This window comes from Carex rostrata, chromosome 11, assembly GCF_964058835.1.
Source record: "Carex rostrata chromosome 11, lpCarRost1.2, whole genome shotgun sequence".
NCBI classification, from domain to species: domain Eukaryota; kingdom Viridiplantae; phylum Streptophyta; class Magnoliopsida; order Poales; family Cyperaceae; genus Carex; species Carex rostrata.
The window spans coordinates 4,939,716-5,011,804 of record NC_135928.1 but is presented as its reverse complement, the minus strand read 5'-3'; the positions used below and the strand labels follow the sequence as shown (position 1 = coordinate 5,011,804).

Sequence of the window (72,089 nt, the reverse complement as noted above, 5' to 3'; positions counted from 1 at the left end):
AATTTCAAGGAGGGAAATGATAAGGCAATTTTTTTGGAGGTATCAACTTGAGAGCAGAAATATTCCAGTAGTAAATGTTAAAATTAAAATTGATATTAACATATTGTAGTAGTGCAATAGAGAAAATCATACCGCTCCTGATTTTTTTTTCATGGTTAGCAAGATGGAAATAAAATGGCAGCATGTTTTTGCATGATTCTTATTTTTAGAACTTATTGATTTTTATTCTTTATACTTTGATGAATAAAAAAAATGTGAGAGGGGGAAACTTTGCACATTTCTGATGAATTGACAATTTTGCTCTGTGACTATGATGTTGATTTATGACAAAAAGAAAAAGATTTTGGGCATCCACTGGTGAACTCATCTCTTCATGCCCGTGAGCCCTTTAATTAAGGTCACATGTCTAGGAAACTTTACTGGTGATTTGTGTTTTGCATTAGGCAAACATATGTTTGGAGCGCCTTTATAGTATGTACTTCTTCTCCACTGGACACCCTAATGGAGAAGATCACCTAGTAACTCCAACAAGATGTGGAAAATCGAGTCTTCAAATTGGTTTTGAATAATAGGAACGGGGAAGATGAGTTGAATTAGTGAATATGCAAATTGATGGCTTCAGACATGACAATTGTGATATATTAATTCTATTTAATATATATTTTCTTGATCAATACTTTAATAGCATGATATCAATCTTCCAAGTAGGGGTGTTCATCGGTTCGGTTGAAACTGAACCGAACTTGGCAAACCAAAGTTATAATTCGGTTTTAAAAATAGAACCGAACCGAATTGAAGTTTTATTTTGGTTTGTTCGGTTCAAACCGAAATATATTAATTTTTTTATTTAAAACAATTGATTTATAATAAACCGAAATATATTAAGAAATAAACCGGAGTATTAAGAAATAAACCGGAGTATTAAGAAATAAACTAAGATATTTAGAAATAAACCAAGTATTTAAAGCAATTGATTAAGAAATAAACCAAAGTATTAAAAAATAAACCGGGGTGGTTCCGATTAAATTCATATTATATGAAAGTTCGGTCGGTTCGGTTATTTTGGTTTTGAAAATTTTCAAACTGAACCGAACCGAAGTTATAATTTGGTTTTGAAAAGCCAACCGAACCGATCCAATAAACCGAAATAACCGAACCATTTAAACCGAACTAATTCAGTTCGGTCCAAAACCGATTAAACCGAATTGTTTGAACACCCCTACTTCCAAGGACCAATATGTGTCATGGCTTTGACAACTTTTTAGCTGGAATATTTGATAAGTTCAAATCTCAACTGTTACATGTTTCTCACCTTTCAATTCTATGCTTTTGAGTTGGGAAAGTGGACAGAACTGCTCTAGAGAATGTATCTAACATCACAATTAAAGTACCAATGGTTTTGACTTTTGAAGAATTTTTTATATATGTCATCTACTCATGCATGTCACAAAAGCTTACAAGTTGGTTTATTATCTTCAAATTTCAATTTTTGTTTATTCATTTATATCTTTTCCTGTTGACTTTTTGGTGTACATGTCGTCCTTTTCAATTTGATTTTGAATTCTCTGCATGCTTACACATGTTGACAATATTAAAATACATGTATGCAAAAGTTGTTACACTGAATCCTATGTCGAATTTTACCTCTAGTTGGGTGGCATTTATAGTATGGCATACTTGACAGTATCTGCAGGCTAATTGTCTGATTATGTAAATTGAATTGTAAATGTTACTAATGCTTTTTATGTTCCTTGTTTATGAGAAATGGATTTTACTTTTACTAATATGATACCATATCAACTGATATGTAAGTTTCAGTTAAATTTTTGTGTCACTCAACTTAATGCTAGATTAAATTTGTGTATGTTTTGTGTTTTCTGACATGTATTTATTCCAATAAGAATAGTTGTGATATTGATGGATTATTTTCATGACAGATTCTATTTAAAATTTCAGGGGCGGCCAAAGGGTCCTACTCCTAAATACAGCTTGAAACCTCTTGTGCCTAGACTCTCTGAACTCCTTGGAGTTGAGGTATGTTATTATATGCAGGATCTTTCAGCCAATTTCAAGATTTGTGGTTTTTTTTTTTGTGTTGCTTTCGTCATATGGATTCTTATGATAGTGTGTCTGATCATTTTGATTTTGGGTTGAATTGGTTCAGGTAATGTGGTTCAATGTGGTGGACAAGTCCAGTTGAATAATGGTCATGTTCCAGCTGAATATTTGCATTCAAATCAATTACATTCATTTTGGGTTGGTTCATGCTTGTGTTTTTTTAGTGAGGTCCTTAGCACCTTATACTGGCTGACCCAGCTTTACTGTTCAACATTTGGACACAGTTGAAATTTGCTTGGGTGCTGTCGGATTTAGTGCTAACTACATGTTTTGGAGTTGTACTTTTTGTTCTACTGGATAATTAAGATTTTTGTTAAACACAAGTTAGGGCTGTCTTACGTACAAACTTTTACTTTCAGGTTGTGATGGCCAATGATTGCATTGGTGAGGAGGTTGAGGCTCAGGCAGCTGCCCTCCCTAATGGTGGTGTTCTCCTTTTGGAGAATGTTCGTTTCCACAAGGAGGAAGAGAAGAATGACCCTGAGTTTGCCAAGAAGCTTGCTGCTCTTGCTGATTTGTATGTGAATGATGCTTTTGGTACTGCCCACAGGGCTCACGCCTCCACCGAGGGCGTAACTAAGTACCTCAGGCCTTCTGTTGCTGGTTTCCTTATGCAGAAGGTACTTATTTTTAGGGGTGTTCATCGGTTCGGTCGGTTGAAACTGAACCGAACTTGGCAAACCAAAGTTATAATTCGGTTTTAAAAATAGAACCGAATCGAACCGAATTAGCATTGCAACCGAACCGAACCGAAGTTTTATTTCGGTTTGTTCGGTTCAAACCGAAATATATTAATTTTTTTATTTAAAACAATTGATTTATAATAAACTGAAATATATTAAGAAATAAACCGGAGTATTAAGAAATAAACTAAGATATTTAGAAATAAACCAAGTATTTAAAGCAAATGATTAAGAAATAATCCGGAGTATTAAAAAATAAACCAGGGTGGTTCCGATCAAATTCATATTATATGAAAGTTCGGTCGGTTCGGTTATTTTGGTTTTGAAAATTTTCAAACTGAACCGAACCGAAGTTATAATTTGGTTTTGAAAAGCCAACCGAACCGATCCAATAAACCGAAATAACCGAACCGTTTAAACTGAACTAATTCAGTTCGGTCCAAAACCGATTAAACCGAATCGTTTGAACACCCCTACTTATTTTAGTGCATCTTGTTGGTCAATGAGAGGGTTTGACCATGATTATCTGGCCGGTTTGCCCAATATTTTGATTTTCCACCTATCTTTTAAAATAAGTCTGGCATCCAAAATTATAAATATTGTTGTATTCTTGCCTCTGTGGCATTCTGAAGAGTAAACTGATTTTTTTGTGAGCCCATTTTGTCATCATGTTATCTTCTTAATGTATATTTCCATTGGCAGTTATTTCATAATACATCTCTTGCTCTCTTTCTAATTTTACAAGGAATTGGACTACTTGGTTGGAGCTGTTTCCAACCCCAAGAAGCCTTTCGCAGCCATTGTTGGTGGCTCCAAGGTGTCGAGCAAGATTGGTGTGATCGAGTCCCTGCTTGAGAAGGTCGACATCCTTATCCTTGGTGGTGGCATGATTTTCACCTTCTACAAAGCTCAAGGCTATGCGGTCGGGTCATCCCTTGTTGAGGAGGATAAGCTTGAGCTTGCCACCATGCTCCTTGAGAAGGCTAAGGCCAAGGGTGTTTCCATCCTCCTCCCCACGGATGTTGTTATCGCTGACAAGTTTGCTGCTGATGCTAACAGCAAGGTATGATAATTTCTTGCCTTGTGATTCTTTTGGGGACACTTCTTTTGCTTTGCAAATGCAGTTTGGAGTCTGATTTTTTCTTGTGGGTTTTTTTTTTTTTTCCAAATCGAATTTTACTGAATAGTTGTTAATTAGATGTAATGTATAAATTAGACTGACCATTTTCCTGCTTCATTTCAAGTTCAAACCCACTAACATTGCACGCTATCCAAATAACATAATTTTTTTTGGCAAGATACTAATTGTGGCAGTGCTTATTTTTGTAGGTTGTGCCAGCATCAGAAATTCCTGATGGATGGATGGGTCTAGATGTGGGGCCTGACTCTATCCAGCTCTTTAGTGAAACCTTGGATACCACCAAGACTGTCATCTGGAACGGTCCCATGGGTGTCTTTGAGTTTGAGAAGTTTGCTGCTGGTACTGATGTAAGTCCAATCAGCCCTTTTTCCTTTTTTACATTTTAATGCATAATGATTTGTTTTCCTTTTTCCTTTCTAAAGTTAAATTTATAAAATTTAACGTAGAAATGATTTTACATAGAATTCCAATATAGGCAGATTTAAGTATTCCTTAACTTGTTATGCTTGGCACCGATAACTAAGGAACTCGCCTCTCTATAGAGATGATGTTTTAATTATTGCGAGAGGCATTTAAGACGAGAAAAGGAAAAAAATAGTGATGTGTGTATCAGTTGGCTTTACCACTCATTGTTGAACTTAGGTGCTTGATTTTGAAAAGTATGGCTAAACTGAGACTCAGCTGGGTTGGCATCGAAAGGCATTTGTTGCTCAGTTCATGGGAACCATTTTAAGTTGGTAAAATTGAGGCCATCTTTGCAGTTGATATTAATAAATTCTCATGTATAGTATGGTACCTCCACTATCAGGTTTATATTGAACCCCCATTGGAGGGACTCAATAGATTAGTTGTACGAACTTATTTAAGAATTACCATTAAATTTTAATCTTCTTTTGAGAAAATTGACTGGAATAGAATAATATTAACTTCATCCATTGGCTTGCACAGGCTATTGCAAAGAAGTTGGCCGAGCTAACAGAGACCAAGGGTGTCACCACTATTATTGGTGGCGGTGACTCCGTTGCAGCTGTAGAAAAGGCTGGCCTCGCCAGCAAGATGAGCCACATCTCCACTGGTGGAGGTGCCAGTCTGGAGTTGCTCGAAGGGAAGACTCTTCCTGGTGTGCTTGCTCTCGATGAGGCTTGACTACTTTTAAGCTGTATTTAAGTTTCTGGTTCTAAGAGGTATCCTCACCTTTTGTTTCGGATGTGTTTTGATGTCGTGACTCTGAAAGTTTTGTTAGGTTTATGTGGCATCTGGAATAACAAGAGCTGTTACAATAAGTTCTGGCTTGATGGTACAGTATTTGTTAATGTTTTTTTCCTTTTTGTTTATTATGTAAGGACCAAACATGGGTTTCGTTTGATGCTTCAGTGCAATACTCACTTGACCATTGGTCTCAGAGGGGTGATCAGTCTCTTGAACCTGCTTTCATGCTTTTGAGAGATAACTATGTTTCCTACATGGGGACCCAACAGATTCACCGAAAGAAAAGGCAAGACTAGTTGGGCGTCTGTGCTCAAAATATACTTGCGTTTAATAAAACAACTCTCCTTCTAGAATTCTCAGAAGTTGGATAAGCAGTTGTGCCATAAAAGACATTTATGATTTCATCTCCGGACTAACAACCCGGGCCACTAGCACCGTCTTATCCAGTGTCCTTTTATCCAAATGAATGAGAGCTGAAGGATAAAATGATGGCACCACTTGTGATGAGAATTATATAATGTCATCGAAATCTCCTATCCAAACGGCACTCTAAGTGCTTTTTTTTCTATAAAAAAAATAAGGTATAGACAAGCCAACTGTTACTTCACAAGACAAACCAATACATGTATGTAGTACTCGGATGATTTGAGGCAAACATGAAACTACTTGCATATAAATTGACCAGACTTGAATCTGAAGGGGTTGTTCAGCAATAAGGGAAGGCCGCAAGGTTTAACCCGCTTTTTTAGCTGTTTAATTCTGTCAAATATCAGTTTCTTAGTATGGTTTAAGATCACTTCTTTCACCCTTAGTTTATTTGAATCTTAATTCTGTCTGAATTTTAAGACATCTCTATCTCTTCTTTTATCTTTTTTAGTTTTCATTCATGGATTAAGGCAATCGAACATCAGTTTCTTAACACTCCTTAAGTTCTTAATCTTTTACTTTTAGTCCTTTGTTACCGAGGAACTCTGAAATGATCAACGCAGATACAACCTGCCCAGCCTGTCAAATAAATTTTGGGATATAAAATATGTTCTCCAGAATTCCTTTTCATTGCAACAGTCTTGGTATGGTAGGCACCAAAAAAGATCAGATGGTACAAGCCGTGCCATTTATAACTGTGTTCGGTTAGCAAAATTGGACGTTACAAGTAGGTTTTGAAAAATTCATCTTTATCTTTAAACTAAATTTCTGGTCCTGTACAATTCAACTGAGCTATGTACCATTTACTTCTATCCGGCTTTCTCTCTTCTTACAATTGAAAAAAAAATATCAGAACTGATGATCTAAATCTTGGCAGCAGTCGGTTCATATCCTGTTTTGCTCGGGAAATAATATTTCCCTCTAGAACTACAAAATCTATCACTGAAACCCAGAAACCATTGCAAATGTGAGCAACGGCCAGTAATCCCACTTTAACTCTATGAAGAGGACCAAACATCGGAATGATGGGTTTAAATGGCTGTGTTCTATGGAGTTTTTTTTTTTTTTGTAAACCAGATGGCAATTGTAATCTTTAGCAAGGAATCATAGAGAGTGCTTTCTAATAATGGACCGAGGAAAAAGTAAGCTGAGCAATGGTGTAGGAAAACCACCTTCATCCCTGCAAAATTAAATGAAAAAAACATAGAATATAAAGGCCCAGGAAATAGGGCCTACTTTTGAACTTGACAAACTGGAAGTCTGGAACAGAACCAAACCAAACCCACGCCGAATGAAACAGAACCGAACCAATAAATTAAGGAACACGTCAATAATTTCTGACCCAGATTCATAACCAGAGAGCTAAAAAAATTCATGAATTTAAGAAATGAGCTATCAGGGACAATAACCTTCCTCCCTGTGGAAACTCATTGACAACTTCACAAAATATACTTGGAATTTTCAATTCAATTTGACCCCAATTTTTCCTCGTTGCCACCACTGCTCTCGGTGTATTGACCTACGGGACATAGTGTACTAACTGTTACGCTGCTGTTACTGTGAAATGCACCACTTTCTTTTACATAAAATGGACAAAATTATTGTGAGAAATATGACTTACAACCACTTTCTTTTACATAAAATTGACAAAATTATTGTGAGAAATATGACTTACAACCACTTGTGAACTTGTTGCATTTAACTGGCTCCGCCTACGGCTTCATCACACAAAAAAAAAAATTAACTGGCTCTTTTCAAATGCATAATCACTTTTCTGTCAGTTATGCACAGATCGATTATTGGTGCAGATCCGGATTTATTACTTTCAACATTTTTCTGTTTATATTGTGATTATTTGATTTTTCCCTAAATAGTTTGCATTATAACTACCAATATTTATACAGAACAGTTCATACTTTGTACAAGTACATGTAAGCTTTATACTTAAGATTAAATTAGGACCTTTAACAACATATATTCTCACAATATAGTTACCTGATCATGTAGCAAATGCAGCTATTTCTTTCAGATGCAAAGTTTGTTCACTGCATAATGCAATGTACTTCTCCCCTTTAAATTTATTTTCCTTTCCTTCTGCTATACAGGCCGGGATTTGATAAATATTTTCTGTGTAGTCTTTATTAGACAGAGAAATGATCAACTTTTATTTATTCATCTTGTTCTCTGAAATATTCATCATGTAACCAACTTAGTAATTTATAGTTATTGTGCTATTAACATATCCAGTTACAAATCTGTACACTGATTATCTTTAATTTGAGCATTAGTTGTCAACTGAACTTTTAAGTTCTAATTGCGCATCTGTTACAAAAAAAATCCTGATGTAAAATATTATTTGAAAATTGCTAATGCACAAGTTACAGAAATTCACTATATTGAACTTATTATCATGTCACATATATTATTATGAAACTATGCTAACACATGTGTGGGGTGAGCTCTATTGGTACAGTGAACCTTTTGCAAGTGGGGCTAATTATTTGATCTTCTTAGTCAACTACAAGTACTATAAAATATAAATTCTCTAATAAAAAATAATGAAAGCCTACAAACTAGGGCATTAGAGGTTAGTGCAAGATTAAGACATGGCAAACACTTGCAAGTGAGAAAGAACTTCCACCTTTCCATTCTTGAGCATTTGTTTTTTTCTTGGGGATCTTTCCCCTTCCAGAGATAGTGGATATCCATTTTGGCTAGCCTTGGTTTTGTCGGTAAACTTACCGACAAAACAAGTTTGTATCTTTTTTATCTACTTTGAAAGAATATAACTTTTCAAAGCTTGATTATTCAAGAACAGTTTCAAAGTTTGAATTAGGATTTTCTTACTCATAAATATAATAATTATTTGAATTTTATTTTTGAGTTAAAATTATTTCAAATGTTATATGCATCCATACCAGTTGAAACATACTGATAGGGTTTGGCTCTAGCACATTGCTTGCCGGGGTTTAATATCGGGACTGTTCTAATTGACTCGTGAGAAGAATTTCTTTATCTTAATCCTGAGTCATGATAAAAGATACCTACTGTAAAATAGATGCCTTCTGGCACCATTTTTGCTATGGCATTCTTATAGTCATAACTCAGCCTTTATTTTTAACTCTGCTCTCAGTCTATGATCAAATCTCGGATACGTGTCACTAGTGTTTTATCATTGTACCGTTCTTGTACCAATCAGGCTCAATCTTATAATATACATATTAATTGCATCTTAGTCGGTATCTGACCCTGATTTGTACATTTTTTTGCTGATTTTATTGATTCATATATTTTGGATGGAAGTCATCTAAATTCAACACACAAGTAAAATCATGAGAAAAAGTTATATTATTAACACTAGTACAACTACAGTTATTTAGTGGGTTATGTAGCAGGAAAACTCCAATAGAGGGACAATATATAATGGTGAGGAATAATTAATGATATATACATGTAATTCAAGACATAAAGAAGTGGACTATAATTATATTAAGAGTAAAATATGTTAGGTTAGAGGAAAAATGTCTAAGAATGCATAAGCTTTAGGAGGCAGGGAATCTTGTGTGCACATGAAGTATTAATTAGGCTTAATCAGTGACACGTACGTACAAATAATTGAATTGTTATGTCACGTGCCATTTCTACGCTGTTGTTAAACATATAGTACAATATGTGTCATTGTGTCATTGTTTCATGTTTTCTATATTTTATCGTGTAGTATCCACTGCACTCTTTAGACATAAAACAAAAATAGAGCAAGAATATAGCTAATTTCAAATTTGAGAATAGTAGCTAATTCAACTTTTGATTAAGTTAGTAGAATAGTGAGCTAAATTATCCGAACATCGAATAGCTCAAAATAATAGTGTTATTCCTATTTTTGCATCCAAACGCACCCTTAACTTATTAGTTTAATTTGCATTTTGCTTCTAATGATGATACAGATTTGTATCCAGCATTATTCTCTTCATCCTAAATTATATATGTGACATAATTATATAAGGTGCAATGCGCCGAAATTTTTAAATATACCCTCAACAAAAAAAAATAATAAACCAAAAATCACAAATTTATGAGAATTCTCGTGAAATGGCGGCCCTATTCTTTGAGGACCTTCATTTCCGGCCCCATCTGAAAACCAAAAATTCGGCCAAAACTTTGAAATTAAATATATCTGTGTAATAATTTTCAAAACTAGAAAAAATAATAAATAATTTGAATATATTAGAAAGAACATCAAACAAAATAGATAAAATAATTTAGATGTACTAGAAAAACTACGAAATATTTTTCTAGCAAGATTTTTCCCGATGTAAAAAAAAATTATTTCTTGGTGTGTTACTGAAAAAAAATAAAAATATTTTTGATCTGAATTATTGATCCTAGTTTAAAAGTCACTTCTAGTAAAATAAAGAAATTATCGTGGTCTTTCTAGTACATTCAAATTCTAAGATACTTAAATCTATTTTAAAAAAAGAATTGATCTGACTTTTGTAATGATGAAAGGATTTTTTTTCAAAATAGATGGAGTACCATTTGAATTTGAATGTACTAGAAGGATTATGATTATTTCTTTATTTACTAGAAGTGACTTTTAAAACGGACAAAATCCTGCTTGAAAAATATTTCTGTTTTTATTCAACTTGTCAGTCGCTGACAAGGTTTCAAAAAAAGAAAAATGTTTTAGAATCTTTCTAATACATCTAAATTATAAGATGTTTTATCTATTTTATTTGATGTTCTTTATAACATATTTAAATTATTAAATATCTTTCTATTTTTGAAAATTATTAAACAAATATATTTAATTTTAAAGTTTGGCTGAATTTTTTATTTTAAAATGGGGCCGTAACATAAATTGGCGGCCTCATTTTATGAGTAAATCTAGAATTCTAAAATTTTGGGGCTTTTTTTTTTTTTTTTTGGCCAAGAGTATTAATAAAAATTTCGGTGCAATGCGAGGCCACTTTACTGAAGGATTTATATCTCAAAATTACTTAAACTTTTTTTTTCCCCTTCTCTGCGAGACTGCGAGTCTATGTGTACAGTCGTGACTCAGAAAATCTGATTATAAAAATATTCTGATCTAGGTAGGTAGTATAGTTATAGATATATACGTCATATCTAAAGACATAAGAGGCAAGTGACTTGTGACATTTTTGTTAATATAACACATTTCAATCTGTATTAATCCATTAGTTCTGGGCAATGGCGGATCCAAGTGAATTCAGGAGTAGACAAGTGTCTATTTCTGAATTAATTTTTTTTTCAGACGCAATAGTATTTTATATTTGTGCCTACCTATGAATAGATATAATGTCTACTTCTGAATTTAATTCATGGTCCAGTAGAAGAAGATTGTATGAAAAAGAAAGTCAGCTCAGACTATTCGTGTAAAAGAAAGAAATAAAAAATACACAATATGCTTCGCTACTTCACTTAGAAGAATCGTTGATTTATTAGGAGAAAAAATAGATCAACTACTAAGTATATGAATATGTACCATGAATTGGATCATGTGTCGTGTCGTACTGTGACTAAATTTGGAAGGATGATCATGGCATGTAAATGATCAGAGCACATTAATCACGCCATGACGTAACGTGTCCAAACGTGACTTGCCAGGTTTGGTCATGTTTAACTTTTTTTTCATAATTTAAGTTAGTTTATTCAGGATTCACTATTCGATTAAGATCTAACGATCCTAATTGTACATAACCACACGTGTGTGTTGTGTTGTGACTAAATCTTTTGCGTGATGTGTCTTGGTGTCAAATTTTTGAAAGGTAGTCATGACACAGGACACACGATCGAGTCATATGCCTTGACGGAACCGTATCGTGTCGTGATTTTTTTTTAGATTTCTATATACTACTTTGCTTTGATTTATCAAGAGAAAAAAAGTATACTTTTGTTAATATTTTGTGTCTACTCCTGATCAAAATTTTGGATCCGTCACTGGTTCGGAGTAATTAAGATATCTCAGTATGTTGAGTACGTACTAAGATTTTTTTTTTTTACTCAGACCCGTAGGCATATATATTAATATATTATTTAAATGAGGAGATCAAGTTTTTGTTTTCTTATAAATAGATCTTTATATTGGATGTACGCAGAATCAATTATTGGTGATTTTAAATTTAAAGATTCCTTTCTTTCACTTATTGACAAATTAAGCACATATGGACTTGAAAAATTATTCTATATTATTATTATCGTTGTTGTTGTTATTATTATTGTTGTTGTTGTTTATAATAGTAATTATTTTTATTATTTATATACAGCTCAACAACTATTAGTTATATAATTATGCACCTAATAGACACGTAATGTCATCACCCATGTTTAATTGTCTGCCTTTTTTTTAACGACTTCTGTGTTTTTTGGACTCTGAAAGGTCAATATTTCGAACAGACAACAATATAATTTTCTACATTGTGCGATTTTGGATATCAGTATACCACTACGTAATCAGCACTAAATACTTCTCTTAATTACTTTTACTTCATTTAAAATTCATGGACCTCGTTAATTAGTATAAAAAGGAATCGAGAATTACTAAATATAATCACATGCTGACATGTCAGCGTGTTGCATAATATATTGACATGAGAGAAGATAAACCAAATAAAGTGCAAAAAAATCTGCAATTGTATGTTTTATATAGTTTTTTGGGCGCCAACCAGAATATTATATATATTGAGGATTGTCAAGTGATCCCCTTATGTATCTGAGATATCTCAAATCTTCGATTTATCTAAAGCCCGACCAAATTATTTTCGGTGCCTATTCGGAATGTAGCGAACCACTTTTATTGTGCTTTGAGTCGTGTAGAAAAAGTTGAATGATCCGCATTTTACACGACGAGTTCGAGCGAAATTTAATGATCCGAGTTCGAGCGAGTTGGGGTTAACTCATGCTCGGTTCATTAAGTTAATGAGCAAGTTAACTCGAGTTGAGAAGACAATACCGAACGAGTTGACAACTATATATGCTCGATCATGCTCAACTTGTTAAATGCTCGAGTTGGCTCGTGCTCATTAAGCGACTCATTAAGTAATAACTAATTCCTCCAATAAAAAATATTGACATACTGACATGTCGAGTTGTACAACCAGACTTAAGCATCACAAATTACCAGTTAATTAATTTCAACATTGTCTTATATATAGGTACCCACATAAAGCAAAATATTTACATACTGTTTTGAATTTGTTTTTGTTCATAGGCCAAACAACGTTGTTAATGTTGCTATAGAACTAATAAATAATTGCACCAGAAGATTAAAAAAAAAAATCAATTTAATTTAGGGTCCGTCTGCCGGTGGGTATTTTTGTTATTTTAATATAATTTGGGTTTGGATCTGTTGGAATTGGGATGCGGTATGATTTTATGTAACTCAGTTTTTAATGAACGAGTTATGAGCGAGTCAGAATATATATGCTCATACTCAGTTCATTAAGTTAATAAACGAATTATTAACGAGTTAATAATGAGCAAATTGTTAACAAGTGAGTTACGAATGAGTCACGAATTATGAGTAATTTTATCACTAGCCCCTAGTTAGGATGAACATTACGCCATATAGATACGATCAGAATTTCCGGCATAATTAATGTTGTGATTTATTTTCTGAACCACAAGTATTACATTAATATTTTAATCCCATCCATCGTTCCATTGATCTCGATACATATAAGCAGACAGGCACATATGTTGATGATCGAACTAAGTCAATCAAACAGACAGTAGATCGAGATTATTAATTAGATCAACACACATGCGTCCAGCTAAAACAGAGGAATTCAAATTTTAGCTATAATTAGGCCTATTTTAATTAGCCATTTAATGATAAAATTTTCAATAAAAAATAATCAATACAGTGTTAAAATAATACTATATTTAAATATTAAAAAGATACTTTATACAATTTTTTTCATTATTTATATTAATTGGCGGTTTGATCAATAATACTATAATTGACAATATGGATACACATCCATCAATATCATAGGAAACCATAATAATTGTTTTTTTTTTCTACAGCATGTATTTCTATTTTTGAAGCGAAACATGTAGAAAACGTTATAGTAGAGAAACCTTTTCATACAACTTAAACAAACTAAGCCGCTTAATTGAAAGCTAATTTCTTAATTATCCAACGGAATGAAATTTATTTATAATAGCAACAGAAGAGATATTTTACGACGGCATGCTTTGATATGTAGTTATTTAAATTGTATGCTTTATTATGCTAAAGAGATTATTTTACGACGACATCAATTGATATATAGTAATGCGAATACTTCATATATTCGAGACCTCGACACTAAATAGCAAATTAATTAACGCTAATAAAACAGGTGCAAAGTATATACAATACATACTCATTGAACTCGTAATAACGAGCATTGTAGGAACTAATTTTAATTAACTTTAAAATCTTACAACGAAGGATATATAGATGTAAAATTATAAATACTTAAAACCAGAATGATCTGCTGAGAACTTCTAGTGTAATTAATAAATATTTAGGGGGGTTACAAGCAAAACTGACAAATAAAATTTCTGACCAAATTGATTATCTGCCTACAGCCTCCTGCACTGTATGACTTTTGGTGAGCAAATACCTTTCTAATTGTGATTTCTGACAAAATTCAGGGGAAAAAAAAAAACTAGGATCTGATTAAGAATCAGAGTTGGTGACATTTTGACTTGCACATTTTGACCTACCTATACTTTAGTAATGTCTCGCTGACCTGCACTATTTGAATGTATATATATAGTATAAGAGCTTGGTGTTGGATGAAAAGTCTAATATAGAAATGATATAAATAAATTAAAAGAGTTTTGTGCAAAATACAAAATATAAACTTGAATTTCTATATCTAAATCTTATATTTGGTGTATATATATAGGAGTAATTAATAAACATATTTAAATGAGAAAGAAGGAACGTACCTGAATGAATTTCCCCTGCAGAAGTTTTGGTGGTGGTGAGTGAATGAAGCTACAACATGATCTGATTATATATATGTTTCACCTCCTCTTTGGTCTCTCTCAATTTTTATTCATTAGAAAAAAATTATAATTTTCCCTCCTCTTTGTTTCTCTCAATCTTTCTAATTAATAAACCCCCTTTTAGAAAAATAATTTCCTTAGCAGGGAAACATACATGTCCATGAGTCCATGACCTCCTTGTGAAGACCAGATCATGCTGGCAGCTTCAGCCTCTCACCCCAACAATTCACTCAGTCAACAAAGAATTAAGCTTCACACGATAATTGAATACCAATTAAAACAAAGAAGAAGAAAAGCATGCATGAATACTTTGCAATGACCTAGTAATTAATATTCATTTGGCAGAATTATGGGTATATATATGAAACAGTTGGGAATTCTCCATTTTGTCAGAAAACAATTACTGGAGATTTGGAGAAGAAGAAGAAGAAGAAGAATCGAGAGAGCTAGAGACCATAAATCCACTGTTGAAAGAAACAACAAGGGCTTCATATATGCGCGTCCCCGAGAGAGAGAGAGAGAGAGAGAGAGAGAGAAGCGGTGGGTAAGATATGATATATAATAGATTTGTGTGTAATAGAAGAAGGCGACAGAAGGAATAGAAAGACAATACAAATGGCTAGCTAGGTGTACTGTTAGTTATCATGTAGCACGAGAGGAGCATGCATTGTTGCATATGCTATGCTGGCTGGTGGTTACGTATAACTAATGCCCCTTTCTCTCCCTCGTGACCTTGTCTCTCTTTCATTCGCTACGGTTTAACGGGTCCCGGGCCAAAAATAATGTAAGAGAGCATGCATTTTTGGGAAGCACGGGGCTTCTGAGAGCATGAGATCTCAGCCATTGGTTTGCATCGAGATTCGCACATTGTACACATTCGAACGATTCCAGTCGCTCCTGGCTTCTGATGAAAAGGTTCTGCTGCTATAATTTTACAGACAAACGTGTAGCGAGCTGTTGCTCAATTAAAAGTAAATTTAAATTTAAACTGCAACTCCCATGTGCGTACGAAATCACTACAGAAACCCACACTTCAAAAACTCATGGTGGGGCCCAGAATTAAGCAAATTGTTTTTACAAGCATACTCAAAAGATATATTTTTAATTCATTAATAATTTAAAACGATACATCCAAACATCTTTTATAGAATAACTGAAAATACAATGAACTGTTAAAATATATGAATATTAGAAATTCGTATCCCTTCATATGTCTCGGCCGAAAAAATAAATTTAGGCAAAAACAAGAAGTTTTTTCAGGAAAATAGTGAATTGTCCCGAAAAAAATCTGTTTCGGCCAAAAAATATTTTTCTGGCTGGAAAATTAAATTTCAGCTGAAACAGAAAGTTTAGAAAAAATACGAACTTTTACTGAAAATTTATGGTTTGGGACAAAAATTATTTTTCAGCTCGAAAAATTAAATTTCAGCCGAAACAGAAAGTTGTTCATAAACACAAATTTTATTTCCTATATTTATTTTGCATGCTTTCCTTTTCAGTTTGTCGACTAGGTCTCTCAGTGCGCTTAGGCTCTCCTAAAATATGCAGCTAAGTTAGACTTACGCTACCACCAATTCACCAAACAAATGATCATGACCTTTAGGTAACTAAGTCTAATTGCATGTTTATGTGAATCACCCATACAATTAATATTTTTTGTATGGTTGCGCAAGCTAAATTGTATGGGTTAAAAATTGAACCCATGCAAATAACGTTCCATGTGATTAATTTTGATACTCATGTAAATGATGCTATAAATATGATATTTTTTTCATTGGACGTGCAAACTAAATTGCATGGATAAAAAATTATTGGTCTATGCAATTAGTAGTCTCATGCAATTGATAACTAATATACTTGCGCAAATGATTATGTGCATATGTGTTGCCTTCTTCTCCAAACCAAAACCTTAGTAACCCGAAATAAACAGATCTGGGTTCATTTTTGTACTTACTGATCTTAGGTCATTTTCGATACGATGTCTCTACCATAGATTTGAAAATCAAATAAATATTTATAACATAATAATGGATTTGATATAATCTAATAAAATATAGTAACAAATCTAGGTAATTATGATTCTTTTTGTCGAATTTGCATCGCAGACACTATCTTTTCCATCCAATAACCACCTGCATCATTTGGTTTTTGGAGTGTTGCCTAAATTGTTGGTCTTGATCCCATGATCCCATCCCTCCAGCTCAAGAAAGCGATGTTGCTCTTTGTCTTTCTCAACATACAAGCACAACTGGGGTCGCTCACAGCTTATCCTGCTCCATGAAATTTTCCAATTGGAAACCATGCATGTGGGCTCCGTAAAAAAAAAACAAAAAATTGTATATAGAAATAATATGAAAATTTTCTAATTTTTTTTTTCATTAAAACTTGCTGTGTTATTACTAGTTACATTATGTTGGACAAATTTATTTAGTCGTCTTTTAATTATAACTTATTGGTATTTTATTTATTTTTATAACAATTTTATTTTTAAATAAAACTCGTCGAGTCTGTGAAAGCCGAGGCTAACATATATAAATTACAGATCGAATTATTTTTATTTTCAAGTAGTTAATCTCGAATTCATGAAAATGTCATAATGCGACTATATAAAATGGATTGAAAGATCTAAACGAAATCCAACCTACCTGTTTAACTGTTTTGTTTTCACCCTACCTCCACAGGTTAATCATAAATTATTTTTTTGAAGGAGAGTTAATCATAAATTATTGTTGCCCTGGTGTAATTAGACCGACCTGGGGGGCAGGAATCAAAATTACACTGCCGACGGTCAAAGCCATGTTGACCGGGCTAAAAGCTGCATGGAATATTGGAATAACTTTTGGATTTCTGTTTATCGTGGGTTCGGTATTTTGCATATACTTCTCACGTGTCGGTCAACTGATCACCCGAATTTCATCATTGTTATTTTGATCAGCTAACTTCTGATTTGTGTTACATCGTCATTGCCCTTCTTTTTGTTGAGTGCAGACGGACGGAGGTAGAATTTTTAACTTAGGGGGATCAAATTTCATAAATTTTTTTATGGGAGTCAATTATATAAATTATTCACAAAACATATGAAGATCAATTTTATAATTTTTCATAATAATTACTCTAAATTATATAATAAGATCGTATTGAAGTATATTTTTTTTTAAAAAATAAACAAGATCAGTTGACCCCATTTATTAAAAATACATTTGCCATTGAGAAGATTGAGAGGTTTGGAGGCGAAAATTTAAAAAAAAGGAAGTTAAGTATTTACCGCCTGAATTACTTACAAAACTAAAATTTTGTTTATTAAATTTCACCATGACTTTGCAAACATTTTTCAGATATTTGTGCTTATTAAGTTTTACCATCTGTGTTCACGCATTTAGATTTTTGACATATTTTTCATTTATATGAAGTTATAATAAAAAAAGATGAGTAGAACTAAAATGTTATTAAATTTATCAAGATTTTTTTGCAAACTCAACTCTAAAATATATTAGATTGGTTTCAAATGACAAATCTAAACCGTTGAAACTCATCTATCTTGCGAGTTATGCGTTTACATACGAAAATTTCAAACTTTCGAATTAATTTAGAATATATTCAAACAGTCAAAATTAAAATGTTTATAAATTATTTTTAATGCATTCATTTTTTGAAAGTTTTTTACCACTTGACTCGATAAAAAATAATTTAAATTTTTTAAATTTTCGCATAGATGCATTACTTGTAAGATAAATGGATTTTAACAGTTTAAATTAATAATTTAAAAACAATCTAATAGATTTTAGAGCTGAGAAGTAGTTCACAAAGAAACTTGATGAATTTAAAAACAATCTAATTCTACTCACCAAATATAAATAAAATGAATACAAATGCGGATATAGATATAAATAATTATTCGGATCCGTAAAGGTTTACATAATCAGATATTGGTCAGTTGGGTTGTAACTTGCAAGTGATGATATCTACATAAATTGAAGCCCATAACATTCCGATCATATGATCTAGTTTAGTACTTTTATTTATTTCTTCATTTTAATTAATCCATTATCCAATTATGACCAATTTACAAAGACGGCCTTGGTCTGATAAATTGATTAATTAATTATTATGATATGATTCATGCTTAAATTATTGTTAGCAGGATGTATATCTATGATTAAAATTTTGTTATGAAAACTATTAGGTTAATCTTATTAATGCTGGCCATCATTTTTTATGATATATACGTAGTCTTTTTTTATTATGCGCATTACATTTGAGTTTGTCTGGATGTGATATCAAATTTGTAATACTTGTATTGTGCACGTATTGCTTAATTTAGTAAATGGTGGTAAAAAAATATTTTCATATTTAGGTTGTACCTTGATTTGAGTAAGGAGCGAGACGGTATATTTTGTACTTTCATTTTAACAAATACTTTTATTTAAAAAGGTAAGAGAGAGGGAGTTCTTAGAAGGGCCTTATCCTATTCTAATTGGGCCGCTCAAATCCGGCCCTCATTCACCCATTCCCCCACACATGAACACGGCGCTTGTTTGTTCCGGTCATTTTATTGGCAACTCAAATCCGGACCGCTTGCTCAGTATGACAGAGATCCAATTCGGCCCGTTAGAACCGTACTGCAGTATATTGTTATACCTACGGCTACGGCTACGGCTACGGGATTGTACTAGAGTAGCGGTTCTACAATAATCAATCATACCGAATAATTGAGGATATAACAAATCTTAATAAAATGTCAAAATCACCTTGGTCGTAGTGTTTGGTTAACAAGTAACAACCCCTTTGTTCAAGAAAATATCCATTAAAAATAAGAAAAAGGAGATGGAATCAGATAAATAATTATATGCAAAGAAAATTAGTTTGCCCATATTTTGAGGTATTATTGGTGCGACCAAAGGGCTCATTGCTTTTAATCAATTTAATTTGGTCTTGAAAGTAAACTAACTTTAATTAATTGCCTTAAATTGTTTATAAGGTGGGTTAAAATTCTGAGAGAAGAACTACTTTATGTTCTATTTAGGAAAATCTGTTTCTTTGGATGAGAAAACAAGAATTGTCGTACCAGCAGACAGATATGGACTCTACACTTCATCAGATTTACATACATGTTCTTGTCTTCCAAAATCTTATAAGATTGGAAAAATTTTAATTTTAATGTTGATTAAAAAGAGATCGTTGATCTTTGCACAACATATATTAATTCAAGAATGGTTTAAGACAAATTTAATAATTAATACTACAAAATAAAGAAAATACATTAAACTAGAGAAGGGATAAACCAAAACAACTCTATAAAGGTAGTATACTCTCCCAAAGAACACACTTCAAAGCTTCTCCTCTCTCCCATATCATATCCGGCTACTATATAATTTGGGGGATCTTTCTTTAATTCAGTGATGAAATAGATACAGTTACCCCTATATACATCCTGATCGTATTCACTGGCCATTAAGCTAAAAACATTGTGAGCGTCCACAAACAACATCATATCTCCAATTCCGCTTAAATTGGTCCAGTTGGGGTGCTCAAGATCATAATTCTCGAGGCGGTGCACTACAAATTCATAATCATAGTATGGTTTGTCACCATGTTGATGAGATGGAACATATTTCTTTGAGACCAATATCAATAAACCATTCCTTGTTGAAATCAAGCATGAATCACACGTACCTTCCACAGGACAAGAAATTGTTGATAATACTTTTCCAGTGAGGCCATCACTAACATCAACAACTTGTTCAGTGTGGGCGCCATATCTATCACTAACATTAACAATTGTTGATAGTGTTTTTCCAGTAGTTGCAAACTTGAAGTTGAAATTCCGCCTCCTGCAGTGTGCAAAGAATTTCCCCATGGGAACTACCACTACGAGGCGTTTCATTTTTCCAGATAGTAGAGTATATAAAAATTTAGATATATTTCCAACGGGTACTGAAAGATTTATCACTTGATCACAACCACTGATCATGTTGTGACCAAGCTTGTTAATTGTAAGTGGAAAGACATGAGTAGGAAACTTATCAACTAGAAGAGATGAGTCTTTTTCATCTTTTTCCTCGATCATAAACTCATTAGACCTCCGAGGATAACACGAGATGGTAATATATTCAAGGAAAGGACCAGATATCATTTTGCTAGAGGGAAGGGCATGGAAACTGATGTTAGAGTTCCTACCTAATTTGACCATCATTAGCCAAGGAAACTGAGGGGGGTTATCGGACAAATTAGTAGCTAATCGCCACTGCTTGCACACAGCACGGAACTGGATAAAATCAATAATGTCCCCCAACTTGTGCGTGATGAGGGGTAGTAAATCCGGACTTAGTTTGGCCCAGTCTTTTGACACACTGCAGTTCTTAAGCATTATTGTTCCACCTTGTATATATGCACAAACCGGTATAGACGGATGGTACGTACACCTGTTATCAAATGGAAGCAGTTAAAGTAAGCCGGTTAATTTATCTGGGCCCCAAAAAGAGCTTTTATTCCAATATATATGAAAATTAAGTTATAATTATATGTTTATTGTCAATTGAATTTGCTAACGGTTAAGTTCAATAATTTGTATTGATTTATATATATATATTTTTAGCAGTTTTTTCGTTTATAATTATATATTTTCAGTTAATAGATAGGTAGACAACTATAATCTATATATTAGATAAAACGGTTACCAACAAATCTGGGGTACGATTAAGCTTTTCAATATATATTAATACATTTTATAAAAAAAATATGGAAAATCCTCGGAAAAACGGCATCAAGTTTTTTTTTTAATTGTTTGGGATATCAATAGATAATTTCGATAATGCTGCAGAAGTAAAATCAAATTTGAAACGATCTAATCAATGCAAAAAAAAAAATTACAAAAAAATATTTCGTTACAATAAGATCAGGCGGCAATTCAAGCATAAAAATGCAAGGAATAGTAATTCAGAATTATATCTAATTATCTTTTATAAATTGCATGTAATTTAAATATGAGCAGGGATCCAATCACATCTTTTCTGGTGACACCAAATTACACTCTTGATTTTCAAAATTTTCGAAGTTCAAATAGTCGATCCAATCCGATATAATGGATATATTAAAATGTGCTTGGAAATCAAATTTTAGATTTTTTTTTTAACTATATATTAAGTATTTAACAAAATCGCTATATTTAGACCATTGAATTTTTGTACTAATCTTAATAAATAGTAAAAAATTTAGAAATAATGTAAAATTTGATCTGCCAGCACATTTTAACATATCTATCATGTTGAACGGTTTGGATCGACTGTTTAGACTTTGAAAACATAGAGTGTAATTCGGTGTCACAAAAAATGGTGTAATTGAATTCCTTCTCTTTAGATATATAAGGTCCTATAGAAAAAAAAAATTCTAACTTTTGCGAGATTTCCTAGCAAGTTTCGATCGACTTATTCCTCTGAAGTGAAATTACACATTTAAAACGATTTAAAACATATATATAGGAAAACATATATCAATTGATTTCCTTAATAGGAAGAAGTACATATCACAGCAGTACAAAGAGAAAGAAGTAATAATATGTAATAATACAAACAATTAGTACTAACCAGCTTAATTTATGAATTCATGAGATCTCTAGCTAGCAGTTGGTGCATGCCATTGCGGCCGTTTCCCTTCTCTCCGTTTTACTTGCTACAATTCCTCCTCTTCAATTACTACCATTTATACATACGCTTAAGAACTAATATAGAAAATAGGAAACTGGAATTAGAACAGACAAGTCGAAAAAAGCAGAGATTAATTCTAAAATTAATTAGATGGGCATGATATTGTTTTAATTTAGTCGAGCAAAAGTGGGACTCTAAAGATAGGCAAAGATATTAATCACTATATATAATAAATGAAGGTATTATTTTAAAGTTAGACATGATTATTAATCACTATGGCGCTAATATCGGTGCTATAGCGCGCTATTTGGAAATAGCGCTGTTTTTTCAGCCAGCACGCTATGACGCGATAAACGCTATTTAAACCTTTGACTCAAATTCAACATGTGGGACCACTCAAAGTCTTGATATAATGTTGACTACAAATGTTGACTAAGCTTATATACTCATAATATTTAAACATCAAGTATTTATATCTATATGTTGTTATATTTACATATCCTTAACAGAGTACTAATATGTAAGTCGTATACTTATGAACATATTTTGATATCCATTTAATTCATTTTGCAACTAATATAAGCTTATAAATAAAGTGTTTATACGTATATTTCCATAAATATTTAAATATCAAGTATTTATATCTATATGTTGTTATATTTAGATATCCTTAATAGATCCAAGTATTTATATCTATATTTTGTTATATTTTGATATCCTTAACAGATCCAAGTATTTATATCTATATATTATTATAATTAGATATCCTTAATAGATCCAAGTATTTATATCTATATGTTATTATATTTACATATCCAATTAATTCATTTTGCAACTAATATAAGCTTATAAAATGAAGTATTTCTATGTATACTTCTATTAGTATTTAAATATCATGTATTTATATCTATATATTGTTATATTTAGATACCATTAACAGATCCAAGTATTTATAACTATATGTTGTTATATTTAAATATCCTTAACAGATTCAAGTATTTATATATTGTTATATTTACATATCCAATTAATTTATTTTGCAACTAATATAAGCTTACAAGATGAAGTATTTGTATCTATACTTCCATTTAAATATAACAATTTGAAAAACTATTTATATGTATACATCTATCACAAAAAAAATAAATCACACAACATATATCTTAAACTCCACATAACAACTATCAAATAAACTACACAGAACATTGTCAATTACAAAAATAACATATCAACAAATAACAATATCACTTCCTACATATCAGTTTAAACATACCAGATTTAAAAACACACTTTCTACATAGCAGTTATTACAGAACTGTGTATTAACATATTATAATTGTAGTATTAATACATGACAAATCAAATATGTACAATTACACTGTAGAAACAGATATATTCACCTACATATTTTACACTGCAAACTAATTCATTCCTTATAAATTCAATAGTGTTTTCATACAATGTCAAGTATTAACACAAGATATATCAACTATTTCTTAATAAATAAATCAATTTCACACATATTTCACCAAACACCTCATCTTCGCAAATCCAAATTGTCAGAAAACATCTCAGGATTTCAAATAAACGAGAAAAACTGAAACCGATTATGTAACAAAATTGATGAGCTATTTCACGAACTAGAAATGATAAGATCTATCAAAATTGATTCGCAAAAACAAAAAAAAAAATCATCAAAATAAATGAAAAGTTAAATTAAGCTCGATGATCACCTATTAGAACCGCTGATTCACAGCAGAGTAGACCACGCCATGGCAAAAAGAATATAGATCCAGTAATAATCAGCACGAAATAGCTGCCAGTTTCGAAATCGCTTCAAAATCGCCTCAAAAGAAGAGAACGACTAGAATGGAAAATTTGAAATACAAAATGGAATGCGGGGATGGGCTGGTTAGTTAGGTCGGTAGTTTGTGGGGACCACCTGTTCGGTTATGGCAGTTAATCGCCACAGGATTAAACGCGGGTATGGTGCGGGGACGGAAACGCGGGTATTATAATAATTATTCTATATTAATTTATGTTTTAATTCGTCTGGCAAGAAAAAAATTAAAAAGAAACAAAGCCCAGGTCCAAGTCGGCTCAATATATCTATTCATGATTTTGACTTGGGCAAAATGAATAAGAGAAGGGATGAGATATTGGGCAGAGCGGTCACAGGTTTGGGGCAGCTCGCGAATTTAAAAGAAAGCACTGTAAATGGGTCCATGACCGTTGAAGGAACCATATTATCAATTGACCTGAGAGTATGAATGTGAAGCAGTTAACGACTAGTTAGGACATATAGCAAGGAAAGGTGACCTGCTGATTTGGCATTACTTTTAGATATTTCTTCTGGGCCTTCGCCTATATAAGGCCCATCTCCGTATCACTTCACTCACTCTAGTTTTATCATTTATTATTCGGCTGTGTTCAATTAAATTACACTCAAGAATTTTCTGTAGAAATTCTCAAGTAGAAGTACCTCATTGTATCTGTCTGCAACCTAACCGGCCAGCATCCAGCCACTGAAAATACCGGTACTGACCACTTCCTTGATCTTATTACAATTTTCTTGTTTTTCTTGTTTGAATCTTGTTTTTAAGACGTATCTCTTCTCTCTTCACATTTGTATGAAATCCATGGAATCATTGTTTTGTTTTGTTTTTTTTGAAGAAAGTGGGTAAAGACTCTGGAACTATTTTCATAATAGAAATACAAGACAAACCATAAGCTTAACAAAGCCTAGCAGTCTGACAAATAACCAAGAACTCAAAAGAAAATACACAGAAACACCCCTGCATTTACCAGTATTACTAAGAACCCTGAATAAGCTTGCCAGATCATCACCTAACCGACTGAATCTAAACAAAATATCTAAGTTCATGCAAATATTGAGTTTATTGCTTAATTTCTTCTATCAAGTTTGACACCTGATCACCATTTTGAATTGTGATCAATGATCATGTTTGTTTTTACTGATCTTATAGAATGACTAAAGTTATGTTATAGATAAGTACTGGAGTTTTGTAGTTAGTATTATTTTCTTTAAATTGAGAAAATCACTGAATCCTGGCTTTTTTTTGTGTTAACAGAGGAGTTGAGTTTTTGATCAACCCTTTTCTTTAAAAAATACATTGAATATAATGCAGCCTTTGTTTTTCTTTATAGAGTTGTGCTTGTGAGTGGAACATTGAAGGAGAAGAACGATATGGATAGGTTTTCTACACTTCCCCGTGATACGGTGACCAAGATACTTTCTTTCCTGACAACAAAAGATGCTGTCAGAACATGCGTTCTTTCGAAAGAATTGAGACATTCATGGGCTTTCCTACCAGTAATAAAAATAGATATTATGAACTTCCTCAAGAATCATGATGATCATAGTGAGGGACAACTAAGAGAAGCTGAGTTGAAGTTGACCGAATTTCTGGATAAGGCATTCAAAAATCTGAAGTCCGAGGAGTTAGAGATATTTGAATACAGGAATGGGGTTGTGAATTCAGGGGTTTCATTAAAGTTTCTGGATAACATATTGCTACTGAAACCACGGGAGGTGTACATTTTCTTAGGTAGAAGAACTGAAGCGTTGCACATGCCGGACTCCTTCTTCTGTTGCCCTAGTATTGAGATAATGGAGTTCACGGTATATTGCCACGATTTTTCGATGTTTTCTCCAACAACAATTCAACTTGATAATTTAAGAAAGGGGCATTTCAAGGGAATGTCCCTTGATGACGATAATGGATTTTTGATTAATCTGTGCTTAGGATGTCCTAAACTAAACAATTTAGTTCTAGAGGTCTGTGCTCTTGATATCAAAGAAATTTCTTCAAGCACCCTCATAGAACTGGTCATACGCGAAAGCGCACAACTAAGGTTAACAAAAATATCCTGCCAGAATCTGAAATCCCTGGTAATAGTCGACTGTTACCAAGCCATGGGATATAACCTTCACAATACCGAGTACATCGAATATGCGAAAATATGGATCCATCTCGATGAAAACCATGGTGATTGGAACCTTCTCAGCAGCCTTTCAAATGTTTCAGAGCTGAGTCTTGGTTTGTGGGGTCCTGTGTTCAAGGTATATTTTCCTTTTCGTAGAAATAATACAACTTTATTTCTTACTACAATTTTTTTTTTTTTTGCATATTCATTCAAATTGATGTTTCTTTCTTAATATAAAGGTAAAATTGGAGCATGAAGTAAAGGAATGCAGATTCATAAACCTCAAGTCATTAGAGATTGTCTACTGGGATTTGAATGTGGATTTATATCTAGTGGCTTGTTTTCTTACCTCTTCACCATCTCTCGAAAAACTCACTTTGCGCCTATGTGAAGTAATCTCTCTCCCCTCCCTCTCTCTCTCTCTGTTTTTTTTTTCCCTCTCTCTTTGCCTCTCTCAGTCAGAGGCAGGATGTAACGGCAGCCATAGAACGAATTAAACAATATAGAAAAAAAAACATTTTTACTATAGCACTAGTCCAACCAAGAATATAACAAAGTTAATAATAAGTAATTAACAATATTCACAATACTGATAATGATTTATTTGTAATTTCATATACTATAATAATAAGTATAAACAATTGTATTTGCAGTACTATATTAAGTAGTACACCTTTTTTTTCCCAATATATAAGGAGTTAGTAATACTGGAATAGCAATTTTTGCATACTGTAAGTATTAATGTTTATTTATTTTTAATAATAGCAATGCTGCCTTATCTACAAACTTTATTACATCAGGCAAGGACGGTGTTTTATGAACGAGCTGGTACCTATATGACGATCACCTATCTTGTTATACTAATTAATATGTTTTGTTTTACTAATATAAAAGCTAGCGTATGATGATCCATGTTGCAAGAAACTTTTAGAGGAGAAGGCAACCGAGGAGGGCCCGAGAGATGCAGTACTAGTCCAGCAAGAGTTCCTTGAGACTGTCAGGATAGTTGGGTTTAGTAAACATCAATTTGTAACGAAACTGATAAAAAATTTGCGTACCTATGTTAGAAACATTGGTAAGATTATTATTGACACTTCACCTGGTACTGGATAGGAAGGGGATTTCTGCAAATGAACTATTGACTTCTCTTTTTCAGTCCTGCCTTTTTTTTGGGCTTGTAATTTTTCTGTAATTTGAGATGTAATGGAAAAATTGCTGTAATTTGAGATGTAAGGATTAAGAACATAATGGAATACCTTTTTGGTTTGGTATTATTATTTTTTTATCTATTTGGTAATTGGCAACTTGAAAAAATTGAACTAATTACAGACAAGAGTAGGTGTGGGTGTGTGGGTACAGAATTAACGCACCTGTATATGGTTATTGTTGATCTGCAATTTTTTTTTTTTTTTTACGAAATATGGCACTGCAACAAATAAAAATGGAACTACGGAATATAAAGGCAGCAAGGCCAGTGGAGATGGACGGAAGAGGACACTTTTACCAGTGCGTCAGCATATAAGGTGTTGCATAACAAGGGGCAAATTTCCATGGTACAAAAAAAAAAAAAAAACAAGGGGCAAACCTGTCCATGGTACAGTAGATTGTGGGAAATATGGGCTCCAATCAAGGTAAGAGCTTTTATTCGGGTTGCATTGCAAAATAAAATCCTCACTCAAGAGGTCCGACTGACAAAGGGGTGTAATGTGGTTTTCGGATGCAAGCTGTGCCTTAATGACCAAATGGAGACCCGGGATCACATATTTTTCAACTGTCAGCACGCAACAAATTTTTGGAGGGGCCTCGCTGCAATTATGCACTTTAGGACACCTTCTACTTTGCTGGAAACGATAGGCAGGTATTATAATCGGGTGAAGGTACAAAGGCTCTGGGACACCCTTTGAGCAGCTGGAAGCCTGGAATATGGGCGTTGTGGAATGAGCGTAACAGGAGAATTTTCAGAGATGAGAGCCGACTGGCATCCCGCCTAATCGAGGAGGTGTACATCCAGATCAGTCACTGGGTCGCAAACATTGGAGGGGTACCACATGATTAGCATAGGGGATAATTAGGAATTAGGGATAAAGACTTTGTAAACATGTGAAGCTGCTGTCAGCAAGTTTGTATCAGTTACTGGTAATTCTCAGTGTGTAATTACATTACCAGGATGAGGAGTTTGTGTTGAGTTTTGTACAAAACTTATTTTTATTTCCTAATACAAAATTTTTATTTTTATTTCCTCCTTGTCAGTACTCTAATGGTTTATCTTAAATGAGAAAGAAGTCCAAAACCCAGACAAAAATAGGTCAGTAGTTATACTGCTATATAATATGAAATTTTATATAATTATTAGGATACGTATGGTATTGGACGTATTGAATTACTGGTTCAGCCATTGGTAAGAGGTATTTCCCATTTTGTCAATGTATTTCACATGATTTGTCAATGTACTGCTCTATCATAGCATAAAGTAAACGCAAGGTTTCTTTCACCACCAAAGTATATTGTACCTGTTTTGTTAGAGACTAATATATTGTAACATATACAGAGACTTTTATGTAATTCTTGAAGTTGTGTTTATTGTACCAAATTTTATATATTGCGTTGTTCCATGTGCCATCTGATAATTTTGTTTTCCTTATTTCAGGACACTATCACTGGTTTTTTGTTAGCAGGAGTTGGAAATGCTGATCTCAGGAGGAAGACAATTTAATTACTTAATAGTGGGATAACAGTACATGAATGTTTAGTTTTATAATTTAGTGTTATAATTTGAACTTTATAATTTTACTAACTGCTTGCTCCGTTTAACAACTTTATTCTAATTATTACCCACAATATTAATTGTAATAACAAAACAAATACTAATAATTTTCAGCTGAGCCCGAAAATAGCATGCCTAGTTGAGTATTGTATTCCTATAATGCCCCCTCAAGCGGTAACATGATGAAAGCGTCATAAGATATTGGTGGACCTGATATAAGAGCTGGTACAACCTGATATACAAGTATGAAGCATGGGATCTGGTTAGCATATTGGTTGACCTGTTTATTCACTTATAGACATTTTTAGTAGCTTTTGCATGGAAAACCAGCATTTCAGATAATGTGTCGCGGATTTTTGAACAAAAGTGTTTACCCATATAAATAATTATTTGTATCTGAAAAGTTTTTTATATTTGTGAAAAGCTTGGTAAATGTATATCCGATATGATTTTTTTTCATAATAAGATATTCGACAGTTGGTCGCATGCAACTCGCAAGCGATGATATCTATATAAATTGAAGCCCATAACGTTCCGATCATATGATCTAGTTTATTACTTTTTTTATTTCTTCATTTTAATCTACCCATTATCCAATTATGACCAATTGACAAAGACGGCCTTGGCCTAATAAATTGATTAATTAATTAGTATGATATCATTAATGCTTAACATAATGTTAGCAAGATGTATATTTATGATTAACAACTTTGTTATGAAAACAATTATGTCAATCTTATTAATTCAAACATTATATGCGGGCCATCATTTTTTATGATATATACGTTTTTCTTTTTTAATTATTCGCATTATAAATGCGTTTGTATGAATATGACATCCAATTTATAATTATATTCGGGACTATTTAATTATCTGTTAATATATGATTGGTCACATCACACCCTCAGCTGCGAGCAACACTTGTATGTCCGCGTATTGCAACTTGTTTGGATGGAGAGTAGAGGAAGGGAGGGAATGGAAATAAAATATTTTTTTTGTTGAATCGTGTTTAGTTGACAAAATTATGTCGAAAGTGAAAGATACATGAAGTGAAAAGTTTAACATTGTATCATTATAATCAATATAATTAGTTTCTCTTCTAATTTGAGGTGTAACGGACACAAATAAATTTTGTTGCAAATATTTTTTTTAAAAATAACACAATTGTCCAACTCTATATCTTATGTAATTCTCATGCAACAGTCACCGGATTTTTCATTAACCTTCTCAATTTTAATAAACTAAACAAGAAATAAGACGGAAAAAAAAAGTTAAATATATTAATCTTTCTATCTATTCCATTACATTTCATTCTATTCTTCACCTCACCTTCCTTCCTTCCTTCCTCTACTCTCCATCCAAACAGGGTGTTAGAGGTGAAAATAGAGCGGATACGGAGCGAATAGTGGTAAACAATATATGTATCCTTTTTTTCATTTTACGGATATCGAGCGGATATCAGACATATAAAACGCATACAGATATAGATATAGATCCGGATCAAATCGGATATTTATTAAAATAATATAAAAATATTAAAAAATATTAAAGTTGATATTATTTAGCTAATTATAATGGTGAATAACATAAAATTTTCATAATATATACTAAAATATCTGGTATATATCTATTATTTTGATACGGATAACTAAAACATAAAACTATATAAGTATCTTTATCCATACGGATATTCAGATAGCGGATATTTACATCTAAGCTTTTCAATGCATATCGAATACGGATCAGATATTGTCCATACCGTTTTCACCCCTACTGCGTATGGCTTAATTAAGTAAATGTTGATAAAAAAAAATTCATATTTAGGTTGTATCTTGATTTGATTATGTAGCAATGTTGTAAAAAACGTCTGTTTAAGCCGATTAATTGGTCGATTAGTCGTTGGTGTGGTGACCAAATCGTTATGGATTTTTCTGATTAATCGATCAGTTATTTCCAATTATTCCCGATTAATCGCCTGGCGGTACCCTGTCCGTTCGACAACTGCATACCGTTATTTACAACACTAGTATAGAGAGACTGAAAGTTAGAATTTTGTTTAGTAAACTGTGAAAATTCGTATCCTCTGCATTAACTCAAAATGAAATCTTTTGAGTTAAATGCATCTGGACCATCCGATGCACTTTAAAAATCGTGCAAATTAGATCTGCACTAATATTAAAGAGCTTGTGTGATAAAATCAGACGGTCAGATTAATTTTGTTTAAAATCAAATGGTCGAAATTTATTAACTCAAAAGATTACATTGTGAATTAATGCAGAGGGTACGTGTTCATCGAGGAGCTGGGATAGGACCTTCCAATCCCCGAGGTTGGCCCATGTAGCGATGCCGATTGGACCGAATCGGTTGTAGACAAAACTAGAGTGATCTGAATTCGGTCCGAATCTGAATTGTGGTACCTCATTTGAGTAAATCGAAACAAACAGTCCAGATTAATATTAAATATAGAAGGAGGCGGTGCTCCAGTGATTTATTTACTTAGTTAGCTTGGGTTTATTTTCTATTTTGTATAGATAGAGATTTATATTAAATATAGAAATGAAAAGAAGGTAACAAATAATATTGTACTAGAAAAGGCCTTAGGCCACCTGGATGTTTGTGTTATATATTACCATGTGATTGGTATTGTAAGGATATGTAAGATTATTATTACAAAAGAAAATAAAAACAAGGAAGGGTTGGTGGGAGTGCTGTGTTAATCTGTGATTTGATGCTATAAAATTGTTCAAGATATGGACTCTACTGTATGTACACTTCATCAGATTTACATACATGTTCTTGTCTTCCAAAATCTTATAAGATTGGATAAATTTTAATTTTAATGTTGATTAAAAAGAGATCGTTGATCTTTGCACAACATATATTAATTCAAGAATGGTTTAAGACAAATTTAATAATTAATAGGAAGCGTCTAATTGTCCACAGCCTTTTGTCCACCATTTGTCCACAGCTTTGACTTGCGCGAATACTGTAAAATTACTTCTACATGCTGTATAATTATACAATATATCACATAAAATATATCAGTTAATCACAAAACATCCAGCAACTATTTGAAGTGGTCCCATGATAGTTAGAAAAAGATTGCAACGAGAAAAGAAATGTACTTTCAAACTGTACTTTCGGAAATTGCAGTTATAGAAAGTTATTGGCAGTTAGAGTTAGTTATTAGCGGTTATTAGCTGTTATTGGCAGTTAGCTAGAGTTAGTTATTAGCGTCTGCACTGGGTTGAATCTTGTATACTGTAAAATTGAATCTTGTATACTGTAAAATTAAATCTTGTATACGGTAAAATTTTCAAATGAATCTTGTATACTGTAAAATTGAATCTTGTATACTATAAAATTTTCAAATAATACTGTAAATTTTCAATTGAATCATGTATACTGTAAAATTTATAAATCTAAACCATAAAATAATACCACGTATACTGTAAGATAAAATGTAAAAAATGCTACATTTCAGCTTAAACTACAACCTACAAATAATCATGTATACTGTAAAATTTCAAAACATAAACCATAAAATAATACCATGTATACTGTAAAATTTCTAAATCTATACATACATTCATCATCTATTCAACAAAAATCTGTTCACCACACAAAAAATCTATTTACCACAAACAAAATATGTTCACTGGGTTGAATCTTGAATGCAGTAAAATTGAATATTGTATACTGTAAAACTACAAAGTGAATACTGTAAAATAACCCGATTATGCTCCAAACCGTTCTTCTCTGAGCAAGTTAATGTCATTGTCAAGGGCCCCTTCGTCCCTCTCTTCCTCTTGCTCCATTGTCGACCGAGTTAGCTTCAATTCTTCATTGATTCTTCAGATTCGATCTTTCTATTTAGTTTTTAAATTATAAAATATATAATGGTAATAATAATTAAATTAAATTAATTATACAAAAAGAATGGGAAACACAGAATTGAGCCAATAGATATGGTAATAATGAGTATGAGGCATGAGCATGAGCGTAGAACAAGGACAAAATAAAAACAATTGATATGTTGACTGACTGGTCTAGCGCTGACTCACTGGCACTCACTGACTAAGAAAATCAGATGCGATCACCTTAAAACTTGGAAACGTAGTTAGTTATTGCCGTCACTAGTTTTAAGGAAACGTAGTTAGTTATTGCCGTCACTGCCGGAGCAGAAGAGAAGAGATTGAGAGAGAGACAGACAGACAGAGACAGAGAAGCTGCTAGAGGAAAAAAGTAGAGAGACGGAGATTTGGGAGAAAAAAATATCTGATTTATAAAAGGAAAGTAGAGTCCGTTAAAATTAGTTAAATGGGAGTAGATAATGTTTTGTGGACAAATAGTGGACAAAGATCAGTGGACAAAGACCTTTTCTCTAATTAATACTACAAAATAAAGAAAATACATTAAACTAGAGAAGGGATAAACCAAAACAACTCTATAAAGGTAGTATACTCTCCCAAAGAACACACTTCAAATCTTCTCCTCTCTCCCATATCATATCCGGCTACTATATAATTTGGGGGATCTTTCTTTAATTCAGTGATGAAATAGATACAGTTACCCCTATATCCATCATGATCGTATTCACTGGCCATTAAGCTAAAAGCATTTTGGCAGTCCACAAACAACATCATATCTCCAATTCCGCTTAAATTGGTCCAGTTGGGGTGCTCAAGATCATAATTCTCGAGGCGGTGCACTACAAATTCATAATCATAGTATGGTTTGTCACCATGTTGATGAGATGAAACATATTTCTTTGAGACCATCAATAAACCATTCCTTATTGAAATCAAGCATGAATCACACGTACCTTCCACAGGACAAGAAATTGTTGATAATACTTTTCCAGTGAGGCCATCACTAACATCAACAACTTGTTCAGTGTGGGCGCCATATCTATCACTAACATTAACAATTGTTGATAGTGTTTTTCCAGTAGTTGCAAACTTGAAGTTGAAATTCCGCCTCCTGCAGTGTGCAAAGAATTTCCCCATGGGAACTACCACTACGAGGCGTTTCATTTTTCCAGATAGTAGAGTATATAAAAATTTAGATATATTTCCAACGGGTACTGAAAGATTATTTATCACTTGATCACAAGTCACAACCACTGATCATGTTGTGACCAAGCTTGTTAATTGTAAGTGGAAAGACATGAGTAGGGAACTTATCAACTAGAAGAGATGAGTCTTTTTCATCTTTTTCCTCGATCATAAACTCATTAAACTTCCGAGGATAACACGAGATGGTAATATATTCAAGGAAAGGACCAGATATCATTTTGCTAGAGGGAAGGGCATGGAAACTGATGTTAGAGTTCCTACCTAATTTGACCATCATTAGCCAAGGAAACTGAGGGGGGTTATCGGACAAATTAGTAGCTAATCGCCACTGCTTGCACACAGCACGGAACTGGATAAAATCAATAATGTCCCCCAACTTGTGCGTAATGAGGGGTAGTAAATCCGGACTTAGTTTGGCCCAGTCTTTTGACACACTGCAGTTGTTAAGCATTATTGTTCCACCTTGTATATATGCACAAACCGGTATAGACGGATGGTACGTACACCTGTTATCAAATGGAAGTATGTTAAAGTAGGCCGGTTAATTTATCTGGGCCCCAAAAAGAGCTTTTATTCCAATATATATGAAAATTAAGTTATAATTATATGTTTATTGTCAATTGAATTTGCTAACGGTTAAGTTCAATAATTTGTATTGATTTATATATATATATATTTTTTAGCAGTTTTTTCGTTTATAATTATATATTTTCAGTTAATAGATAGGTAGACAACTATAATCTATATATTAGATAAAACGGTTACCAACAAATCTGGGGTACGATTAAGCTTTTCAATATATATTAATACATTTTATAAAAAAATATGGAAAATCCTCGGAAAAACGGCATCAAGTTTTTTTTTTAATTGTTTGGGATATCAATAGATAATTTCGATAATGCTGCAGAAGTAAAATCAAATTTGAAACGATCTAATCAATGCAAAAAAAAAAATTACAAAAAAATATTTCGTTACAATAAGATCAGGCGGCAATTCAAGCATAAAAATGCAAGGAATAGTAATTCAGAATTATATCTAATTATCTTTTATAAATTGCATGTAATTTAAATATGAGCAGGGATCCAATCACATCTTTTCTGGTGACACCAAATTACACTCTTGATTTTCAAAATTTTCGAAGTTCAAATAGTCGATCCAATCCGATATAATGGATATATTAAAATGTGCTTGGAAATCAAATTTTAGATTTTTTTTTAACTATATATTAAGTATTTAACAAAATCGCTATATTTAGACCATTGAATTTTTGTACTAATCTTAATAAATAGTAAAAAATTTAGAAATAATGTAAAATTTGATCTGCCAGCACATTTTAACATATCTATCATGTTGAACGGTTTGGATCAACTGTTTAGACTTTGAAAATATAGAGTGTAATTCGGTGTCACAAAAAATGGTGTAATTGAATTCCTTCTCTTTAGATATATAAGGTCCTATAGAAAAAAAAAATTCTAACTTTTGCGAGATTTCCTAGCAAGTTTCGATCGACTTATTCCTCTGAAGTGAAATTACACATTTAAAACGATTTAAAACATATATATAGGAAAACATATATCAATTGATTTCCTTAATAGGAAGAAGTACATATCACAGCAGTACAAAGAGAAAGAAGTAATAATATGTAATAATACAAACAATTAGTACTAACCAGCTTAATTTATGAATTCATGAGATCTCTAGCAGTTGGTGCATGCCATTGCGGCCGTTTCCCTTCTCTCCGTTTTACTTGCTACAATTCCTCCTCTTCAATTACTACCATTTATACATACGCTTAAGAACTAATATAGAAAATAGGAAACTGGAATTAGAACAGATAAGTCGAAAAAAGCAGAGATTAATTCTAAAATTAATTAGATGGGCATGATATTGTTTTAATTTAGTCGAGCAAAAGTGGGACTCTAAAGATAGGCAAAGATATTAATCACTATATATAATATATGAAGGTATTATTTTAAAGTTAGACATGATTATTAAATTTCTACACACTACTACAAAAAACACATTTATCATCTTCTCTTTACCATCGGATGTGTTTCCGCTTAGATGGTGTATATAATGAGTGGCAGCGCTGTAATTACTTTGAACGACTTTTTATCGTCTGTTCGGTATAAATAACCGATGATATTGGCCTCCCTCCTTTACCATCAGTTAAATTTTAAAAACAGTTAGTATTTAGCGATTTTTCAACATTGGTTTGGATATACGGGCGATGGCACTGAGGGGGTGACGTTTACCATCTGTTGTGTACATGATCCATTGTTGATAGTACACAATAATAACAACTCGTTACCATATTGAACGGATGACATATTCTCAGGCACAATGCTTTGTAAATAATTAGAACCTCGGATTTATGATATACTATCTGCTCCATATGTTGAACCGATGGTGATGCTGCTATATTATATATATAGAGGAGGGATCAAGTTACAACAATTTTTGAGTTACAACAAGCATTTTTTACATTTTCAAAGTCCAAATCGTCGATCCAAACCGTTAGATGTGATCTCCACAATAAAAATGTGCTTTCAAATCAAATTTTACATTTTTTAAAAATTTTTTACTATTTATTAAGATGGGTACAAAATTCAATGGTCTGAATTTGACTAGTTTTTGTACCCATCTTAATAAATAGTAAAAAAATTCCAAAAAATGTAAAATTTGCTCTCCAAGCATATTTTATTGTAGAGATGACATCTAACGGTTTGGATCGATGATTTAGACTTTGAAAATGTAAAAAATTGTTGTTGTAACTTGATCCCTCCTCATATATATATATATATATATATATATATATATATAGTACGGCTAACGCGCTTCCTCTAGCATATGGGCCGAAATGCTTCCGGTGGAAATTTAAAATTTCAAAATCCAAAAAGTCGATCTGAACCGTTCATCTCCTTCTCCATATTAATATCTGCTTGGAGACCAAATTTTACATTTTTCTGAAATTTTTTACTATTTATTAAGCCACTTTGAAAATCGCTGATCCAATGGTGGCTTAACAAAACAGTAAAACCATTGGATCAGCGATTTTCAAAGTGGCTTAATAAATAGTAAAAAATTTCAGAAAAATGTAAAATTTGGTCTCCAAGCAGATATTAATATGGAGAAGAAGATGAACGGTTCAGATCGACTTTTTGGATTTTGAAATTTTAAATTTCCACCGGAAGCATTTCGGCCCATATGCTAGAGGAAGCGCGTTAGCCGTACTCTCTATATATATATATATATATATTCCAGTAAACCCTAGGTCGATCGATTTATCTCCTCAAAACCTTTGAGTATATCCCCAAATTATGTATTGTATTAGTTCGCTGCGAATTTTAACTTCTCAAAATCGACGGACAAAGATCAACACAGAGTCATTAATTTGTATGGTAGATTACTCTTCTTTTTTTTATTTTTTGTTTATTTTAATTATTATTTTGAATGGTTTCTTAAATTATGGAATAATTAATTTAAACTAGGATTTAGTTAATTAATGTTATTTTTTGGTTTTGTATAGGCAAAATGAGTAGCCAAATATAGTCGTTACTCATCAGATCATTCTTACTGCAATAGATGTCTTAAGCCGACTCCTGTAATGCGCTTTCAAAGACAAAAAGAATCCGGAGAGAAAATTTGGAGAAGCGGAGGGTGTGAAAATTTGGATGACACCAACTGATGTCAGACCAACATACTTGGAGCCTTTCATCTCTGATCAAACGGTACAGAGAAGGGGTGTTACTGTATAATGAACAGGAACACCGAACACCCCATCCAAAATTAAAGTATTTATAATTAGGATTATTTAATATGGTGGTTTCATGAAATTAATGAATTTTATGAATTTTGTATTGTGGATACATGACAAAATTTAATTCAGAAAGATAAGACATATTTAACTTCATTAATCCAGTTTTGCATATTTTTGTTAGGATATTTTGTGGTAAATAAAATTATAGAATGGCTTCGTTTTCAATTTTATAATTTGAAATTTGAGCATTTGTATGAAGTGGTAGGTGAAACTAATTTTAATTAATTCCATCATTTTTTTTAAATAATCATGGTCCAACAAATAAATTCCCGAAATTTTTATTATTATCGTATTAAAAAAAACCATCTTTTTTTAGAATTAAAAAATACGAGGGCCACAATATCACTAGGCGGCTCTATTCTTGGAGGCCGTCATGTGTCAGTGCGGTTCCAACCTTGGGGCCACCTAGTGACATTGAGGCCCTATTTTATTTTATTTTTTTAAAACATAAATTGTTTTTATATAGTTTATTTATCATGTTTAATTGTTATTTTGTTTTAAATGTTGTTTATTGTATATGTCGTGTATTTTAAACTATTGTTCGTTTTTCGGATCAAAATTATGATTATGTCGTTTATTTTTAAAATATTGGTCGTTTGAAATGTCATTTGTATACGAAGAAATAATGTTATAAACAACAAAATAAATAAATAACAACAAAACAAATGAATAATAAAACAACAAAGTAAATAAGTCACAGTATCTCAACAAACATTTAATAAATCACAATATCTGACAAAACATCTAATAAAGTATAAATCAAAACCTACGTGTCTGGACTAAATACCTTCCTCACCTTCTTCTTCTTGAACCCTCTACCCCGCCTGGAGAGTGGCGTCTCATCTACCTCGTCTGAGTTGTCCTCCTCATCGACATCTTCCACATGAACCTATTCGTCATGAACCTTCTCAATGTCAGATGCCTACACTCCAGGATCAAAAACTGTAGTCTGTCCAGACTCACCATGCGTGAATAAATATGCATGCCTCACAATCGGGTCATCGAGCGAAGGATACGCACCGGGAGGATATGATACCCGTTGTGTGGAGGATCCAAAAAACTCCGAGATGGCTTTATACTAATACAACATTAGTAGCTACTACCAACTTTTCAAAAAAAAAAAACCATCGAATCAGTTTGGATAAGACGTACTGTGTTTATTTAACTTCTCCTTCTAATACTCAGACTACGAGTCATACTCATATCTGTCAAAATTCAAACTTAAACGATCAGGTTATATTTACTCTCCACGAGTCATATTTGTCAATACCTTCTGCAACTTTTGGCCGTACAAAGTCGTACATTTTGTAAGGCCGCATAACATCGATAATCCTTGAGATTTCTCGTTAGCGCGGCAACCGACGAGATCAGTTGCCGCTCTGATTAGAACAAGAAAATTGGAAAAATAAGAAATCGCATGATGGCATCAATGATGGTCTGCACACGGAACACGAGCGTACAATATACATCTTACTAACCAACATTTATTTTCATTTTTTCCTCATTTCTTTCCCAAATGAAAAATAAAGAAAAAGATAATTCATTGTTAAAGATGTTCAAAAGCCAACATTAAAATGACTTTTTTCTAAACTAAACGAGTGAGATAATTCTTAGTATAAAGATGCGGGACAAGTTGGCAACAATTGTGGACCATGTGCGTGCAGCAGATAAAGTGATGAATTACTCCAGAAGGATTTGCCAGATAATCTGTTAAAAAATACAACACAGAGAAGAGAATGCGTAGAGTACATCTCACAAAATTATAAAAAGACAACAAGAAAAATAATATTTGTACTATAATCTGAAGAAAGAAAATGAAATGAAATGACAAGGACAATGCATACGTATAGTACTCAACAATCAATCAAACACTGCTGATTACGGGAGCTTTTAGGAAACAAATCTACTTCTTCTTTTTTCGGGAAAACCCGTCAATAATTTTATTAATTTAAAGAGTTACAAACCAGCTATTATATAAGATTAGATAAAAAAAAATATCTAAAAAAACATATAGCTGTAAACAAACTAAAAACACACAGTGATATGTGCATCACGTGGATACAATTTTATAAATCCTTGCTTGATGAAAATGATAGGAGCTTATTGATGGTTTTCTTTGTGTATATAGTTGTCCTACTAGCAGATTTCATCGTAGAAGACACTAAATCACACCAGACTGAAAACTAAATCAACCAGGCCATAACAATCAACACTCAAAAGTCCCAATAGAGGCACTGAATCAAACCGGACCAGGAACTAAATTAACCAGACCGAGACAGTCACCACTCAGATGTCTCAATGAAGAACAGCCAGTGTGGGGAGCAAAAAGGGGAGAGAGAAGAGAAGAAGAAAGAGAGCACATAAACAAATCCCAATACAAAACAACAACATATAAAGTAAGTAACTATATGTATAACTCATTCCACCCACTCTTCCATTGCCAAAGAGGGGAAGATGAGCATAGATGAAGAGAAGAAAAAGTGAACCGCTTGTCTTGGAATATAAAAACCCCTAGAAGAACGATGCGAAGAGCGATGACCAGATCCATGAAGTGGAAACACCAAGGAATGATGGCCAAATTCGCTAGATGGAAGCACCAGCTCGTACGACGACGGAGCAGAGCAATGACCATATCCACTAGGAGGAAGCACCAAAAGTGATGACCCGATCCACCAGACAGAAGCACTGGCTCAGATGAAGAAAATAAGTAGGAAGCAGATATGTATGTGGGTGGGTGGGGTGGAGGGAGGGGAGGGGGTGCTCAGATTGCCATGACGATTTCAGAATCACCTATGGCTTCTCTTGTAAGCGGACATAAATTTGATGTTATTCTTGAGGAATAACAGGAATTTGCGATTTCAATCCCATCCGTTCACATCTTTTTAAGTGCGAATTTCAATAAAAAAAAGTTTTTCATGCGCGAATCTCAATCAATATTAACGGATGGTATTGGAATCATAGGTTCCTGTTATTCCTCAAGAATAACAACAAATTTATTTCTGAGCTTTTATAGTAAAAATAAAAGATGACGAGAACTTTTAATTTATAGAAATGGTTGGAAAAGAAGAGAGAAAGATAAATATTGTATCCGGTGCAATATTTGTATAAATATTAGGGAAAAAAATATAGTTAAAATTTTGAATCAGAATTCTTGCCAGCACTCTAATTTTTATTTATTTTTTAATTTCAACAACAACATAATAATATGAAAGGTTGCACATAAAATTAATAAGTTGGAGAAGGAAGAAAATACGGTCCAAAAATTTGAAGCAGGGAATGTACAAGGAAATTTAGATCCTCCCCAATATCGTAATAAGCAATCTTTTATAATTACTGGATCTAGACTGTTCTTTTTAACTTGGCACAAATCTTAAAGTTCAATAATACTGCTCCCTACGCTAGTCCGAGTCTCAACGCGGATGGGAGTTAATCTCAAACCGTTAAGTAAAGAGAATCTAAGATTTAAGATTTTTGCTTGTGCCGACCTCTGTTCCTCCGATCTAAGATTTTTTTAAATTTTCTGTGACAACTATAATGCAAAGAATGTAAAAAAAAATTGTAAAAGAAAAGAATAAAAAAAGATTAGAGCGTTGGCAGGTATTCCGTTTCCGATATCTATTGCACAGGGTACACTATTTCTCTCTCTTCTTTTTAAACAATTTCTATGAATAAAAATTTCTGGCTGATCACTGAACAATAAGCTATTTGAGATAAAACAACTTTAGTTTTACAAAACAAAAATTCTTGTTATGATTTTTAACAAGAGATATTACGTTAATATTATTGTTATTATTAAAAAAATAATTAAAAATTTGGTAGATTCGACATATTTTTTTTTTTCGGATATCTCTTTTAAAATTTAAGATGCATCTTTCCGCCCCGTAGGAAAACAAGTCCTATCATCATTTTGGAATATACCTACAACCCTTGTTATCATCTTTATTTATTATTATCAAGAGGAGGATTCAAATGCATCATAATTTTTGTATTTCAATATACTCCACATCTTTTATTTTCGTTTGCAAAGTCCGAACAGTCGATCTGAACCGCTTAACATAATCTTCATAATAAAATATATTTTGAGACTAAATTTTATATTTAAAAAAAAATAGATACAAAATCACTATTTTAAAGATATTTTAGATTATCCGATAAAGTACATATGTAAAAAAAAAGGAAAAAAAATATAAAAAATATAAAATTTGGTATCCAAGAATATTTTATTATAAAGATTATATTGAACAGTTCAAACTTAGAAAAAAGAGATAAAAAATGTGAAACATATTAAAATACAAAATTGTAATGCATTTGAACCCTTCTCTATTTTGAAAATAATTTGACTAGCTAATACTCTATACGATTTATTTTCCTACCCAGCATAATCTCCACCAAATGGTCCGACGGATTTGCACGTGTGGCTCAACATATTTGACAAAACAGAAGAACTTTAAATGGTGTTTTGATAAGTTAAAAATTAAGACACGCAAGGTAAGCGATAACATGTCTAACATAAATCCCATTGAAAAAACTAAGATAAGTTCGACAAATATTAAGACACGCAAGCTAGCCTTATAACCTGCCTAAAATAAAATTCTATGAAACTAAGCTAATTAAGTTCAACAATTAATGAAGCCAAACAATAAATTCCAGCTTACTCTTGAATTAATGAATATTATAACTTATCAAATTAAGTTAAATAGTTAAGTATAATCGCAAATTTAGTACAGTGACACAAACTTTCGTCTTTTTTTAAAGCGATACATATTTAATTCTCGAAAATAACATCTAAAAGATGTTGGGGTGTATCGAGACCCTTTAATAAAAAAAAGTTAAATAATTAAGCTGAAATTTATTAACTAAGCTGATTTCTTATATTACTCCAGATAAATCCTTATATAATTAAACATATTTTGTATATATTTAACCTGAATACTTATGTAACTCAAATATATAGTTTTAGACCTAAGGAGAATCACAACATGCCTAAGTGAATTCTTAGAGGAAGATTATGATTATTTTTATAATCTTGACAATAAAATTTCAAAAAGTTTAAACAAATTTGTAAGTTGCAAGTAAATTCGTTGATTAGTTATTAGAAATATAGATGAAATTATGTACAGTGCCTATAAATTTAAATTTAAAGTAATTTTCTGTCAACTCCCACACCAATCTATTACAATATGATTTGTGTACAAATCAAGTTAAATTAAATCTCCATTTTTTCTCGTTAGAGAAAGTTTCATTTGTAAAAACTCTAAATTTATGCATATACACTATTTATTTCAAAATTCAAATCATATAATCTGTTTATGAAATTTAATAATTTTAAATCAAATAATCAATGTCTTCTGAATTTTCAAAAATTACCAAACACATATTTAGTGAGTGTTAATAACAAAATATTCCATTGTTTTTACTTAACACATGCTTTGTATTAAAATTAGACCATGTCCACAGTGTGACGTGTCCAAGTTTTTCCAAAGATGTCGTGTGGTATTAGTATATCCACTTTATTTAAATTTTATTTAATGATGTAGTCAATGAAAACCAAGAAAAATGCATTGAATTAGCACGTGGCGTTCAAATATTACATTTATACCATAAATGTAAAACAAACTAGACTTGTCCATTTTTGTACATTACAATAGATTTTCCAGTTTGTACGTTGCCTGAACCGTACCTCCTAAGCGTTTCCGGTCTGAATTTAACAGTAAAAGATATCTTTCAATTTCGGTTTCCTTATTTTGCTTTATCTTTTTACTAAGAAATTAGGGAGAGAAAAAAAACAATACTTCTTCCCTTCCCAAAGGAGGAAGCATCACTCTGCTTCCCTTCCGGGAAAAAACAAATCCACCAAAAACAAGGCGCTTCTACGCCAAATTTCCTTCTTCGAATATTGCTGCCCCTTCGAAGTTCAAGCTTTATTTGACGCACCTCTTCGAGAGAAAATTCTCAATTCGGACATGGCTTTGTTGGAGGAGCTGATACGAGCTATCGAGCTGTGGCTCAAGATTGTGCAGAAGCAAGAGTATGTAGTGAACCCAAATTTGGATCCGGTATTGCTCGTGCCGGGGATAGCGGGTTCGGTTTTGCATGCGGTTGATGAAGAAGGGAAGAAAACCGAGCGGGTTTGGATACGGATTTTAGGCGCCGATCATGAGTTCCGCACTAAGCTCTGGTCCCGCTTCGACCCCTCCACTGGTAGGTGATCATTTTTATTCATATCACTTTTAAATTAAAAAAAAATACCGCGTGCAATTATAGACATAGTGTAGGTAGTTGTCGAGAAACCTTTATGCAAGGTTGTTCTTTGGTTTGTACATTTTGTTGCTTCTTCGCATGTGGTATATCTGATAAGAGGTATATTTAGGTATAAAATTTTAATTAGATACCATAATACCATCTTTGTTTTCCAATCAATGATTGAAAAGTCAATTATTATATATATGGATGTGTTTTGACTGGAGTTGATAAAAATATCATATCTGAGGGTTTGATGTTCTAAAGGGAATCTAGCTACTTTTTGAGGTCACATGCACGTATTTATCCGTAGATAGTAGATGCTATAAATGGGGTTAATTATTTTAAGCATTGTTATATTTAATTAGCATGCACCAGCTTCAACATGCCGCATTACTGTTATTTGGCCATACTGGTCCTTTTGTGCTTTCCATTTCCTGTGGACCCACAATCAAATAAATAATTATATGCAAAGAAAATTATTTTGCCCATATTTTGAGGTATTATTGGTGCGACCAAAGGCTCATTGCTTTTAATCAATTTAATTTGGTCTTGAAAGTAAACTGACTTTGCCTTAAATTGTTTATAAAGTGGTTAAAAATTTCTATTCTGAGAGGAGAACTACTTGTGTTCTATTTAGGAAAATCTGTTTCTTTGGATGAGAAAACAAGAATTGTCGTACCAGAAGACAGATACGGACTCTATGCTATTGATGTGTTGGATCCAGATATGGTATCCCATTTTGTACCTTCAAGTTCTTTTTTCTTTTCTTAAATTAAGTGCTTGTTATGAGTTCAAATATGGAATTTCTTAGGAATTAGCAAAAATGGTCCACAGCCTTCCTGACTCCCAGAAGAAAAATAATTTTGCAATCTTGATTAGCAATATTCTGAGAATTGCACATTTGCAATCATTGCTTCCTCATCCCCTCCTGTGTGCAGAGAAGTATGGGATTAGTTAATCCCAAGGAATGCATCAAAAAAAGAACACAAAAAAATTTCTCGAGAGGGAGTTTGATTAGGAGCTATTTAAACGCCCTGTTCTGAAATAGACGAGTTTTTTGTTGGAATGATGGTTAACTATGCCCAATGCTGATTATTCATCCTCACCACCTCTTGATTATTTGCAACTCTTTTTCTTTTCTTTTTTTTAAATGTCAAAGCCACCAGTTTTCATTAGAAACTAATGTTCATACAAAACTTAGCTGGTACCAATCTACCAGCAGCTAGTGTAGTGCTAGAAACCATCAGCCAACATTGCAGAAGTGATAAAAGAAGAATAGCACAGTTTACAACCATGTATCAACATGGTAAATTTTTCCAACTCTTTATTTGGCTGCTACGCGAAACAAATTGCAATCTGGTACTATCTCTCCTGATCCTTCTAGTTGTTAAATGCAATAAGGAGGAAAGAGGTTGCCAGTTCTTGCTCACCAACCCAAAATGAAAGCTAAAAAAATATTGACTCAGGCCGAAATATCCGAATTAAACAGCTTTACATGTTCTTCAACCCTGATATTAGATGATTGGAAGTGACTCTGTCGGCTATTATCATGATATGATTGCGGAGATGATTAAATGGGGTTACCAAGAAGGCACTACCCTCTTTGGATTTGGCTTCGACTTCCGGCAAAGTAACAGGTATCACTATATACAGAGGTTTCTTTTTAGCAAAATTGAAATCTCTACAATTGTACTTTCCTTTTGCACAGGAGTACTGTGTTTTATGGATCTTTCCAGTAATTTGATACAAAGCTGCACTTTGCCTCTCAATTTAGAAAATTTCATGCTTTTATTTTCAGATTATTATGATGTAATGAAAAACAATGTTACAGATTTAGAAAATGTGAAAAATAAGAATTAGTACAATTGCAGTAGCATCAGGCTGCCTTCTTAAAATGGAGACCGTTTCATCTAAAGTTGTAAATTTGTATGTGCCTTCAAACTAACCTTTTATAGAATGTCAAAAATGGGTTATATTTTCTGGAGTGTAGGAAATGGTCATTGAATATCTTTAGCTGTTGGAATTAAATTTTACTTAACCTAAGATGTTAACTCAAAGCATTATTCTCTCTCTCGATCGATCGCTTGATAGGAAGGCAGAGGCTGCCTTCATGTTGTAAAATAAAAAAAGGAAAACATACAGCCATGAATGTTCAAACCACCTAATCTACACTGAACAGCAACCTACTTTCTCTCTCCAGGCTAGAGGAAACAATAAAGAAATTTCAGGAGAAGTTAGAGACGGCTTACATCTCGGCTGGAGAAAGGAAATTAACTATCATTACACATTCAATGGGAGGTTTGCTTGTTAAATGCTTCATGAGTCTCCACACTGATGTAACTCTCTTTTTTCTATTATTTAAAAAGCTGTACCTTTACCTTTGAACTCATTTAATACAGAATTAGGTTCCAAAACCTAAGTGTGCTGCACTTGGAACTGATCACAACTGAAGTATGTGCCTATGTGAACATGAATCCTTTTTAGTTCAGTACAGCAAGCTTAGAATAAGGGGCCACATTGAAAAGCTTAGAAGAAAGAACATAATTTAGCCATTTGGTTTAAGACTATTATGATTTTATTTAAATTACTGTGACTATTCTTTTAGACTTGTGTCCCTAAAACCTCATATGTTTAGATATTCGAGAAATATGTTAAGCGCTGGGTTGCAATAGCTGCCCCTTTTCAAGGTATGTTTGAGTAACATAAATTTTTAAATTAATTATATGCTATATGCATATCTTTTTGCATAATGCATCTATGCCAAGCTTTTATATGGTATGATTTTCCTATAGGTGCTCCAGGGTACATAACGACTAGTCTATTAAATGGAATGTCATTTCTGGAAGGATGGGAGGCCAATTTTTTCATTTCCAAATGGAGCATGCAACAACTGGTATCTATTTTCTTTAAATTTATCATTTTCTGTTTCTGAAATGACACCCAATCTTCAGGCACTTACAAACATTGAATAGCAGCAGAAAGAGAACCAATTATTTTGTAGTTCTTGTTCACCTTTTCTTACTAATAATATTTTTTACATTAGCTGATTGAATGCCCATCAATATACGAGCTAATGGCATCGCCAGACTTTGACTGGAATGACATTCCAGTCTTGCAAGTGTGGAGACAGAGGGTTGACAATTCGGGCCAATCAATATCTCTCTTAGAGTCATATGGACCCAAGGAAGTTATTCCTCTCATGGCGCAAGCTCTTTCCAACCATAAAGTGAGTCTTTCCCACTTTTATTTTTTTGAAGGTTAAAAGGGTTTATTGCCCACTAATGAATATATTAAAAGAAAAACGTATTTACATTACCTTGAATTCCTTAGTTATTACAATAATCTATATGCTATATAAACACGAGTCTTTCCCACTTACCAATACTGGTTTGTTTTTTCCAGCACTAGACTGGCTCTGTACCATCATTTTTGGAAAGGTTTTAATAATTCAATCCAAGGGGAAGTCAAACCTGTATTCTTGAAATGCCACAATGTATATATATATATATTTTTTCTCTCTGTCACTTTTTTTTTTTTTGCATGAAGTGCCTCTTGTCCTCTTTTGATGGATGAATATGTCAAAATGCCCTGGTATTTTGTCTTATGTTTGACAGGTTTCTTGTGGTGGGGCCCAGCTTTCTTTCCCTTTAAATAAGGAGATATTGAAATGGACAGACAAAACAAGAGAGATTTTATCTCGTGCTAAGCTTCCAGATGCAGTCGAGTTTTATAACATATATGGAATCAATGTTGATACTGGTCATAGTGTTTGGTTAGCTTTATACACTCCATAATAATTTTAATTATTTACTGAAATCATCCTTAAACTTCCTAAAAGGAAAAACATGACAGTTGAGTTTCTTGATAGAGAGGGTTATAGATGGATTAAATAATGAAAATTTACAAAGTTTTTAAACAAAACACTTTCATCTAACTTTGAGGACCAAATAAGTGTTAGATTCTAGGGGACCAAAATGGAAATTTCGTGAATATTGAAGGAATATTATTTTCTACTAATCAAATGTGCTATTTTTTTTGTTCTCTCTGCACAGCTATGGCAGCGAACTTGCGCCTATTTCAGACGTTGAGCAAATTCTCTCTCTTCAGGTTCTCCAAGCTTAACAAATATAATGAATAAATGGATAAACAATGAATGGATGAATAAACAGATTAGAAAAATAGAATTAAATACATAGATATGTTTATAGGTGCTCCCTATTTCCAATAAACAGTCAGCATTATCATTCCTATAAGTGTTGTATTTGATTTATGTAGAGTGTAATTAGTCTCCACTTGGTTTCTGTTAAATCTACCTTGCACCATTTCCTTTCATCATCTGATGGGCCTTTTCCCTTTTCTTTTTTCTGTTTATATTTTCAGCCACAGTTCATCTTCGTTACAGGTGATGGATCAGTTCCAGCTGAATCAGCCAAGGTAAGCATTTGTGCTTGATTTTCTAAAGATTTTGTTATCAGATAGTCCAAATTATTGTCTGATAGTGAATGGAGATAAATGTTATTTGGTTATACTGTTGCTTGCGATTTCAGCAACTGTTCTGTGAAAAGCTATTTGAATGTGTTAGTTTCTGTTGCTCCCAGAAACTAGGGGTAGATAGTGAATATGTCTCAAGTAAATAGTAGAAATATATGCAAGAGGCGGCAAACTTTTATTCTATCATAGATCTGTATGATGCTAGCATCCCTATATAAGTGTGAAAATGCCTTTTCTGCTTGTTTGTATATATATGTCATGCAATGGTTATTTTCTTGTCATGTAATTTTTCTACAGGCTGATGGCCTAAATGCAATTTCGCGCATCGGTGTACCGGCCGACCATCGGGGAATAGTCTGTGACAGGCACGTATTCCGGATTCTAAAACAATGGCTAAAGGCTGGTGAACCTGACCCGTTTTACAACCCGGTAAACGACTACGTCATCCTCCCAACAGCCTTCGAGGTAGAGAGGCACCAGGGGGAGAAGAAAGATATCACCTCTGTCAAGGAGGAATGGGAAATTGTTTCCTGTGAGAAAAATGATAAAAACAATTATACTGACAAGTCTACTGGCATTCCTCCTTTTATTGGGTCTGTATCTGTGACATGTGAAGGGGAGAATAAATCGTCAGAAGAGGCTGAGGCTATGTTGGTTGTCGAGCCAAAAATTAATGGAAAGCAGCATGTAGAGCTCAGAGCCAGGGGTGTTACTATGGATAAATAGCTGTCTATATGTAAAAATGAATTATACAATTGTGCATAGATATCAGGGTGTGAAATTTTACGATGTGACAAATATTGGCAAATGGTTACATCTGTATATAAATCTACTCAACTCATACAAGTATAAACAAGTAAATATGAATATATCAGTGTATTGGTAAATTAAGACTGAAAAGAGATGACATGCTTTACTGTGCTTGTTTGATTGTTAGAGCTTTCTTCAAGAGGACACCTTTTTATATAGACTTTTCAAACAGGAAGGGAACAATATTTTCATACTATATCATCTAGCGTTCACTGCTTGTATTTTAGTGGCCTAACGAGGTATGTTTAAAGTTTGTATGACCCATTAGAGATACGACGAACTGGCATCCACCTTGTATTGCAATTAGTATTTTAACATGAAAATTTTCAAGGGTATTTCTTCACTAAAACAATTAGTATTGATGCCAAAAGCTTTTCTTGAGGACACTTGAAACACGCACTATAAATAATTCATTCCAAAAGCATAAATATCTGTCTTGCTTAGCTAGATCTTTGTGCTGAGATTGCTAGCTGCAAACACCTGGAACTCTTATTATAAAGTAACCTTCGTACTTAGAAGTACATAAATAATATCAAGTATCAAGAGTGTGACTAATATGCTTTCGGTAGCACTTCGTCCGAAGTGCTACCGGTCCAAATTTCAAATTTCAAAATTCAAATAGCCGATCCAAACCGTTCATCATGTTCTCCATATTAATATGTGTTTGGAGACCAAATTTTACATTTTTCTGAATTTTTTTACTATTTATTAAGCCACTTTGAAAATCGCTGATCCAACGGTGGTTTCTGATTTTACTGTTTTGTTAAGCTACCGTTGGATCAACAATTTTCAAAGTGGCTTAATAAATAATAAAAAAATTCAGAAAAATGTAAAAATTGGTCTCCAAGCACATATTAATATGGAGAACAGGATAAACGGTTTGGATCAGCTATTTGGATTTTGAAATTTGAAATTTGGACCGGTAGCACTTCGGCCGAAGTGCTACCGAAAGCATATTAGTCACACTCCCAAGTATCAAAACCCCAAATTTCGAAAAAGTAAACAAAGTCGTATGGAGAATTCGGGTCATTAGACCGCGCACAACAAATCTGAGGCCTGCTAAACAAATCAAAATAGACAATTATTTCTTTTAAAGGAACTGACAAGACATATTTCTCCCCCTGATGACCGCAAAATTAACTGTCCTTTATGTTTAACAAAGACGTGTATCAAAATAGACTAATTCGAAGAAAGGGAAATTGATAGAAGACAGAATAGAGAGAGAGAGATGTTGGCATAGAATGATTATGTTTTCATTAATCACAATAGTTACAATGATCTGATTTATATAACCAGTGTAATCCAACCCAATCAGATATAGGAGACATAACATGAAACAGCAATGTAACTAACAATCTGTTATATTGTTCTCCTAATTACAATTGTCCCTAATGAATCTCGTGCGCCTAACAGATATTTTTTGAGCAATAAAATTTCATATAATTACGTATGCGCCCCAGTAGTGTCTTTACCAGATTTTTTTTTCAATTAAACCGAAGTTACTTCGGTCATTTTCGAGAGCAAATCATTTCAAAGAATTATGAAATTCAAATGAATGCTAAAATAAAAATAATATTTAAATATGCTTATTATGTCTATAAATAATAGAAAGAACTTGATTATAATTTCCAATACATGACATCAATGCCATCTTGTATCTATCTATTATTAAGCTAGCTTTCATGTTTGAATGACAAAAGAAAAGAATCCAGCAATACATCCCTAAATGGCCCAGGAGAATACAAGTTTGATCACCACATAAAATTCCCTTCAATTTACTAATTTTCTTGACCTAACCTAGTATATGAAATAAAACCACCAACTTGTCATAATACTCACGACTGAAAAAGAAAAAGAAAAAAAGCTAAGGAAAAAAAAGGACCAAAAATGAGAACTGGAGGCATCACCTCCTACTAGCAGTAGTTGCCTTGCTAAGGCCCGCCAGCTCCTCGATCAGTTTCCTTTCTTCACTACTCAACCGTTTTGGTATCTCTACTTGTACCCGTACAAGCTGGTCTCCCCTAGCATTGGGCTTCCCCAAGTAAGGTACACCTTTCTTAGCCATCACCAAGGTGGTACCAGGCTGTGTCCCTGCAGGAATCTTCAGATCAACTGTGCCATCAACCGTAGGAACCTTCACTGTGGTCCCCAGGATGGCATCAATATAAGACACCTTGCATGTGTACAACAGGTTTGTCCCGTCCCGTTTCAGTACTGGGTCTGACAACACCTCTATGAAGACATACAGGTCACCAGGGGGTCCACCACGTCTTCCTGCATTACCTTCTGATCGAACCCTCAATCTGCTGCCAGAATCAACCCCGGCTGGTACTTTGAGGCTGATACGCTTACTCTTCCTGACACGACCATCACCATTACAGGTACTACATGAGGTCGAGGACTCCCCAGAACCATCACATGTCGAACATGTGGAGACCTGTATACAGAGGAATATATAACATATTTAAAATTTGTATGGTTTTGGTACAATGCCATGAAGCAAGTCAGATATGGAACTGATATGTACCGTTAGTTTAATCAATACAAATATTACCCAAGATGTGCGGTAGTTGATTCTCACTTCTAGCACAATTTCAATGAAGCTGTAGGACTTGTGTCTAGGACTTATTTTTTTCCATCTTTTTGTAAATTTTTAGATTCATTATATTTATTTGGCTTTTTCCTTTTTGTTATCAGGATCACTTTCAGTTTCAGCCTTATACCTACTTAAAAGGATGAAATCTGCCCAATTAAGTATCAAAGACTATATGATCTCTCTAAAGGACCTCATATAGATATCCCTGCCCTAAGAAATTGAAACTTGTTTCCATCACGAACCTTTTAAACCTAGCTCAGATGGTAATGAGCCTCCCCGCTCTACGGTAAGGCACAAGTTCTATTCCCACAAGAGGCATCTAAAAATAAATGAATGCCAGAGTTAACGGGAGCCTTTTTTTAACCCCCCACCCTACCAACTCTCTCTCTCTCTCTCTCTCTCTCTCACTCACCCATTAAGCATGAGGATTTTACCATGACAATTATCATATTAAAAGAGGGATCTACTGCTGGCCCCTCACCTAATACTACTAGGTCCATTAAGAAGCTATAGCCAAGATTGTCAAATATTTTACTTATCATGTGAACCTATCCCAAACTTGATATTTCCTTGTACTGGGACACATGCTATTCATAGTTGTGGATGTGTAATGACCTCTCCTTTCTGCATCCAGGGTAACAAGAAAAAATATATACAGTTCCTTGAGCAAAGCCTAAACGGCCAATGGTCACCACAGGTGGTATTCAATGGGTTTCAAACCATGCGTTCTGGTCCCTTTTCTGGTCTTCCGTTCAAGCTTTCTTTATTTCTATTGCATGTACTCAAGATATAGATATAAAGCATCGTATTCTGATGGAGACATGCCCTATACTCATATCCACATACTTAAAATAGATAAAGAGAAAGAGAAGCATACCTGCTGGAATACTCCCAGTGGTGTTCGAGCAGAAGAAACCACTTGGCCCTGGCCACCACATGTACGGCATGTAGTGGGCTTGGTACCAGGTTTTGCACCTGATCCTTCACAGGTGGAACATTTCTCAAGGCGGCGAATCTCAATCTCCTTCTCAACCCCAAAGACGGCCTCCTTGAAATTGAGCACAAGGCTGTAGGTCTCATCATCACCCTGCACTGGCCGGTTGCGGGCTGCACGCCCCCCCATACTACCCCCCATTCCGCCAAAGCCCTCAAATAGAGACTCAAATAGATCGAATGGGTTCGTAAAATCCTGAAAGTAGTTAATTTCAGCAGTGAAGTGCCGAGGAAATTAGCTTTAATGATAGTTACTAGGAAGAGAATTCTTTTCAGCAGTAAGTACAACCGAGAACCATCAACCATCTCATAATAATATTTTGACAGTATAAATTTTCTTACTTTAATGTACATATGCTTGTGTAATAGTGTCTCTGTTTATTTTGGCATACTCCAGTTGGGTTTCATTTATAGCCTACCCCAACTTGGTTGAGACCAAAGGCTTGGTTGTTGTTGTTTATTTTGGCATAGGTGACAAAACTGCCTCTCAGCAAAAATGCTTTTTTTTTTCTTTTTCTTTTTTTTCATGAGTCCAACTATACTAAGAAACCCGCAAAAGGGGCCACTGAACCATCCACAGAACCAGTTGATTTTAGTGCGAAGTGCCAGCCCCAAAAATATGGTTTATTTATTTTCCTTTTCTCTTTTGTTTTTCCTCTCCTTTTTGTTTTATAGCAGAAGTTTTCTGTTCATAATTATATTTTCTTAAATGTATGTATCCCGAAAAAGGACTTACACCCGTGCCCATGCCAGATCCTTTAAGACCAGCTTCACCGTATTTATCATAGATTGATCGCTTCTCATCATCTGAGAGAACTTCATATGCATTGCTTATCTCCTTAAACTTCTGCTCTGCTCCAGGTTCTCTAACCAAAGGAGGATGAAAAGGATTATAAACTTCACCTCTGAATTCATCTAAAGCAGGTTGACACTTCAAAACGAGTCTGTCTAGTATGTTTCCCCCTCATAATACATCATAAAAGAAAGACTAACTATTTTTTTCAAGGACAGACAGCTAGCATGGCATATTGATCATTATTTAAGCTAATAAATCATCTTATCAAATTAGCACAGTATAGGACTTCTTTTCAACATTTTCTGCTAAAAACTGAGGACGACTAATTCCTACAAAAGATAAAATTTCATTTCATTTCATTTTTATCTTAAATATATAGAGGACAAGGCAATTCCACTCACTTGTTCACATCAGGATGGTAGCTCCTTGCAAGTTTGCGATATGCTGTTCAATAAAATAGGAAAAATGATTTTCTGAGTAATTTATGTCCGATACAAAAGACACAGGTATTTATACAAAGAGAACGGTTCCAAGGGCACAAGGTCTTGGTGCCACAGGATGCCACAAACGCACTTCTTCATTTATATTATAAAATTTGAACTCCAAACTGTCAATCTTGTTTATTTACATGAGAGCTTATGTCCACTTCAAATTTTAAGATTTCAAAGTTCATTTCGTAGTAGATAAAAAAGTTAAAAAAAATGAACAAATCTAGTGAACGATTAATTTCAATACATTTATTTTTTAAAATCTTAATATAAAATGAAACTTCCCAAATCGTGAAATTTTAATTTGAATGCATCTTCCCATGAAAATAAACAATAACAACAGTTTGGATTTGATATTGAGTTTAAAATTTATAACATGAAATGAAATAGTGAACTTGTGGCATTTTATGATACAAATGTTTGTGACATTGGAACTTTCCTCATATACATGTCTATAAGAAAAGAATGTCAAGTTAGGTTAATAAATACTAACCACTTTTGATTTCAGATTTACTAGAATTTCTTGACACACCAAGAATGGAATAATAATCCTGAAAAGTAAATTGTCACTTATATTCTCTCTCATGTAATAAAAAGAAGAATATATTAAAAAAGGAGGAGAAAATTGGATCCTGTACTAACCACAGTCATTTTAGTCCACAAACTTCTAAATAAGTTACGATAAAAACCCAAAACAGTTTTCTCCAACCAGGCAACCAATGCAAAATCCCTAAACTGACAAGACCGTGTACACCACCTTCTGTTGCAACGAATTTATACCATTATTTGTATCCATTGAAATTTGAAACTATTGAGATTGATTCCCACATTGGAACGAGTAAGTTCTGAAAATATTATAAGTTAAAAGGTGTGATTATAGACTACCAATTCCAGAGGTTAAATGCTTAAATAAACTACTATCATCTTTACCAATATGACAACCTTTAAACAGTGAACCTACGGAAAATTATCTGAAGTCAATGGCCAGCCCATAAAACTAATAAATTTAAACACACTATCAAGATTACCTCATATATCCCATCTTTAAGACAAAAAATAACATTTGCTTATATAATAGACATCCATTCAAAAGTTAATTCTACTTGGAAACCAATCAATTAAAAAGCTTATTGTAACCAGTATATGAAACTTTTAGAGCACTTTAGTCACCAAGAAAAAACTTACACTATCAGCTCTTACTACAAACCGTGAAGCCCTCTTATGCCTACAATTTGGTGATGCCACATGGTTGAGCAATGGCACAGATGAACCATTAAATAGAGCCATGCATTTCATTCTGCTTCTGCTGTTAACATGAAAAGAATAAAAAGTCCATCAAAAACAAGGATCATTGTCTACAATTTCAACACTTAATTGCTCCCTTTGTTTTATGTAAAAACATTTCTCCCCTCAAGGTGAACAAGAGAAATGTTTCAAATTTACAAGGACTGCATGTGCCCGCAACAAAAGAAAAACCACCTCTGGAAAGACGAAATCAAAATATCATATACACCTGTAATCCAAAATCTATCCCATATACACTATTAAGTATGAAACAAATATATAATCCAACTCTCCTAATTACCTTGGTAGATACCCAAATTACCACCTTATCTCAAATGTAAAACAACCAGCAAGCAAAAAATCATAATCTTGGCATCATTTGATCAACATAGGCAATATGCTATGACCGCAGATGATATTTCCCATATCATACAAAATTTACATAAAAACTCTCCTCTATTGAATTGAAAGCATAGGTAGAATTCAAGGTCTGCCAGGGTGCACATATAATTTGCCTCAGCCAAGAGATTCCTTAAGAACAAGACTTGGAAAGGTACCTATTTTGAGAAGGTGGTGCATTATTATTAAATAATGCTACAACTGGGGTTATGTATCTTGATATTGCCCGGGGTTGTACACCCAATTGAGGCATTGATGGAGCTCCAAATTGTACGCTTGACATCCCACTGCAAGCAACAAAACTAGATAGAGTGAGAAAGTGAAATCAGGAAGGAGTGAGTGAGAGACATGCAGAGAAAACCTTTTTTTAGGAAAACACAATGTTATTTTTGTTCTTCGATTAAAGAACTCAGCATGGACACATACTGCTTTCCCATGGCATTACTAAAACAACAGCTATCTCGGGTTATATTTTTCCTGCTGTAGCAAGCAGCTTGTATAATTGTAGACATGAACCAAATTATGTCTATTACCAAATCAGATCATAATAGCTTTGATAATTAATAGTAGATGATACTATGCCACAATAGAATAAAATCACAATAAAAGTTTGTGATTTTCAACTATTGATAAATGCTACAACTCACTTGGCTAGGTCATTAACCAAATCACATTGTATAGAAGAAAAATTTTGAGTTCTTCAATCCTGACAGAAAAGCATGGAACATTCTGCATTTGAGAGTGCAAAAGAGAAATATTGCAGTTCAGAGCGCCCAGTGAAACAAAACCTCGTTTACAATGCAATTTAACAATTGAATTAAACACAAAAGCTCTCAAAAAGGAATACATACTAAACTGAAAAAAAAATATAACTAACTAAATCCAATCCCAAAAACTTATGTAATACAAAACTGAGACTGCGTCACTATAGAAAATCATATCTTATGCTCGTTACGAAGCACTCCCTGATGAACTATCAGCTGTGGACTGGGATTGACGGAGCAAGGGGCCCGAAATTAGAGAAACAAAATACATATAAACACATACCTAACTGGAGCGAAGCCTGGCAATATGTTGATATTTTCTCAAATTTCTTTACAGAAATAGAGCGAGAAGTGAGTACAAGTAAATTGAGGCGGGGATGAAGGGCGAATCGACCCCCGACCTCGGGCTCGGAGAAGGCACAAGGACACAGCAGCGGCTCTTCTTAGGGTTTAGAGAGAGAGACGGAGATTGCTTAATGCATTTCTTATCTGTACTGTTAGTGTTTATTTGTCCTCCATTTTTGAACAAAATGGACATGTCCGGAAACTTCGGAGGCTCAGATTCATTTGTAGTCCCAGATGATGTAAACCGTCCACATAATATCTGACAGTCAAAATCGAAGAGTAACGTTTTAAGGGCAGATCGGGCAGTAGATCAGATATCCGGTTTGATTGTTTATTACCTTATTGTAAGTATCTGGGGCTGACCAGTGTCCAAACATTCCTTGCTTGGAGAGGAGACCATGTCCACGTGACCAACTAGCTAAGAAGTCGCTCCCTGACCTAATTCAAAAGAAAATCAATCGAGTATTCGGGAAGTGTCTGGACATTGCTCGGGTGACGAGTCTTATTTCCCACTCCGAATTGTCCTGAGGTTCCGATTACTGCAATCTCCATTTGTTTTTTTGTTTTTTTTACTGCACAATTTCCATTTGTCTGTTTGTTGAACGGTGTTAAAAAAATTTACCAGGTCGAATTTTTATTCTTTTTTTGTGTTATTTATATTATAATTTTTAGTTGATAATTTTTTGGTCGTGACCTGAATTGATGTGGTATGATTTAGATTTAAAATGCATAATATATTACGGAGATTTGAACTCAAATTTTTATAATAATAAATTGAAATTCTAACTATTAGAGTAGAAGTACATATGTGATAATTTGTAAGAAGACTGAAATAAACTTAAAGAAAATTGAAAATTCAATTAATTCAATATGCATGATTAAAATTTTAAATAATATATGAATATCCTCTTATTAGTCCCTTCAAAATTCTCACAGTAACATTTCTCTAATGATGTACTTGTTCTTGCGTCAATTTGCATAGATATAAATACTTGAAAAATAAGATTTAATATTTGCAAAATAAGATATTAATACTTGTATGTGTAACTTGATATGGTCCCCACATCAACCTTTCTTTAGTAAAGTAGTGGGAATCATGTATCTCCCGTCAATCTTCCCCAATCGTCCACCTCTAACAAAAATAATTGATTTCATAGGTATAAATATTTTAGTGCATAGGTATAAATACTTGCAAATTAAGATATTAATATTTCGATGTGTAACTTTATATGATCAAACGCCTGAATATTATACTTTGTATAATGTATATACATATAATTACTTCAGTGCATAGGTACATATATTTGCAATGCTTTCAGACGTCATCCAATGTCATATGTAAAAAAATATCAAGTTTTGCGGTCCCTCAGATAGTTATGACAATATTAATACTTTTAAAAACATGTATGGTCTTCCCATGTAGTTTGATTGATCTCCCCAGTTATTTATGGCACGGAAACGTTTGGGAGATTTAGTTGGAGAGACAATTATTCATGTAAAAGTTTCTCATAGGTATAAACATTTTTGTGTATATTGTTAAATAGTTGAGGATGACAATACTAATACTTGTTATAAAATATTTCAGTACTGAAGTTTTGCGGTCCTCCCAGATAGTTATAATAATTATGGTGCAAAAACTTTAAGCGTATTTTAGTGTGGATGTTGTTATCACTCCCTAAATTTTTTAAAATTATGAAAGTGACTAAGCACCGTTGTACACAAATTCGCCCTTATTTGAAAAAAAAAAATATAATTAGATCGCACGATATCCTTTTGCGGTAGAAATTATGGTACTGTTTATGTTTTGAAGGTTTAAGCTGATAACAACTATTGGATTCTTGCAGGATGATTTTTTTTTTAAGATTAATGAAATAGAGAAATTTTACAAATAAATGTAAGGACTCAAAATACAAACTAAATGGGACAATTATCATTCATAAACTAGTTTAAAGTAAATTATGAACATTAATTTCAACACGAGTTACCTTAAAATTGAATTATCGAATTTGGATTGATTAGATTCTTTAATTATATTATTACTTGCGCGCGAGTTACTGTTCAGAAAAATATTGTTCAGAGTTCGTGTCGTTTACTTAAACATTTGAAATTGATGAACATAAATTTAAGTCTCCAGTGCATAAAAAGTTTTAGACAATATTCTTTTGAAATTCTGATAGAAGCTATCAGATAATTACAACAGTATATTCCTATTACAATAAGAGGAATCAACTTAACAACAATAACTGGTAAATATTGTAGTATACATCCCCTAATTTATAATTAACAATATTTCATCCATAGCTTCAATTCATGCATAGCTTGATCCGCAACCACACTTGGAAGAGCCCCTTTTCCATCAAAAATGATTCTGTTCCGATTTTTCCATATGTGCCAACAACCACAAAAGAAAAAAGAGCCCCATGCTTTTGCTCCTACCCGGCCTCTACACAATCTTTGGGAATTAAGAGAGAGTGGTATGCATTGTATCTCCATGATGCACTATTTTAAAGCCTGCCTTGACCGAGAGTAGATGCCAAAACACCCTTGCTGAGCGGCATTGGAAGAAAAGGTGCAATGCAGTCTCTAGAGGGTGAACCTGACATACTTCACATCTATGTGCACATTGAAAACCCCTTGTAATCATTTTTTCATGAGTTAGTAATTTATCATGAATACAAAGAAATGCAAATACCCTAACAGTAGGGGGTATTTTGAGATTCCAAATGAATTGAAACTGACAAGCTATTCTTTTTTTTTTTTTAGACAATATTCGGAAGTTCTATTTACACGATGGAGAGTAGAGGAAGTGAGGGGAGGTGAATAATTGAATGGAATGGAATGTAATAAAAATGAAGATTAACATATTTAACTTCTTCGTGTTTTGATGATTAATGAGAGAAAATCATCCTGCAAGAATCCAATAGTTGTTATCAGCTTAAACTTATTTCTTGTTTTGTTGATTAATATTTAGAAGGTTAATGAGAAATCTGGTGTTTGTTGTAGGTTTATGACAAAAAAATTGTATGAGAATTATATTAGTAAGATATAGAGTTTGACATTTGTATTATTTTTTCTATATATATTTATAACAAAATTTATTTTTATCCATTACGCTCCAAATTGGAAGGGAAACTAATTCTATTAATTACAATGATATAAGGTTAAACATTTCACCTCCTGTACCCTTCACCTCAGATATAATTTTGTCAACCAGACACGATTCAACAGAAAAATTTCTTTTGCGTTCCATTCCCTCCCTTTCTCTACTCTCCATCCAAACAAGGTGTTAGGTACACCTAAGTACCTAACCCATATTAGTTTATTTAATTCACAACATTTTTCAGATTTGCTCCAAACTTTTTTAAGAAGTCACGCATGAAGGAATTTAGAATATTTTATCAATCTACATTCTGCCCATTGTGTTATAGATAGTTTTCATAACATAGTTGTTTTAAATTTTATAACTTGTAAATTTATCTAACTATTATAGTTGCGTATTCAGAGTTCGGATCAATAGACGTTTTGTATGAAGTTTTTTAGATTTTAAATCAAAACAGAAATAAAATTCAGATACAACACACTTAAGATTGTTGAGAGGTATATATTTTTTTAGAAAATTTGAATAGTTAACAAATTAAATAAAAGTAAATTAAGTTGAACGAATAATATTTGAGTCATGTACGAGATACTATACTCAAGCGTGTTACATTTTTATTGTACAAGATTTGAAAGCACCACAAAAATAATTCGAAAACATCGCTACTTATAACACAATTATGAAAATGATTGACGATAACTCCGCAATATCCGATAGTTGATCATAATTTAATCAATTGAGATAAAAGTGAAGGAATATAATGCGGAGGTGAATCAAGAGTTAAATATATTTTTCTTTAGAGGATCGACAAAGAAGGAAATCGAGAGAAGTATTGAGGAAATAATATTGCTGAATTTTATTTTATGGAAATTATTTTGTCCTCCCTTTTCCCGTCCCTCAAGAAATCTCCCAACTCACTGTTTTTTTTTTAAGTTTGTTAATTGTTTTTATTTAACCAAATTTAGCTCGTTTTTTAATTTTTCCACACACACTTAGAACGTTGGATATAAATATTAAATATTTGATATGTTATATAAAAACACTTGCATGCATGCGCATCGATACTTACATAAAAAAAAAAGTTACTCATTTTATTCTTTCATCATCCGTTCACCTTTTACACAATTTTAGAGGAGACTTTTTTTCTCTGTTCTATCTCGCTCATATTTTCAACAATTTGTGAGGAATTTTACGAATCTAAAACTATGAATGTCTTATACACGGTTTTCTATTTCAAATGAGATCCATATTGAAGTAATTTTGGGTTCTATTCACTTCATTGTTTTTCTTCTTAACATGGTATGTGTAGAGACTTAATATGCTAAGTATAAATACTTAAAACTTTAAGTATTCATACTTCAAAGTATAAATACTTGGCATGTTAGATATGTTATGTATAATTACTTGATGTTTTTCTGGATATGATGAAAAGTTAAAAAAATTAATAAATTTTTAAATATTTTACATTTGTTACTTCTAGTTTTTATACAAACTATTTATGGAAGATTTCAATTCGAATTAAAGTCCAACTAACGCAAGCTATGCAACCTTCATAGGGAGTTAATTATATGTTCAGTATTTAGAAAATTTTGATATGTTAGATGTAAATACTTGATATGTTATGTATCAATACTTGCTTGCACTGGATGTAAATTTGTTGCCGATATTCTAGAACGTGGTCTCCATTAAAATTAGTTCGACTTGAAAAATTTGACCAATTTTTTTTATGAAAAATATTATCACATCCCTTAATTTTTTTTTTATTTCACACCTTGTTTGGATGGAGAGTAGAGGAAGGGAGGTGAAGAATATAAGACAATGAAATGGAATAGAAAGGAAGATTAACATATTTAACAATTTCATATTTGATTAATGAAGAAAAATAAATTTAACTTTTCTTCTATTTTTATTTCTTATTTGGTTAATTAAAATTTATAAGGTTAATGAGAAATTCGATGGTTGTTGTATGTTTGTGACAAATAATTTGTATGAGAATAATATAGGTAAGATATAGAATTGGGTATTTGCGTTATTTTTTTTGAAAATATTTATAATAAAATTTATTTCTATATGTTACACCTCAAATTAGAAAGAAAATTGATTATATTGATTATAATTATGCAAGGTTGAAAACTTTTTATCTTTTATATCTTTTACCTCCGACATAATTTTATCAACCAAACACAATTTAATATTTTTTTTTGTGAAAATGTTTCTATCCACAACACTAATCTGATCTGATTTTAACTGTCATTAACTATCAGTCCCCACTAATTTATGCGTTTTTAAAGCTGTCCAACTTTAACGATCTTTCTTTTATACTCATTTCCTGATCTCTTTTTTTTTTTCAAAATAAATTTCTGATCTCTCTCTCTACAAAAACGAAAATGACTCTCCCATCTCCCCACTCACCCCTCCTGATCTCACTGCTCCCTCTTCTCTCAACTCCGCTGCTGTCGATGCCGTCTCTCTAGTTCTGATCTCTCTCTTTGCCGATATCTCTCTCCGTCTAGTTCTTGGGATTGGCAGCGATAACTTTTAACATCATCTCTCCACGCGAGACATCGTGCTCAACTTTGTCGTGTGAGTAATATCGGATCTCACATTATTTCAATGTATGATTTGAATTTGATATTTGAATTCAAAATTACATAGATCATTTTTGACAAAGAAACATAGAGATCTAGTCTTTATATTTCATTAATTGGGACACAAGATGTGTCAGTTTTACATGAGGTAAAAAATAAATTAGTTTAAATATCAATTGAGGAGAGAGGCGATATGGATGAGAGATGAAAGCGATGCGATATGGAGTATTGATCTTGTCATTTTACAATATTCACTATGTTAATTTTATAATATTCATCTTGTAATTTTATAGCATTCATCTTACAGAAATATGGAGGAAAGATATGATAGAGAGGCGATATGGAGTATTGATCTTGTCATTTTACAGTATTCACCCGTTAATTTTACAGTATTCATCTTGTAATTTTACAGTATTCATCTTGTGAAAATCTGGATGAAAGAGATGATAGAGAGACGATATGGAGTATTGATATTGTCATTTTACAGTACTCATCCTATTAATTTTACAGTATTCATCTCGTGATTTTACATTATTCATCTTGTGAACAATTACTAATGTTTAACAATGTGGTTGTGAATATTTGATGTATTAATGATTTATAGTTTGCATCTGTTAATTTTACTGTTTACATCTTTTAAATTTATAATATAGAATTTTGCAGTGTGTTTATCTCAGTTTTAAGTGTTTTAAGTTTCAGATTTACAGTTTTATAGTTTGCATATGTTAGTTTTATAGTTTACATTTGAAAATTTTACAGTATTGAAGTTCTATAGTTTGCATCTTTATGTTTTACAGTATGCGTAGTTTAATTTATAGGATATAGATGCATATATAAATATTAATCATTGAAGAAAAAAAATTATGAATTTTTTTTTTCAAAAAAAAGAAAATTTGATTAAAAAAATAATTTTGTATAATTTCCGGAATTATTTTGAAAAAATTGCAAGTTTGAGAAGTGGTTCAATTTTAAAATATTTTAGAAGGTTTTAAAACTGTCATTAACTGTAAGTTAGAGAAGTACATCAAGTGGTCCCGCATCAAGTATAGTTAGTTTGGCAAGTTGTGCAAGTTGCAAGTATACAAAGTGGTCCCGCTGAATGTTAGAAATTTAAAGTGTGTTTTTTATAAGATTTGTTATATAAGTTACAGCATTGAATTAGTAATTTTACAGGATTGACGCAAGTTAAATGATAATTTTTCTGTAGACAAACTGTGAACAACAAGCTGTAGACAATTAAATTTTTTTTTCTTTCCATTCCCTCTCTTCCTCTACTTTCCATCCAAACAAGGTGTCAATCTATCGGATACACAATATAAAGTTAAGAGAGGATAATTACTTCATTAAGAACGATGATTTACTTCTATATATATAAAAGATTAGTGTAAGAGACTAATAAAGGGCTGCGCCTCTTAATAAAGAATAATTATATTGATCCCCTCACCCCTGTCCCCTCATTTAACCCCGCACTCTCTCTCTCCAAATTAACTCCCTAAACTGCCTTTTATCCCCGCATTAATTCCTCTAAGAATTTCCATCTATCCCCGCATTAATTACTGCCATTTAATAACAATTCCCACATTAATTAACAATCCCCACATTAATTATACTGTCATCTAATAACAATCCCCACATTAATTATACTATCCTTTAATAACAATTCCCGCTAATAAATATTTATCTGTTTATTGATGTTCAAAAAAGTATTTATCATTGTTCTGACAAATATTTATCCTTATATCTGAGAAGTATTTATCATTGTCCCTGACATGATAATACTTTGATTTGATTAAACATTACTTATTGACAAGTTCAAGAAAGTATTTATCGTTGTTCTGACAAGTATTTACGATTATATATGAGAAGTATTTATCATTGTCACAGATGTTTTACTGTAAGTTGCAATTATGTCTGAGAAGTATTTATCCATGTAACATAAAGTATTTATTCATGTAACATAAAGTATTTAACATTATGTCTGAGAAATATTTATAATTGATATTTTACTGAAAGTTGCAATTATGTCTGATAAGTATTTATCCATGTAACATATAGTATTTATCAATGTATCATAAAATATTTATCCTTATGTCTGAGAAGTATTTATCATTCATATTGTACTGAAAGTTGCAATTATGTCTGATAAGTTTTTATCCATGTAACATAAAGTATTTATCAATGTATCATAAAATATTTATCCTTATGTCTGAGAAGTATTTATCATTGGGTGAGGGAATATTTTATTTAATGGTCCCTAGTTGTGCGGGGAAAATCCAGAAAAAAAAGGAAAATTCGTGCGGGGATAAATGACAAGTATTTATGAGGGGATTGTTTATTTAATGGTCCCCAGTTGTGCGGGGATGATTCAAAAAAAAGAAAATTTTGTGCGGGGACAACTAATGGATTGATTTATTCTTTCCTAAATAGATATCATTGCATAGGGATTAATACTTTGCAAATTCACGATAAATACTTTGATGCTTCAAGTTAAATACTAACAGTTTCTGCGGAGTATTAATTATTGAGCGGTCCCCCCATGATATTTTTGGCAGTTTGTGCGGGGATTTTTGCGGGGATAGACTTGCGGGGATTGTTATCAGGATCCCTTAATAAAAGAGGTAAAAAAAGGGAAATCAAATTATAATTAAATGACGGTTATAATGAGAAAGAAACTGAAATGAGTTAATTGGATGTGATAATTTTTAGTTTAGCCCTCAAGATTGCAAATATTATAAATGGAGATAAATTTATTGAATTGAAAATTTTGAGTTTACATATTAAAGTTTCAACAAAAGATAGTATTTCAAGCTGTCTGAATCACATACCTTCACAGTATATAAGTATGATTTAGATTGCATTAACGATTTAATTTATAATTAAGTTTTAGATTATTTTTATTCTTTTGAAATTTGTCGACGGAAGGGAGAGGAAAAAAAATAAACAAAGAAAAAGGAATGCATCTGAATGACCAGGAGGGCTAGAATGTAAATTAAAAGCGCTAAGTTGCCCAAAATTTGACGAGGAGGACCTCTTTGTAAATTTGTAATGCTGTCCTCTTCTATTATTCTCATCACACTACAGTACCACACACATTTGTCTCCCTCTCCCCCCACAAATTGCACAAATTGTTAAGAGCCCAAGAATGGGAAGATATCTTCTTTCTTCCTCACCCGCTGTGAGACTATCCTTCAGCTCTTCTCAACTAACCAGCTATAGTTCGCAAAGGAGACCTATCCGACATGGCCAAATCAGGGCCGTTGTGTCAGATAGGATCTTCCCCAAGATTGCCGCCGAATCAACCGGCCCTATACCGGCGTCCGAACTGCTACAAGTCGTCGAATCAGCTGCTAAAACTGGCGCAGAGGTGCAATTTCGTTTGCTAGGTCAAATTAAACAAAAGGGAAATTTAGAAAGAATGTGCGTACTTTCTTTTTGATATAACACAAGTTCTTCTGATGAGCAAATCAAGAGTGTTGTGATTAATTCGAATAAAATTGACGCATGTTGGTGACCTACTTTAGATGAATGATAAGAAGTCTCTTCAATAATTCAAATTACAACTTTGTTTTGGTAATATCCTGCACAGATCGGTACTTATTGATACATACTGTCACGATGGTCATGGTGGACGTGGGAATTGTTATGTAAGGAACACATATATATACATATTGGAAGTAGTAGGCAAAAGGCCTAGTATGATTTCATTAACAAGCGAAGGCGATATGTAATTACAGGTTCACATGATAGAAAATAGGTAAGAAATGCGAAATGAAGTACAGAAACAAAGAAGATGATCATTAGGGTTAGAACATTATTAGGAACTTGTGCTTCAAAAGAAGTCCAGTTCTTGTAAGAAGCATTTTATTTCATAGTTGTTCAACAAAGATCACCTTTCAATTGTTTTGATTTATTCCACTTTCTTTTCAAGGTTGTGTTGGAAGCTGTCAATAAGCCTCGCAACATCAGTTACAAGGGTATTGCTGACTTGGTAACAGAGTAAGCTAATAATCTTTAATAATTTATGAATGTTTGAAGATTTTACAAGAGGCACCTCCATCGAATACCACAGTGATTTGGGGAACCTAATAGTTCATGCAACAAACCCCCTTTGAAATAACACTTATTTCACAAATGGTTGCTAAATCTATTGTAACTGGAGAGGGCATCAAGAGTTCTCAGACATCTTTCAATTTCCAACTTTAAAGAGACATAATTCTCTAGCAACTATAATCAAGTTCTTAATTCAAAGTTTATTACAGGTCCATGATAGTCTTTTTAGTGATTTTCAGTATGCCTTGGAAATTTATTGAGGTGCTTTTGTGAGGGAAATTACTGAGGCTTTAATTAGCCAAATAAGTCATATTTTGAGGTTGAATTCAGCACAGATAAGAAGAGTGAATCGGCAATTCTACAAGTTGTAAAAAGCCATTTCAATGACCATCTAATACTTGGCGAAGAAGGTGGCTTAATTGGGGATGCCTTGTCAGACTATCTCTGGTGCATTGACCCGTTGGGTTTGTTTCTCCCTCTCTCTCTAGTTACTAACATTACTAAACATCACGTGTGACCATACCTCATAAGCACCATACCAGTTGATTTACTTTTAACATTTCCTTTTGCAAATTTTGCCCACTTATGGGCTGGAGTACAAACACTCAACATATCTCATACTTTAAAGTTTCTACTAAATCCAACCATCTTTTGGATCATTTTGTGGAAATGGTTGCTGATCAATTGAAACATCTGTGATGTCTATGATGGTGCTTTTATGGTCTGAGATACTTCTCTTCTAGTGACAGGGTGTTGCAGTACCTCAGCTGGTATAGTATGCAACTCTTAGTCCTAGAATGAGAGAGGTCTATGATGCTTTTTAGAGTCTGAGACTTGATATGGGGTCTTGATTTTGGGTCGGTTTTGTTCTTTTTTTAAGTATGCAAGGCTTATTTCGTTTTAATGAAACATGTAGCATAAGTTACTTATATTAACAAGGAAAGTATACTGAAAGCAAATTCATGTAAACTTGACAGTTTATGCTGAAGATATATTTCTTTAGCCTGATTTATTCAACTCATGATAAGTGGGAAGAAGATTCTGAGTAGAGCTGTTTGAGACAAGGTCCAATTTCATGGCATGTACTCGTGCTGATCACATTCATCTAGTTATTTGATGCTTGTTGAAAATATCTGGAAAATGATGGGTGTTAGATTTTATCATTCAGTCGTTCTCGTTGTCTTTTAGTTTTACACAAACACTCTTCTTATTGGTTTTCATGAGCTTCACATGTGCTTAAGTGAGGCTAAACACATCTAGCCCCAATGAAAGGAAATATACTAAATTTGTAAAAGAATCATACACTACCTGCAACATAGCAGCTCATGTTTTACATTAAGATTTTGTATATATACTATATAGGCTGATTGTTAACATATTTTAATTTTCACTTGTTCGTTTTTGTTTGGTTAAAACTTTTAGATGGAACAACCAACTTTGCGCATGGCTATCCATCCTTTTCAGTTTCAATTGGAGTGCTTTATCGTGGCAAGCCTGCAGCCGCCACTGTGGTAATTGTTAATTCATTCATTAATAATTCATTGTTTCGCACTTGTTGGAGTAAGCATCAAACAGGAAAAGAGACTAGCAGAATTGAATTATTTATCGATTTGATTTTGAACATTATCCATATTCATATGACCTAAGAATAATCCAGTGGAAGTTTTTTTATCACCTTAGGAATATCTTTTGAACATTGTCCCCTTCCACTATTTGGATTAACATTGTGTTTATTTCAATTTTCCCTTCAAAATGATAGAGTTGGGTTGGATTTTAAAGAAATGAGGTTAGTATTAATAGGAGAAAGATAGCAGAGGAACTTGACTTAGTGGAGGAAATCACTTTAATGGCCCTAATGAGATTTAAGTTGCTCGAAGTATTTTGGATCACTCAATTAATCACAATGTAGTCAATTTTTGCGATTTGGTCCAACAAGCACCTGGAACCCATGCCTGTCACGGATGGTTTCCATCAGGAACACATATCATGTATGCTTATTGCAATACTGATAAACAATAGGCATTTTGGCAAGCTATTTTAAATAGTTGTAATTTAATTATGCAAACTACTTGTGTTGAATTTTTAATAGGTTGAGTTTGCTGGCGGACCTATGTGTTGGGACTCTCGCACATTCACTGCATCTACAGGTAATAAATGAGTTGGAATATAACTAAAAGTTGCACATTTTTGTGTAAATTGTACCTAATGTAAAAATCCAAAATGTCGTGGATGCAACTATGTTTCTTGTTAGTCCAATTTTTTTTTGAGATATTGCACAACACAAGACTTACAATGAATGTGGCAGAATCAGTATATTATGGTGAATGCTGACATTGTAGCCCTTTTCTCAGTTATGCCTTTTTCTACTTGATGAAAATATGCAAGGTTATTCAGATGTTGGGTCCATCTTTTTTCAAACGATCAAGCTTTTTGGTCAAGTTAACATGATAGACCAAGAAGCATTTTGATAAACTTTTGGTTGTCTCAAGGTCGGTTGTGATTTGTGAGGGTTTGGGTGTCAATTTAAAATATGTACAGCCAGGAGGTTCGAGTGCAATATAATTAATAAAAGAACTGTTTAATTTGTATGTCAAGGAATAGTATCCTTTTTTTTATTTTATTTATGTGAAAGCAGGTGGCGGGACCTACTGTAATGGTCAGAAGGTTCATGTTAGTCAAACTGACCAGGTACTCCATAATTCATCACCGCAACCTTTTCTATTTTGACTTTTCTTGTATTGTTATTCCCTTTTTGTGTGTGTGTGGGTTGGGGGGTATACTTTTGTAGATATTATTTCTTAGACCCTTTCCCAATTTGTTCAAAACTGAAGGCCAGAACTACCTTCTCTCTCTCTTTCTCACACACACTCTCACACTCAAAGATGGTAGTTTGGGCATTTCTTTTAAGGGAGGGATATCTTTAATGTTTAGACTTTTGAGCATATGGGAAATTTATATATATTTTCAGTGTTAAAATTGAAACCTCGTTTCCTCTCCCAGAAGTAGAATTTCTCTTGTAGTTGTGATGCCTTTTCTTAGTGTGATTGAAAAATTGCATATTCTAACCAAATTTTCTAGATAGAGCGATCTCTTCTGGTAACTGGGTTTGGATATGAGCATGATGACGCATGGTCAACCAACATCGAACTTTTCAAGCATTTTACTGATGTCAGTAGGGTAAGTGAGTTATATCTAATCATTTAATTATTTTAAAGATAATAAGATCTTGATTATCATGCAGTCTGTTCTGTTGGCTGCCTAATTGGGGCAAAGCTTATTGGTTAGCACCTAACTTAGTCTCAGTTTGCCATAAGTTTGTTACTTAATCTGAACGCAGAGCTTGATATATTTATATAACATGAATTTCATGGAAGAAATACGAAACTCAAGTCAAAAGAAATGTTGTGAGTTGGAACTTAGAATTCTGATTCCACATGCTAAAGGTCAAAGAGAGCATTTAGTTTCATTGGAGTAAATTTGAACCTAGGAACTAAAATTCTAGTAACAGTATAGTCTATACAAGAGTCTAGCAATACAGACAGAATAAAATAAGACAAGTTTATGAAACTTTGGGAGAAGGACTCTTTACTCATATTATAGCTAGAAATTAATTAGGAGTGACTGAAAGAACATGACCTCATACTTGCATCATGCATTTGTCAATTATGCACACCAGGAATTGGGAAATGTGTATTGCAACCTGACCTAGCTGCTTGAAATTCCTAGAAATACATTCTTAACAAAATCTGTGGACCATACAGGGAGTGAGACGGCTTGGTTCAGCTGCTGCAGATATGTCTCATGTGGCACTAGGCATAGCGGAAGCATATTGGGAATACCGGCTCAAGCCGTGGGACATGGCAGCTGGCGTCCTGGTATCTACTGTGTTATTTAAACTATGACTTTTTTATTCATATTCATCTATTTAAAATGTGTATTGTAAAAGAATCTTTCTTATCAAGAATTTTTGGGCAAAGCCACTGCATTATGGTGAAAAAGGCTACTCATGGTTTGAATCTTTATAAATTAGCCCCTTTTTGTTGGTTTTAACTCTGGTACTTCTATAGAATAATAGAAGAATCAATGTCATAAAATTATGAAATAATCTTAATTAAAGAAACTTGAATTTGATTCAGTTAAAATGACTTAGCTTTTCTTTTTTAGAAAATAATAATGAATGGTTCTCATATTTCATAATCACCTTCTTTTATTTAGAAAAAAAACACGTAAAGACCAAAGTTAAAAGTTTCTACTCAATTTCTCCAGAAAGTTACATGCTTCTTTGCAAATAATGAAAAATGAGGCCCTTTTGCAATTTCTGGTAACATTGGATTTTTAGCTATGAGCTATGGATAGCTTTCCATTTGTTTTAAGTTTATGATAACTATATTACTTATAATAACTTCATCTGTAAATCTTGTGCGTAAGCAGATAGTAGAAGAAGCAGGTGGAGTTGTTTCAAGAATGGATGGTGGAGATTTCACTGTTTTTGATCGCTCAGTTTTGGTGTCTAATGGACGTACACATGAAAAGGTTTGACTAGACCTGTACACCTAGCTCTCTTTTTTTTGAAATCTTAGCAGCTGCTGCTAAGGTCACCTAGCCCTTAAAATGTACGAACAACTCCTCAGCGGCCTTTTTAGGAACCAGAATCAGAGTTCTAAAACTAGATATCAGACGCAGACTTTGGTTTAAAAATTGAACTTTAAATGGGCTTGTTGCTGATGTGATGTCAAGTTGCAGTTTTTTTTTTGAGGGGCTGTCTGGTTGAAGTGTTTGAACAGTAAAGGCCATTGATGCAAAAGTTGGGTATTTGAAGGGTTTATTTGTGAGATAAATCTTATCTAATTGTCCCTCTTTCAAACGAGCAACACACAAATAGATTAATTGTCGTTATTGAGAAAAGTTCAAGCATCCATATAGCTCCTCTTTGTCTTTCCTTCTTCGAAGTATATCGTTGGTTATTTAGTAAGATTGTGGTTTTAGTGGAACCTCAAACATTAAGTTCTAGGTGAAGAGTTTGATGGTTTTGGTAGTGTTACAAGGTAAGGCCACCTGTATATCCAGGTAAGAAACATGCTCATTCTGACTCGTCTTGTTTGTCTTTTCCCGCTGGTCAATGCTGTAGCTTCTTGAGAAGATTGGCCCAGCTACAGAAGAACTAAAGAAGAAAGGAATCAATTTCTCTTTATGGTTTAAGCCTGATAAATATGCTACCGATTTCTGATTTCCCTGTGCATCATTTTTTGCCACGGCAAATGTAATGGAAAACAAGCTTGTTGATGACTTGAATA

The 72,089-nt window shown here is 33.1% G+C and overlaps 6 protein-coding genes across 8 annotated transcripts in view; 4 read left to right on the top strand and 2 right to left on the bottom strand.

Annotated features, from left to right (window-relative positions):
• LOC144561557 (phosphoglycerate kinase, cytosolic) overlaps nt 1-5,315 on the top strand; it is a 5,981-nt gene extending 666 nt beyond the window's left edge. Inside the window, exons 3-7 of the mRNA XM_078310534.1 lie at nt 1,957-2,034; nt 2,478-2,738; nt 3,547-3,864; nt 4,131-4,289; nt 4,891-5,315. Coding sequence (XP_078166660.1) covers nt 1,957-2,034; nt 2,478-2,738; nt 3,547-3,864; nt 4,131-4,289; nt 4,891-5,088 — 1,014 coding nt within the window. The 3' untranslated portion in view covers nt 5,089-5,315. The remainder of the gene's footprint in view (nt 1-1,956; nt 2,035-2,477; nt 2,739-3,546; nt 3,865-4,130; nt 4,290-4,890) is intronic.
• A 14,543-nt stretch (nt 5,316-19,858) lies between these two features.
• LOC144561957 (uncharacterized) lies at nt 19,859-20,965 on the bottom strand. The gene has a single exon (XM_078311062.1). It carries the CDS (start codon nt 20,963-20,965, stop codon nt 19,859-19,861), a length of 1,107 nt encoding a protein of 368 aa, XP_078167188.1.
• A 4,484-nt stretch (nt 20,966-25,449) lies between these two features.
• On the top strand, nt 25,450-26,023 carry LOC144561955 (putative F-box/FBD/LRR-repeat protein At4g00315). The gene is made up of 2 exons (XM_078311060.1): nt 25,450-25,884; nt 26,009-26,023. The coding sequence occupies exons 1-2, from the start codon at nt 25,450-25,452 to the stop codon at nt 26,021-26,023; spliced, it is 450 nt and encodes a 149-aa protein (XP_078167186.1).
• Nucleotides 26,024-43,522: 17,499 nt separating this feature from the next.
• Nucleotides 43,523-49,449, top strand: LOC144561732 (alpha/beta-Hydrolases superfamily protein). Of its 2 annotated transcripts, none has more exons than XM_078310817.1 (11): nt 43,523-44,052; nt 44,732-44,823; nt 45,613-45,731; nt 46,295-46,430; nt 46,730-46,781; nt 46,887-46,987; nt 47,138-47,320; nt 47,709-47,866; nt 48,147-48,201; nt 48,475-48,528; nt 48,883-49,449. In XM_078310817.1, exons 1-11 carry the CDS (start codon nt 43,815-43,817, stop codon nt 49,309-49,311), a joined length of 1,617 nt encoding a protein of 538 aa, XP_078166943.1. In that variant the 5' UTR covers nt 43,523-43,814; the 3' UTR covers nt 49,312-49,449. The 2 variants fall into 2 exon arrangements, with proteins under 2 accessions (XP_078166943.1, XP_078166944.1); XM_078310818.1 differs by having other exon boundaries at nt 43,864-44,056.
• Nucleotides 49,450-51,045: 1,596 nt separating this feature from the next.
• On the bottom strand, nt 51,046-57,252 carry LOC144561556 (chaperone protein dnaJ A7A, chloroplastic-like). Of its 2 annotated transcripts, none has more exons than XM_078310532.1 (8): nt 56,999-57,252; nt 56,110-56,238; nt 55,454-55,574; nt 54,762-54,819; nt 54,182-54,224; nt 53,721-53,850; nt 52,869-53,180; nt 51,046-51,832 (listed from the first exon to the last, which is right to left on the bottom strand). In XM_078310532.1, the coding sequence occupies exons 2-8, from the start codon at nt 56,232-56,234 to the stop codon at nt 51,299-51,301; spliced, it is 1,323 nt and encodes a 440-aa protein (XP_078166658.1). In that variant the 5' UTR covers nt 56,235-56,238; nt 56,999-57,252; the 3' UTR covers nt 51,046-51,298. The 2 variants fall into 2 exon arrangements, with proteins under 2 accessions (XP_078166658.1, XP_078166659.1); XM_078310533.1 differs by having other exon boundaries at nt 55,454-55,571; nt 56,999-57,248.
• An 8,563-nt stretch (nt 57,253-65,815) lies between these two features.
• IMPL1 (myo-inositol monophosphatase like 1) overlaps nt 65,816-72,089 on the top strand; it is a 6,339-nt gene continuing 65 nt past the window's right edge. The window contains exons 1-10 of the mRNA XM_078310684.1: nt 65,816-66,109; nt 66,674-66,741; nt 67,126-67,259; nt 68,218-68,306; nt 68,885-68,942; nt 69,431-69,483; nt 69,874-69,972; nt 70,557-70,670; nt 71,227-71,328; nt 71,924-72,089. The exon at nt 71,924-72,089 is cut by the window's right edge and continues 65 nt beyond it. Of these exons, the coding sequence (XP_078166810.1) occupies nt 65,888-66,109; nt 66,674-66,741; nt 67,126-67,259; nt 68,218-68,306; nt 68,885-68,942; nt 69,431-69,483; nt 69,874-69,972; nt 70,557-70,670; nt 71,227-71,328; nt 71,924-72,022 (1,038 nt within the window). The 5' untranslated portion in view covers nt 65,816-65,887 and the 3' untranslated portion in view covers nt 72,023-72,089. The remainder of the gene's footprint in view (nt 66,110-66,673; nt 66,742-67,125; nt 67,260-68,217; nt 68,307-68,884; nt 68,943-69,430; nt 69,484-69,873; nt 69,973-70,556; nt 70,671-71,226; nt 71,329-71,923) is intronic.

What these genes read in the sequence shown, in the direction of transcription:
- LOC144561957 (XM_078311062.1), bottom strand. Translation starts at nt 20,965, where the DNA reads ATGCTTAAGAACTGCAGTGTGTCAAAAGACTGGGCCAAACTAAGTCCG.
- LOC144561955 (XM_078311060.1), top strand. Translation starts at nt 25,450, where the DNA reads ATGGATAGGTTTTCTACACTTCCCCGTGATACGGTGACCAAGATACTT.
- LOC144561732 (XM_078310817.1), top strand. Translation starts at nt 43,815, where the DNA reads ATGGCTTTGTTGGAGGAGCTGATACGAGCTATCGAGCTGTGGCTCAAG. An exon ending in AATGGAGCATGCAACAACTG is followed by an intron (nt 46,988 to 47,137) that starts GTATCTATTTTC and finishes TTTTTACATTAG; the next exon opens with CTGATTGAATGCCCATCAAT. An exon ending in AGCAAATTCTCTCTCTTCAG is followed by an intron (nt 48,202 to 48,474) that starts GTTCTCCAAGCT and finishes TTATATTTTCAG; the next exon opens with CCACAGTTCATCTTCGTTAC.
- LOC144561556 (XM_078310532.1), bottom strand. Translation starts at nt 56,234, where the DNA reads ATGTCAAGCGTACAATTTGGAGCTCCATCAATGCCTCAATTGGGTGTA. An exon ending in TACCATCCTGATGTGAACAA is followed by an intron (nt 53,851 to 54,181) that starts GTGAGTGGAATT and finishes TCCTTTGGTTAG; the next exon opens with AGAACCTGGAGCAGAGCAGA. An exon ending in GATCTGGCATGGGCACGGGT is followed by an intron (nt 53,181 to 53,720) that starts GTAAGTCCTTTT and finishes AACTACTTTCAG; the next exon opens with GATTTTACGAACCCATTCGA.